This window comes from Camellia sinensis, chromosome 10, assembly GCF_055761805.1.
Source record: "Camellia sinensis isolate YWXY chromosome 10, ASM5576180v1, whole genome shotgun sequence".
Lineage (NCBI taxonomy): Eukaryota > Viridiplantae > Streptophyta > Magnoliopsida > Ericales > Theaceae > Camellia > Camellia sinensis.
The window spans coordinates 70,513,227-70,584,701 of NC_138970.1; the positions used below are offsets into that span (position 1 = coordinate 70,513,227).

The following is a 71,475-nucleotide window of genomic DNA, read 5'->3' on the forward strand; positions in this document are numbered from 1 at the left end:
AACAATTACCAAGAACATTAATTTTTTTGAATTCTTAAAATAAATAAATAAATAAAAACAAAAAATAACTACAAAAAGTAATCCCCAGCCACCACCTAAATCTGGAAAGGCTTAAAACTCCAATGCACACCAAATTTTTTATATACAAATTTATTTTTCTAAGTTGCCCAAATGAGGTTTTTATGCTTAGTTGGGCCCAAATGATGAGTATGCTAATTGTGAACATGTTTACCAATCTAAACCATATAATATTACCTTGATCTAGGTTAAGATTTACAAATTACAATTATTTATTTATTTAAAAAAATAAACAAAAAAACCGCTAAGTAGATATATATTTAGAAATTTTGGTTGAAAAAGTAAGTGAGAAGTAGTGGTGGAAGATGGTTGTAAATGGAAGGAAGTGACAGTTAGAAAAAGTTTCCAACGGTAAGTGTTGGGAAAGATGATTATTAGTGGTAAGAGAGGCAGTTGGCAACCGCAAGTGATTATTGGTAAAGAGTGGGGTGATCGGATTGAGTCGGGTGGTCTCCTATTTGTTATTTATCTGAATTTAGGCGAATTGAAAAAAAGAGATTCGGTCAAAATCTCCTCATAATAAAACTTTAATGCATTAAGGACAAACACACACATTTTTTTTCTTAAAAAGTTTAACACATATCACTATTACAAAAATATTAAACTTTAAATAATATAACTTTGATCTAGATGTCTGTTTTTAATAAAATTAATATTTTAGAATCCTCTCATCAATATCTATCAAATAAGATTAATGTTGGCTATGAAACTCTTATAAGAGAAAAAAATTATTATCGTTGAAATTGATGTAATAGTAATATGTTACTGTAGTTCATAGTAACATGTTACTCTAGTAATATTGCCTAAGAAAAGAAAAGGATATTTTATTTTGTCCTTACTCAATTATGCGTCTCCTCCTTAGGGGGCTTATGAAGCAAAATAAATTTGACTGTTATTTTCACCAAATAAGGGTTCAATGAAGAGGTTTTGGCTAAATTTTTTATTAGAAAAACTCAATCCGCATCCGTCTGTTTAGTTACTGGATGCGGATTGATCAGGCCGTGCGAGTTAGTGGATGGATGTGGATCGATTTGGCTGTTTGAACTTTACTTTTTTATTTTTTATTTTATAACTATTTCAAAGTAATTTTTTTTTTTTACTATATTTTAGGCCTTATTTGACTTTCAATTTGTTTGTTTTTATTTTTTATAATTAAAATAAAGGCTAAATTTTCATATTTCATAAGTAGCTAATATTTTTATTAAATAAAATATTATTTTCTAGCATACAAAGCAGAAAAACATAACATTATTTTTTTAAGGGGGATTGGCGGATGGGGTTGTTGTTCGCCCAAACATAGATGGATTTGAAAAATCTCTATCTGCATCCATTGGTTTATACTATTGAAATCACTTAAAAGCAAGTGGATTGGGTTGGGTTGGTTAGTTTTGGTGAATCGATCGGGTCCGTGAGCATCTCTAGCAGCGGGAAGTGGTGGTTGCTAGAAAAGGTCGCCGATAATGGTGATAAGTTGTGGGGGGTGGTTGGAGGGGTGGGAGAGGAAGCAATGAAAATTTATTTTTTAAATATATTAAAACAAAACTTTATAGTTTTCATAAGAATTTAATAAATTTAATAACTTTCATAATTTTTTAGAAATAAAAAGGCATCAACCGAATTTTTATTTATAGTTTTTAATTTTTTTTATATATATAAACAAAAATAAACCTAACTGTCATATAAAAATTATTCAAAATAAATTAGGGTAAAATTCACTTTACTCCATGTGATTTGTTCTTGGAGTACTTTACCCTCTCTAGTTCAAATGTAGGCAGACAATCCCTTATGATTTTGGACTGAATTGCAATCCTAACTCTGTTAAAAGTAGATGTAAAATGACCAAAATATCCCTATAATCTTTTGCCTCATTTTGCTTCATTTTATCTTTTTTCTCTTTCTTTTACTATACATATTTTCTAACCAAGACAACATTAATTTTCCATTTAACTCAATTAAATAACAAATAACTTAAATATTTTATTCTAAATCCTAACTTTTTAAGTTAATTTCATTTAATTATGTATTACACAAACAGTTAATATTTATTTAATTATATATCATGCAAATCAAGGACGGTGACAATGGTTAGAAAGAGGACGACGGTAATGGTTGAGAGCAAAGCGATGAATGTGGGGAGAGAGGGACTAGCAACAATGATCTAGTTGAAGAGATAGGACGACAACAACAATGGTTGGGCAGAAGACGACAATGGTCAGGGAGAGGAGAAGATGCGACGACTATGGTCAGGACAGTAAAAGAAGGCTGCGGTGATGGTCTAGAAGGGAAGAGGTGGCAACGATGATGGTCGGACAAAGAAGAAAAGTGACGGCGATGGTAGAGAGTGAAAGGGGCTGCTAGTTTAAGGTTACAGTTTTTGGATTTGGGAATGAAGGAGGAAGACCATGGTGGATTTGGGAATCAATGAAGAAGATGAGGGTATACTTGTGATTTTCTATTTTAATTTCATTCTAAATTTTTTTTTAAAATCAAAACCTACTCTTGAATTTCGTGAGTGCATTACACACTCCGTTACATTAGACGGAAAATGTGGCAGTTGCACTTTAGTCCAAAACTATAAGAAGGTTATTTGCCTATATTTGAACTAGAGGAGGTTAAAGTGCTCTAAGGGCAAAACCACGTGAGGATAAACTGAATTTTGCCAATAAATTATATAGTCTAAGTTTATTGAGAGTGTAACCGACATCAAATTTAAATCTACATGGTATACATTTTTGTAGTAAACGTTTTCAAATCTACAAGGTCGGGCCTAATGAATTATAAATGTGTAGATTGTTGACATGCTCGTTGAATAGACTGAATCTCTATCAATCCATTTGAATCGAGTGATCTAAAGAGAAAATAAAATAAATCCCCTTTGTCTTAATCACTTGTTTGTATTACTAAAGGGGAGAAAAGTAAAAAGAAACAGAAAAAAATGGGAGAAATTATTTTATTTTTTAACCCACTTTTTAAATCTCTTCAAAATTAGAGAGATTGAGAGAAACGAAATGTCACGTCCCGAAATAATTACAATATACCACCTACAATATTAATTACATAATAACATGCGATGAAATAGTTATCTTTCATTAATTTCAATAATTTGTACAAAAAGGTATCATATGCGGATATACATTCACAAGCCTAACACTGAATCTATAGCACATGTTATAACAAAAAATAAGATATGAAAATAAAACAGATAATAAGTGTCATAATGGCTTACAACTTTCCAAGATAGTGTTTGATTAAAACAAAAAGTGGAATTCAAGTCCAATATAGTTAAAGGCCCCTGGCCTGTACAAAACATATACAAAGAAAATCAACAAAATGAAGCTTTTGCTCCAAGTTTTCCCAAGCTATTGCCTTGGCAGAGACATATCATCAGCACCTAAAATGTTTTCCCACATAGGGTGAGCCAAAACACAGTAGAAATAATCCAACACAGTATATGAATCTTAACAAAGCTATAAGGTGGATGCATATGCAATGCTTGTGCCAAAACATTTTATATCTCCTTCAAAAAATTATGCAATGCCATGTTAGTATCATAACTCATTTCTTTTACAATAGAAAAGAGGGCAATGAATCACACTCTAGGAATCTCAAAGAAATGCAACCTTTCACAGAAATTTCGTCCACGGGAAACCGTTAACTGGCACCCATGTAAACGTAGGCTATACAAGCACTACTATTGCCATTTTACGGATATTTCATCCGTGAGATCGACACCCATGTATACGCTCGATTTTTAAGACTTTCACCATGGACAATTAGGCCAACTTATTTCAATGAGACAATACATATTTATCAAATTCACCCATTTTTCTCAAAACGATAAATATTTCCATTGTATAAATGTGAGATAATGCTCAATACAAATGAATGAGAAAATAGTTATAATTTTCCTAATTCTCATGCAATTTCTACAACAATCATAGCTATCCTCCACAAATAGCCCAAGGCAAATATTTAAATCTCATTAAAGATACATTTTCCAAATTTTTGAGATACGAGTGATAATACATATCTAACTCCACCGTTCTTACCAAAACCAATCCAATTTCATAATTTATATAAAATCAACATTTGACATTATTAGGGCAAAACCTTTTTTCTTCCAATATCAAACCCAAGTACCAAAATCAACCATTTTATCACCACTTAACTTTATTTCCAATAGCACAAACATTTCCAAGAATTCATTGTGAAAACCCCTTTTTTGAACTTTAAACCAAAACCCTAAATTTGTTTCAAAAATCTCCAAAATCACAATATTGCTTAGAAATCACAAATAACTAAAGCCTCGTTTGGCAACATCACTTTTTAGCCTAAAAGCCAAAAAGTCACTAAAAATTTCAAAAAGCCAAAACTTATACAAAAAAGTCAAAGATTCCATTTTCTCTCTACTTTTTGCATATCTTTTCGTAAAAAATCAAAAAGTCATCCTAAACATACTAGTTTTTTTTTTACTACATATTTTAGCCAAAGTCAAAAAATTACTAAAATAGACTATTCCCAAACGAGGCCTTAAACTCATAGAAAGTGTAAAGAATCCCTACCTCAAGTTTAGAAGACGAGAGAGAAAGCGTGATGAACTTCAACAATGTCCAAAACCCAACTCTGTTCAGATCAAAAGGAAGCCCACGGTGTGCTCTACTTTTTTAACAAAGGGACACAACTAAAATAGATCTAGGTGTATTTGTAGAGAGAAATAGAGTTTTAGAGAGAGGGTGAAGATTTAGGGTTTTAGAAAGTTTAGAGAAGGAGAGAGATAAAAAAGTGACTCAGAAAAGTGTCCTTGCAAACTGATATACGCATAGATCGCTCGAGCACAAGAAGTCTAGCTCGAGCATCTAGACACAAAACATGGGACTGCTCGAGTGTAGGAATTTCCTCTCGAACAAAGAATACAAACTCCTAGAAGTTTTTTAGACAGATGACCACCGCTCAAGCTCAACAAAGACCGCTCGAGCTAACATCGCTCTAGCGCAAGAAAAATCGCTTGAGAGGAAAATGCCAACTCTTAGTATCTCAGCAGACCTGCAAAAGTACTGGAAATTCACAAAGAATGCTCAAGCGCAAGAAGTGTCGCTTGAGCGAAGAAGTAGAATTCTAGACAATAACAGTTTGAAAAATAAGCTACCAACATGTTCCAAACACAACCAACACATCCCAATAGCCAAACTCAAAGAGAAGTAAGGGGAAACGAGACATGAATAACTGTATAAAACAATGAAATCCGGATCCAAAACATCAAATGGGTCGGGTCTAAACCAGAATCACTATGAGAAATGTGATGATTATTAATTTTACATAACATTAAAATTGTGCATCTAGTACTAAAGAAATTAAAATATAAAAATATTATTTTAGTAATATAATCTACAAAAAAAAATGTTCTTTTAATATTGGAGAGAAAATACTAGGGCTGCAAATGAACCATGCTGTTCATGAACAAGCTCGGCTCGGCTCGTTAAGGGCATGGCTCAGCTCGATTTCTTTAGTAAACGAGCTGAACTCGAGCTCGATTATTAGGCTCGTTTAGTAAACGAGCCGAGCTCGAGCTCGCATAAGCTCGGCTCGTTAAGCTCGGCTTGTTTACCTTTATTTAAATTATATAATAAATATATTATTTATATATTAAATAATATATAAATATATATAAATAGTAATATAAATACATTATTTATGTATTAAATAATATTTAAAAAAATTATCAAGCCGAGCCGAGCTCGAGTTTCATTAATGCTGACGAGCCGAGCCGAGCTTGAGCCTAAGCCTAGTTTCTTATCTAGCCGAGCTCGAGCTCAATAAACGAGCTCGATAAGTAAACGAGCCAAGCTCGAGTTCAGCAAAGCTCGACTCGGCTCGGTTCGGTTAATTTGCAGACCTAGAAATCACTATCTTTCATTATTTTATTTTCTTTTCAATTTGACCAAATAAGAGGGAAAATATCAATATCTTTTTCTCTTTTTATTTTTTATTTTTATTGAACTTTACAAATCATTTAGGGTCAATTACACTCACCTCCCCAGACGTTTGGAAAAAGTATAATTTATCCCATACATTTGATGTAATTATACTGACTTTCATTTTAGTAAAATTAAAGTGATTAAAACTAATAGAAATGGTGGGTAGATATTAAAATAAATAAAAATAAAATTATATTTTAATATAAAAAAGATGATAGTATTTTTTTCATTCATACAACTAACAAATTATTAATGAAAAATGATCTAATTGTTATGTAAATTAAAATTTTAAGAGACACGAATGTAATTATGTCAAAAGTGTGGAGTTGATTGTATTTTTTTAAATATCGGTGGTGGTGAATGTAATTTACCCATCAATTTAACATAGGCCCTTTTTATTTAAGTGAGGGGATTATTGGTATAGTGAGATTTAATAGATTGAGTGAGAGGATTACTAGTATAGTGATATTAGATTAGAGATGTAAGATAAATTGTATTTATTTGTATACTAGTGATATTAGTAGGTTGGAATTAAATCTATGAAATTATGTAAAAATTCTTGTTTATATAAGGTGATTTTGTTGTTTTGGTAAAGTGATGGACAAAATATTATTTTCACCTCCAATCTTATGATATTAAAATTCATTTCAATTTTTAAAAACAATTTTCTAAGTTTTCGATTCGTTTTTATATTTTTAATGATTTTTATGTATTTAATTATTTTTAAAAATTTTTAGATTCATTTAATCTTAATATACTTAAAAACTAAAAAAAAAACTTTAAAAAATTTATTTGATTATAACAAAATACGAAAATGTATTGATTTTTTTTTTTTTTTTTTGGTATTTGTTGATTTTTTAAAGTTATGTTTCACAAATATTATACTTTTTAAGTGTATTTATATTAGGTGTATCTAAAATATAAAAAATACAGAAAATAAAAATTTTATTTTTTGAAACCAAACATAGCGACTACTTTGGATTGAGTGATTTGAAGGGAAGGAAAAAAAAGAAAAAAAGAAAAAAAAGTAAAGAAACTGAATTCTTTTGGTGTTGATCACTTGTTTGGATTACTGAAGAACAAGCAAATGAGGGAGAAATTGAATGAAATGGAAAGAAAATAAATGGGATGATTGCTAATTCTATGTAATACTAAAATTGTCCATCTAAGCACTAGAGAAATAAAAACTTGAAGACTATTGGTAATAAACTTTACAAGAGTTTTTTTTTTTTTTTTGGCAGTCTATCCAAACAAGATTAGAGAAAAATTGTAATTTTTTTTTTCTCTCTCCAACTTAACCAAACAAGAGGGAAAAAATCCTTTATCTCTTATTTTCTTCTCTCCTAATTTAACAAATCTTTCCTTTTATTTTCTTTTCTTTTCTCTTCTAGGTAGGGGTACTCAGTAGATATTTTGATCTACCTAAACTGACCGGACCGAACCGATCCGCCACATTTTGGATAGATGCGTGATGATACATAGACTGTTACAGATTGATTTTTTCCAATTTGCTTAGTTTTGGACGGATAGTGGATTTAAGATTCCTTTGGCCGCAGCCGAACCGCCAAACCACAAGTATCCCTAGTAATTTATAAGACTTTGTGTTTTCAATTTGTTTAGATATTCTGTTTGTATTTTCAAATAAAAAAGAGTTTAGATATTCTATTATGTTTTCAATTTAAAAGTCCTTTTATCAAATGACAAGTGTTAATATTTGATATTTTATGGTAAAAAATATAAGGCTCGATTTTGTCATTTTTAAAAAAATCAAATTAAATAGTTTTCGAATAAAAATAAATAAAGGAATAGTTTTGATGATGCATGATTTTTTTATATGTATTTATTATTGGTATTTGACAATTTACTTGATAATATTTTGGTTATGTTGAGTTAGATTGTTATCCAAAAAAAAAAATGTTAACAAGTTGTTGTATTATGTTCAAAATTTGTAAAAATTTAAACTGTCAAACCGATTTGCATCCATCTGCCAATCCGCCAATCCGAATCAGCCAATCCGACGGACAGATTCCAATTACCGGTTGCAACTAAACCGCGAGCACCCCTACTCCTAGGTATCCAAACATATATATATATATATATGTTTTTTGCTATAGGATAAGACATTAGTAGATTAATAAGTTAGGTTACAACGAAAATGTTATGATCACTTTATCTACTTGCAGTTCTGATTCAGACCACTAAAACACAAGCACTAGAAGCAACTCTAATTACGTGGCAGCCAACAAGGGAGCTAAAATCACACCTTCATATTACAGTGTGTGTGTTTTACGCACTGTGAAAAAAAAAAATATCCCTTTCAAAATGTAAAACAAAGAGAGAAGAAATCGTGTTCCAATTTTAGCTCTATTCCCGCTGAAGCTCTATTCCAGGTGTAGAGATTTCCTCCGTGTCCCTCTCATCTACCGTCCGGCGTTCGTTTGCTGTCTTTGTCACCGTCTTTGTCTCCCTCCCCGTCTTCCCTCTCTCGCTCAAGCATTTGTAGATCCGTCCTCTGTCGTCCCTCTCCTCCACCGTCCGACGTCTATAAGTTAGTACACCGTCCAGCGTCTTCGTCCGACATCTTCTCCCTCTCCGATTGTCATCCCTTGTCCAAGTCAGTTTCTCTTTGGCTTTTGTCCATCTCTCTCTCTCTATACTTACACGTATACATATATATATATATATATATTTCATTATAGAATACAACTACAATTTCCTATTATATATATATATATATATATATAAACATACATTGAAGAGCTATTTTGTTTGGAAATTGTAAGAGCTTGCATTGTGAGAAATTGTAATAACAGATTATTATTTGTTAGGAAAAAATAAATAAATAAATTGAAAGGGTAATATGTTATGATCTGTTATTAATTTTTGAATAATCTATTGTAATGAAACATACAAGAGCTTGCATCATTCAAGAGCTTTCATTGTTAGAAATTGTAATAACAGGTTATTTATTTGTTAGGAAAAAATAAATAAATAAATTGAAAAGGTAACTATTATAATATGTTATTAATTTTTGAATAATCTGTTATGAATAGCTTGTACCATTCAAGAGCTTGCATCATTAAAATAATCTGTTATTAACAGATTAATAACAACCTAAATAATGATTAATTATTGAACAAATTAATAACAGTTATTCTATTATTCTATTATTCTATTAAATCATTTGATTTCATATGGTATTTTTGAATTAGCAGAAATGGAGATTGATTCGAATAGTGGTGAGAATCCTTTATTAAATGAGAGTGAAAAAGTTGAGGAACCTAAGAGGGGTATGTGTTTTAGCTCAAAGCAAGAAGTGTACACATTTTATGCCAAATATGCTAAACATGTTGGATTTTCCATAGCTTATAAAACTCAAGTTTGTAGCGATGATGGGGAATTAAGATATTTTGGGATTAAATGTTCTTGATCGAGAAAGAGAACCAAAAAATCAGAAGTAAACCCTCTAAAGCCATCTCTGTCCACAAAAATTGATTGCAAAACAAGGGTACGAAGGACCTTACAAAAGGATGAGAGATTTATGTTAACCATAGTTAACCTTGACCATAATCATGACTTGATTCCCACCGACTCACGTCATTTTGCAATGAATACGAAAATTCTTACTTTTGTAAAGAGAAGATTAGAAATTAATGATCAAGCAGGGATTGGGATGTCTAGGAATTATAACTCAATGGTTGTTGAAGCTGGGGTTTATGAGTTATTAACATTTGATGAGCGAGATACAAGGAATTACATTAATAAAGCTAGAAGATTGAGGCATGAATAAGGAGATGCCGATGCATTTCAAAAAAATTTCTTAAGGATGCACGCACAAAATTTGAGTTTCTATTATATGATTGATGTTGATACTGACTTTTGCATTAGAAACTTGTTTTGGGCAGATGCAATGAGTCGGGCAGCTTATGAAGAATTTGGAGATGTTGTTTCATTTGACACAACTTATCTCACTAACAAATATGATATGCCATTTGCTTCGTTTGTAGGAGTTAACCACCATGGACAGTCGATTTTGCTTGGTTGTGGGTTGTTATCTAGTGAAGACACTGATACATTTGTTTGGTTATTCAAATCATGGTGAAATTGTATATCAGATCATCTTCCAAAAGCTATAATAACTGATTAATGCAAAGCTATGCAAAATGCTATAGAAATTGTCTTCTCAAATACTCGACATCGATGGTGTTTATGGCATATAATGAAGAAAATTCTGAATAAATTGAAAGGCTATTCCCAATATGAATCCATGAAGTTGGCTTTGCAAAATGCAGTGTATGATACTTTCACAAAAGATGAATTTGAGATGAGATGGAAAGAGATGATTGTTGAATTTAACTTTATACGAATCAATGGTTGGGGGTATTATATGATGAGCGACATCGATGGGTTCCTGTCTATGTGAAAGACATTTTTTGGGTTGGTATGTCAACTACACAACGAAATGAGAGCATGAATGCTTTTTTTGATATATATATGTCAACCCGAAGACTACATTAAAGCAATTTGTTGAACAATATGAAAATGCCTTGAGAAGTAAGGCAGAGAAAGAGAAGAAAGCTGACTTCAAGTCTCGACACAAAGCGTTTGATTGCCTAATTGTGTATGGTTTTGAGAAGCAATTTTACGATGCCTACACCAACACAAAATTCAAAGAAGTGCAAACAGAGATAAAGAGACTACTTTATTGTAAGTCGTGTCTTATGAAAAAAGAGGGTTCAATTTGCACATACTTTGTGAAGGAAGTCGTGGTAGTTTTTGGGAGGATAAAGAATGTGGACTTTATTGTGTATTATAATTCGATTGAAGTTGATGTTCAATGTATGTGTCGGTTGTTTCAATTTAGGGGGTATCATGTGTGCTCACTCACTCGTTGTGCTCATTGCAAGATGCATAAATGAGGTTCCAAATAAATTCATTCTACCACGATGGAGAAAATTTTTGGATAGAGGGTACACATGTATCAAAACCACATACACTGGCTTTGGGGATGATTTCAATGCAAAGGTTTATGATAAGATAAACAAAAAATTGATTGGCATTGTACAAGTAGTTGGGAACTCTGAAGGTAAAATCAAAATTATCGACCGTAGGTTGGATGAAATCAAGGCAAGAGTGATGAAAGACGATGAGGGTGGTGGGAGTAATGTACCAGCTGATACTAGTAATGTGCCATTTATTACTAGTAATGTACCATCTTCCCCGATTGGGAGCATTAATAAAAAAACAATCAGTAATACAAAGTTGTTTAGTCCTTTGGTTACTTGTCGAAAAGGTCGTTCAGTTACAAAACGAAAGGTCGCCAAAGTAGATCAAATAGCCAATCAATTGAAAGCAAGCAAAACAAAACATAACAAATCAAAGGTAAATTTCATGGTATTCTCTATTTATTTTTCAATATTGTATCATTTCTCTCTATTGAACTTATCATTTATCTCTACTCATTCATCTTGGTTAATGTAGGGTACTAAGGTCCTTGGAGCTCAATCTCAACCTCAACCTAGTACACGTAGAAAGCTTTATCCTTGTATGGTTGTCATGCAAAATAGTATGTATGTTCCGGTATGTGTACATAATATGAATTTACATCGATTAATTTATTTTATTTGTCAATAATGTATAGTAAACTATTTTTTTCATGTCATTGTAATTGAATAGGGAGAAATGGTAAATGCGATTGGAGGCACACCCGGAAGTATGGACATTATGAGAAGACAAAGTTTGATGAATGCTCCAACCCATATTTATGGAGTCGACACATCTCTTACTCCATCAGAATGTATTGGAGGCACATTGGAAGTTATTGACATAATGCAAATTCAATAATCTATGAGTGCTACGAATCAAATTTATGGAGCCCTACCATCTTCTTTTGTTGATTTCAATGTACAAATGACCGAAATGAGTCTCATTTTCGTTAGTTAGAAACTTGTAATTTTAACTTGGAGTTTATTTTGTGGTGGGAGTAATAATGCATCTTTCTTTGTTACTTGATGGAGCATAATTTATGAGATTTATAAAAATTTGATGTTGCTTTGTTGTTATATTTGTTGTCTAGCTCTATACAGATGTGGATGACAATATGATAAAAATCTGTTACAAATTTGATTTCAAAGAATCTGTGTTAAAAAATCTCTGTTGAAAATATGTGTTCCAAAATTTGTTTTCAAAATTTGGCTTCAAAATCTGTCTTCAAAAAGCTATGTTCAAAATTGTGTTGAAAAACCTATGTCCAAAAATCTGTCTTCAAAAACTGTGTTAAAAAACCTGTGTGAAAAAATCTGTCTTCAAAAAGCTATGTTCAAAAATCTATGTTGAAAAACCTGTCTTCAAAATCTGTGTTTAAAATATCTATCCAAAAATCTGTCTTCAAAATCTGTGTTGAAAAACTTGTGTCCAAAAATCTTTCTTAAAAAATTGTGTTCAAAAACCTGTGTTAAAAAATCTGTCTTTAAAAAGCTATGTTCAAAATATCTGTCCAGAAATTTGTGTTAAAAAATTTGTGTTCAAAATCTGTGTCCAGAAATCTGTCTTCAAAATTTGTGTTGAAAAATCTATCTTCAATCATTCTTCAAATAAACAAACATATAACAACCTGTGTGTAATCATTCTTCAAACAAACAAATAGATAACAACCTGTGTCCAAAAAAATTTCAAACAAACAAACATATAACAACCTATGTTTAATCATTCTTGAAACAAACAAACATATAATAACCTGTGTTCAATCATTCTTCAAACAGACAAACAAATAACAGATTACATCTTCATACTTCTAAAAAATAACTGTCATATATCATAAATCTTCATACATATCATCTATTTCAACTTCTAACTGTCATATAAATTATTATATCTTCATAACTAATACAACACAAATTACAAGGAAGAAGAAGATCCTATAAATACAACACCAACTTCGATTTATGTCTGTCTGCAATTTTTGCATCTGCGCGCTCTGAAATTGTAGTTGTTCGCTTTGAAATCGAAGTTGTTCGCCCATACTTCAAAGTTGTTCGGTGACAGTTGGTATATTGTCCATTTGCACTTGTCTTTCATGTCTACATTGTGAATTTGTAGGCAAACACCATCCAATAAAACCACCGCAATCATGACAACAGTAAAATAACTTGTTTTTGTTTCACTCCGTCTTAGAAATTTGAATAGTTGCTTTTTTCCGACATTTAGGACAATTTTTGTTGCAATATGTCAATTAATCTGAGGTACTGCTGCTCACACTTAAAGTTGATATCTACAAAAATATGAAGCCAAATCTTAATCAGTTAGTGAATTGAATTCTTGAAACAACAATTGAATTCTTGAGACAAACAATTATTCTAACACTAATCCAGTGCATATACACCCTAATCCAGTCCCATAAATATATACATGCATAGAAGATACAGTAGATCTTTGTCCCTAACATATCGTTTGAGATTGTTTGGGTTCAAGTATGAAGATCCAAGACATGATTTTTCTTCCAAAGAAACTCAGTTGCAAGAGTAAATGATGCACTAAAGGATGTAATCATGCAGGTTAGAGAATCAAAATGAGCATTTGTTTCATAATAACCAAACCAGTGCAAGATCTAAGATATATATGATTGCAAACTATAAGCGATAAAATTGTATCAGTTGTAGAGGGAAAAAGTGAAGTTTAGGATTTATCAAGGCTAAATAGTCAGGCCTTGGAAACTTGTGAAAAAAGAAAGAAAATAGAGGAAAAGGGAAAAAATAATCTGAAGCGACAATGCGAAAAGGGAGTTAATTAACATTTGAGATGACAAAAATTGTTTTACTTATTGAGATTAGGAGCTCAAGAAGATTAACACACTCATGCACTGAGCTCTAGCTTTGGACTGGAATTGCAATAATATCTTCAAGGGTCATTGTTTGCAAATGCTTAGTGTTGTTTTTCTTATTCTACTGTCAAATTATGTTGTATAGTAATTGAATTAAAGTCTTCTTGATTCCCTATAGACTTGAGAAGAGGATTCAGACTTGAATTCTAGTTACATGGTTTTATTTATTTACTTAGGTTAGTAATTTAATTCATTAAAAGGAGCCAAAGAAAGTGTGAACCATGTAGATGGGAAGAACACAAGAGCTCCTCAAAAGCTAGCCCCCTTTAGAGCTTAAGTCTCCTAAAAAATCTGCAAACTACGAATTTTTTTTAAGCACCACCAAAACTGGAATGAGTTGAGTATGACATTCTTCTAATTGAGGAATCCTTACCTCTAGCTCCTTATTAATATCCCCAAATTTCATGCATTTACCAAATGTGATGTTTGAATTCAATTCCAAATCAATATCCCTAAATTTCATGCATTTACCAAATGTGATGTTTGAATTCAACTTTTATTGCTAAGCGATGAAACTTCATCTTTCCTTATTCTTCTTCTAATTGTGAAAATTTAAAACATTTAAAAAAAGATTATATGCATTTATCCTCAATTACCTAACAATTCATAGGGCATTATCTGTCACACCCTAATAGTTAAAATTGTCTAAATTGAAATAATAGAAATTAAGGTGAAATTTGGATCAAACTACAAAAGCTAATCCATTAAAACAGATTTCTTAGCACAAATTTCAGCATCCTTATAAACCCTAGTATCATTAGTCACAGTGCCCACCACTATAGCTAATCCAATGTAAAATTCAAGCAAATCGAAATCAAAATCAGAATCAGAATCAGAATCAAAATCAAAATCAAAATCAAAATCCTCCTAAACAGATCAAATCAAAATCAAAGTCACAAAAATCTCAACAAATCAGCACACACACACACACATATATATATATATATATATATAGAGAGAGAGAGAGAGAGAGAAAGAGGACCTATTGAGAAGACAGATCTGTCCATAAAAGACACGAAGTCGAGAGAAGCGAGTCTGGTAGAAAGACGGAGAGAGACTCTGTCGTCGTGAGTGACTCGATCGTCATCGTTATGAGAAGCGACAAAAAATAGTCTGTCGATCGTCGTGACTGAGGACTGAGGGAGGCTCCGTTGGCGAGAGACTCGATTGTCGCTGGGGTTGGAGAGCTGCGCTCGTCGGGAAGCTTGTCAAGAGAGGGAGAGAGAGAGAACAGAAGGAAGGAGTAAATAGAGAGAGAGAGAGAGAGAGAGAGAGAGTCTGAAAATGAATGTCTGAAATGAAAATGAATTTGAAATTTGAAATCAATGAGAAAGAGAGGGAAAATGGCGAGTTAGTAACAGTCTATCTACGCTGACACCACGCCATTAGTGGTCTGTTTAGTAATGTCAAATTAGTGCTACGAAACATTTTTGATCTACTTGAACCATGAACGTTTGATATTCTTACCGCCCAAACAATAAGCTATATGAACCACTGAACTGACTACAATATCAATTATAAAAATATATAATTTGATAACAAATTTTCAAAATAAATATAATTTTGTAACAACAATGTTAAAGACACATCTTTTGTATTTATAAATACATCCACAATAATGTGACAAGGATAATGAATATCATATTATTAAGTATTTAACTAATTAAAAATTGACACTCGTCAAATTACTTCATTCTAAGTTAAATTGTAAAAAAATTTTTATAAGAATTTCAAACATTTTCTTTTTTATAAACCCACCTTATTAGCAATATCAAAATAAACATGGCCATAGTGTATACATATACCCCTCCAATGTCACCATTTCACGTAATCACATCCACCGATTCCTTCTCCCCCTTCGCTCCCTCCTGTAGACTCGGAACCGCTCTATGACTCTCTCTCTCTCTCTCTCTCTCTCTCTCTCTCGATCTGGATACAACTACCAGAGCACCACCTCCATTTTCACTTTTTTACGCATCCCTTCTTTTGAGTTTCTTCCTCTTCAGCCAATTCCACTCTCATGCTCGTCAAAGTCTAGGAAAAAGAAAACCACTATAATTCATATCCTTCATGAGGCTTGGTTCTAAATCCGAAGCGATTCATCGTGAAGGCCACACTTGGTAAGACAGTTGTTTTACTTCTATCTAGTTGTTGAATCGAACTCCGTTTTTCTTGTTAACTCGATAAGATGGTTTTTTAAGGAAATCAATTGACATGGGTTGTTGTTAAATCAGGAAATGTGTAATGGGTTTGTCCTGTTTTCCAATTTGGAAATTGAAAATCTGTGGAGTTACAGTCCACATGCATTTGGATGTGATGGTTTTAGAGTATTGGTGATATTTGTGCATGAGTTGTTTGTTAAAATGCCAGTGTGGATGTGAGCTACCATGGATTTACCTTATGTTGAGGAATCAATTCTGTTAGAATTTAGTTTGCGATGAAATCTTGTTGTCACTTAGATTACATTGTACATGTCTTGCTGTTGAAGACATGATATACTTAATTGAGCTCACATTTTGGACTTTCTTTAACATCTGTCATTCACAAATCTTGGTATATAGTTCAACTTATATCAGCCCCATGCTTAGGAGTTGTAATGTACAAAACATTTCCACATAATTTTTTTTTTTATCGGCAAAAGTCAGTAGTTAGTTGTTAGATTAGCACCTTGGGGGAGTTGAAACTCACACTCATACACCTTGTAAGAAAATCTTGCCCTCCTATTCCACTCCTAGGAGTGGAACCCAAGACCTACCATTAGGAGAGACTGGGTGGCCAAAGGGCTAGCCAACTAGGCTAAAGCCCCTTGATTGCATAAACTTTATCTTACATTGTTTACTAAATTAGTTCCTTCTACACTAATTGTCCTAATCAACTGAGTAGAAAGCATTAGCCAATATAGGCGTTTACATTCAATGCCATTCATGCATTTGAGCTTGGACATCTCAGCAAAGAGGCTTATGTTGTTGAATTTTAGATATAAGTGGACTTGTTGAGAACTTGATTGTCTTGGAAACTTGATCAATTATTTTTAATTGGGCAAATCTCACTTTACCCCCTTGTGATTTGTCCCATGTGCAGATTACCACCTTCATTTGGAAATAACCACATAACCTCCTTATAGTTCGTGGACTGAAGTGTGCCGTTAGGCTTGTCAACGATGTAATAAAAAAGATTAAAATACCACTGTATATAAATAACATAAGTGTGTGAACTATACTTTACCCCCTGTGCTTTATTCCATGTGTGATTTACCCATTTGAAATTTGAAAATGAGGATATAGCCCCCTTATCTTTAGCTCGTGTTTCACACTTGCTATTAAGTTGGATGGAATGTTTAACAGTGCACTTTAGTTCACAAATTACAAGGGGGTTATGTAATTATTTTCAAATGAGAGGGGCATAATCTGCACATGCACAAAAGTGCAAGGGGGTAAAGTGAAATTTGCCATTTTTAATTTAATATGGCAAAATTGTAGATTTTTAAAATGAATGTATTTTTTTTTTTTTTTTGAAGAACTTGTATGCATGCCTTGGATTGCAGATTCAAAGAGCCTCAATTGGACTATTATAGTAAAACGTTAGGTTTTGAGCAAAGAGAATTGAGGTTGAGAAATTTTTTGTAGACAAAAAATCTTGAAGATAATGGATTTTTGTTTCATCTCAGATAAGGACTAAGCATGCTATTGAACCTCACAAATCTTTTTGCATCAGTGTATTTTTTTTCCTTTTAAATCATGTCTCTCTCAATTTAGTTGCATTCATTTTTTGAACATGACCAAATTAAGCACCCCCCCAAAAAAAAAGACAAGAAGATTAGTTTTTAGTATTTTGCACACATTTTAGTCTATCCAACCGAACCTGCCCCATCTGATCATCAAATTATGGGGTAGTAACTACATTATCAGTTATTGCTACATTGCTTTAGCTAAATTAAGGGCTATATGATATACATAATATAATCCTTATACAATAGTGATGTCATACTGAAACATGTTTAGTGTTACAACAGAAAGTTTCAAATGCACAATTGATGCAATAAAATAAAAAATCAAGTGAATATAGGTTAGGAGGTGAATGAAATAGATGGTTCGTGTCAAAATTATGATATGCCTTTTTGTACCTTTCTATGTGCAATAGTTTTGGAAGTTTGTGAGAATCTATGAAGCATGGATATGGATTCTCTAAGGAGTATGCAAAGTACTGAAAATCATTCTTGCAATTATTCTAACAATTATACTCTAATGTTATTCACAAGAAATGACATATATTAATATCAAGATAGGTCAGATACTTTAGAGTTAGAGTATCTAGAAAGTATCCGATACTTGTTCAAAATCAAAGAAATTAATTTCTATTGTGGATACTTATCAGTGAGTATCCTAGAGGCTAGAAGTATTGATATCCCATATGGGTATGATTTTTTTTTTTTTTTTTGATAAATAAAAGTTAATATTTATATCCCTTATGGGTATGATATAGATACAGATCCCTTCTAGAAGTATTTGTGCTTCATAGGTGAGGATACTCTTCATTTTCTTGGCATATCTGATAACTTTCATGGCTATATAACTGCATGCACAAATAATAAATGCTGAGCGTGCCTTGTAACATGTAGAATTTTTTTATTTTTTATTTTTTTATCTTATGTTGTCTGTTGATTTATTAGTGGTAATGGTTGAGTCCAGAGGTTGTTAGAAAAGTCCCCATAAGGGTTGTTGAATTAATAGCTGCAGCTTGGTTATTTAAGGTCAAAACCTGATCATATTCATTGCATGGATTTAATGCTGGGTTCCACAATGTTGGATATTAAAATACTAATGATTGGGCAAGGTGGCCATGTGTGTTAATTCTATTGGCTAGAAGTGGCACCTGCATGCATGGAATGGAACTGCAACTGAGTTATTTCGTAAGTGAATTGCTACTCACCTTCTGAACTAACATGGGTGGTTGGATGTTCGTAATCGATCAGAACTGAAATCACAGACCATTTCCCACTGTGCTTATGGTCCTCCATAAATTTTCTTAACATACTGTATCACTTGATACCTCAGAGTAAATGTATGGTTGTATAGTTTCATAAAGCCTCTTTATGCTCTCTTTTCAGGCATTGCACAACTGGGCTTCCAAGTGATGTCACTATTGAAATTGGAGAGATGTCCTTTCATCTTCACAAGGTGCATCTTATTTGGTCAAGTTTTAATATATTGTGTGAAGCTATACAAATTTTATCCATATACTTTCTGCCACTAGAAATTGCTTGATTTTTTCAATCCATTCAGCCCATTGCATATCTATGCTAAATTATTTATGTATTTATTTTCCTCCCCATTTTGATATGCTTCAGTTTCCCTTGCTGTCAAGAAGTGGGCAATTAGAAAAGCGTATTGGAGAATTTTCCAGTGATGATGGATCAATTTGTGTGTTGCAACTTCATGACATTCCTGGTGGTGCTAAAGCATTTGAGCTCATTGCCAAGTTTTGCTATGGTGTTAAAATAGAGCTCACTGCTTTAAATGTAGTTGGTCTTAGGTGTGCAGCTGAGTACCTTCAAATGAATGAAGACTTTGGAGAAGGAAATCTCATTGCCGAAACAGATGGTTTCCTTAATGAAGTCTTTGGAAATTGGGCAGACACAGTTGAGGCTCTGAAAACCTGTGAAGAAGTGTTGCCATTTGCAGAAGAGCTCCACATTTTATCTAGATGCATAAATTCCTTGGCAATGAAAGCTTGTGCAGATACAAGCTTATTTAATTGGCCTGTGTCGGGCTCCAATAACATGCAGAGCACAACAGGCACAGTCTTATGGAATGGAATATCTACTACAACTGAACCACAACCTGTGGGTGATGATTGGTGGTATGAGGATGTGTCCTTTCTTTCTTTACCTCTCTACAAGAGACTGATTAAGGCTGTCGAATTAGGAGGCATGAAGCCTGAAAGAATTGCTCGTTCCCTCGTGTATTATGCTAAGATGTATCTTCCCTTGATGAGTAAGCAATCAAGCTTCAAGAACATTAACCCAGGGTCAACCATATCTGTTCCTCCTGAGGCAGATCAGAGGGCTCTCCTTGAAGAGATTGTGCAGTTAATTCCTAATCAGAAAGGGGTTACACAGACTAAGTTTCTGATTAGGTTGCTCCATGCTGCTGTGATCTTACATGCAAGTCCTTCATGTAGAGAAAATTTAGAGAAAAGGGTCGGGGCTCAATTAGACCAAACTTCCTTGGAAGACGTGCTAATACCAACTATGGGCAACTCAGTGGAGACCGTCTATGATACAGAATGTTTTCAGAGGATTCTTGATCATTTCATGTCAATGGACCAGTCTGTAACTGCTCCATCTTCTCCCTGCATAGTTGAAGAGGGGTTGATGGGAGAGGCCTCTTCATTGACCTCGATAACCCTGGTGGCCAATTTGGTGGATGCATATCTTGCTGATGTGGCCCCAGATGTTAATTTGAAGTTCCCAAAGTTCCGGTCACTTGCTGCTGCCATCCCTGATTATGCTCGGCCACTTGCTGATGGCATTTACCGTGCAATTGATATATATTTGAAGGTAAAAATTTCTAAATTCTTCTAGAAAATTTGTTGCAAATTACTATTATCTTACAAATGGAGTGATGAAATTCAAGAAATTTGGACTTTTAAAAAATGTTAAAAATTTTGCAACTTTTATGAACCTAGAGAACTTAGTCTTCCAGACAATTTAGCCTTCACACATATGGGATCTATAAGTGAGTGCGCTAAACAGACTCAGATTGGGTAAATGGAACTGATAGATACTATTCAGTAACAGAGTTTACTTTCAATTTTTGTACAATTAATATTTTTCTAGTAAAATAACATTAGAACCTGCAATCAGTTTTGATTTTACAAATAATGGTGGTGAGATCCTTATCCATATATGTGGAAAACAAAGTGAATAATTTCATATATGTGATGTCCCCATAACCGCAAATGGATAGATCAATTCAATCAAGCTATTAGTCCTCTTGTGAATATGATAAAACGATAGAAGTTATATTGATACTAGTTGCATAACTCAACATTTTATTAAGAAAGTTCATTAGCACTCAACAACACATACTCATAGACACGGTCAAATGTTTACTCCTTCACTTAAAATAGTTTTCTAGAAACAAAAATATAAGCATATTTGGATATCTTTACTTTATTTGTAGTCAAAGAAAACTTAGATGATTGGTCTCCTGCATATGCCACATGGTCCTTGCATTGTATCCTAAAATAGTCACTACTTGCTCAAGTAAAGCCAACCTCAGCCCGACTCCTTCTAAGTGTACTAAATACGAATCAGAAAAGAGCAGAAGAAATGAATGGACTTTCTGGAGCTGAAATCAAGATGCATCTTGTATGGAAAATGCATATTTGTTTCGGACTTCTCATTGACTGTAATCATGCTTGCTTAGTCATTTGTAAAGTTAACTCCAGTTGACTAAGTTTTGGCTTCAAGATTGTTAATGTATAAAAAAGTGTGTTGCCCATAATTTGCCCATGCCTTGCCTATCTGTCCATCTGTTGCCCATTGTACAGTCTCTAAGCCTATGCCTACAAATAGGCTTCTCATTGTATAGTTTTTATTTTTTCTTTAAAAAAAATAAAATAAAATTACAGATCCAATATACAAGTTCTCTCTTCAATTCTCTAATTCTAATAGAGATAAAGCTCATGCTTTACAGTGTATCTATATCTCTTGTTCTTTTTGCAGAAGATATAATGAATACGAGTTAAATAAATCCATAGTACTCTATGTAACCATCTTGTCACTATGTATGTATTTTCCAACAGATTCTTCAAATTTTGAAATATTCTTTCCTGTTTTGAAACTACGGTCAAGGAGTTGACCTTTGGATGGATCTTACTATAACCACTCAATCTCTCTATCATGTACTGGGCTTGAATGAATTTTGTATGTCTGATTAAGCTCAGATTTTGTACATCTGGGTCCAAGTTGAAATTGCTTGGCCTTCACTTAGTCTCCTGTGGTCATGTAAGATCTCACATTTCACATGCAAAAACAAGCTAACACAAAGATTTCTACTAAAAGCAAACTGGAAAAGGACAATTCCACAAATTTTGGATCTAGACTGTACTATCTGTTAGTAAGTTAGGTTTAAAGTTACGTACTTATGAGAACACTGACACATTTCACAACTTCAGGCACATCCTTGGCTGACAGATTCTGAGCGAGAGCAAATCTGCAAACTCATGAATTGCCAGAAGCTCTCATTAGAGGCTAGTACCCATGCAGCCCAGAATGAGAGGCTACCTCTCCGAGTGATTGTCCAAGTTCTATTCTTTGAACAACTTCGGCTGCGTACCACTATTTCTGGTTGGTTCTTTGTCTCTGATAATCTCGAGAACTCACAAAATCCCAATGCAAACCGTGCACTCGCTGCACAAGACGGAGCTGTGGGCATTGATGACGTGAGTGAACGCGTTTCTGAGCTTGAAAAGGAGTGTCAAACCATGAGACGAGAGATTCAGACGCTGGTGAAGAGAAAGAGAATTTGGAATATTTTTTTCAGACGAAAATCTCAGCATAGAGATTCTAAAGAATCAAAGTCCTCGTGTGTAAAGGCACCACCACGGGCAATGGTGAATGGACAGAAAAATCATGAAAATGGTGCAGTAGGAAATTAATTTTGAAAGGTCAAATAACAAGATATCGTAGCAATATATATATATATTATTTTTTTTTTAATTTCCTTTTTTGAATTAATAGAGAATCAGTTTTTCTGATTATTATTACTAGATGGTTACATATCTGTGTTTATTCATTAAATAAAGGTCAGATAGGTGTAGTGTTGTTTAAATGGATGTTTGCAATTCCATTCATTTTTTATCCCATAGTTATATTTAAATGTTTTCTATTCAATATGAGCCTTATGATTACATTACAAGACAGAGGACTTCTAATTTGAATGATTCTTTTACAATCCATGAGCCAACCGTGGACTTCTGTTTTGTCAGCAATTGAACAATGATAAGAGTTTGGGTATGATTCGTGCAATATTGTATAGCTTTTTGGCCAATATATCTACTATTAAGTTAACCTTTCTTTTCCTGCTGTGTTCTAGAGTGATATGTAAGTATTGAGTTTGAATTATATTATTCTACAGATCCACGGAGACCGAGAGGCCATTCGAAAGTTGGCCTATTTCCTGATACTGCTATAATATTGGGGAAATTTAAACTCCCTAAATGGGTTGGCTTTTATAGGGACATTTCGGTTTGCTTTACAGTTAGAACTTTTGTGTAGTGGGGATTTTGTTCAATCATAATTGGGCTTAAGATGTTAATGTAAGGAGTTTCTATTTGCACACTACAATTTGTCCTAGTTCACACAATTTTTGTTGTTTGGATATCAACTTTCAAACAAAAATCAATTGTTTTTGAAGTTGATATCCATACAATTGATTTTTTGTTCTGAAGTTGATATCCGAATGATAAAATGGTGGGCACTGAAAATTTTGTGTTGTGTGAATAGGATCTTCCGTTAATGTAGGTATGCTTAGCTATATTAGTTATTCCCTGCAGTCTCGTCTTGTGTGCTTCAATTATATATATGTATATATCTATGCTTTTCCTTCAAAATGCCATACATTTATTTTATCTCATTCCTTGCTCTGCTTGGAACATGGTTAAGCCCTCACGTGTTTGCTTCATAATTTTGTTCTTGATGTTTGTCAGATCTGTCTTAATCTCCACCATTGGATCTTACCATATCCTCATCAAGATTCCATTAGTTTTCATAAAATAAAATATTACTTGAGGGTGTTTTATTTCATAAATGAAGGTCTAACACAGACCCCAAAACAATATCTTCCTGTTACAATTATGGAAACCTCATCCCAAACAGTCAGCTGCAACCTTTACCGGAAAATTTAATAAATAAGTAAAAGAGAGGAAAAAGGGGAAGCTTTCAGCTTCAATGAGAAAGGTTAAGATTTTTTATTTTTTTTTCCTTCCCCCCTGACTTACAACATCTAGCACAGTGGAAGGTCTTGTGGAGGTGGTAGAACAGATTCTTCTGCTGTCTTCCCATTCTCAACCACAAAAGCCATCTTTAATCCCCACATAGTATGAACTTCCAAATGACAATGCATGAACCATACACCTATAGAAACATAGATGGATAGGTTAGTATCAACTTTAAATTATGTGAGTTTTTCAGTGATTTGTTAAGGCATATGCACTACATCTATGCTTGTTTACAATACTTACCCGGATTATCAGCTCTGAACCTGATAGCAGTCCAACCGCCAGTGGGAACACCAACCGTATTCCTCTCAGGAGGATCAACCAAGTTGTATTTAGCTGGGTCGTTCTTGGGATCAAAGTTCCCAATCCCAGTCCCGACAACAAAAAAGTTGAACCCATGAAGATGAAAAGGGTGTGATTCGACTGAGATAAGATTAGTGTCTTGTAAGACCAATTCAACCGTTGAATTGAAAGCCAGCTTACTGAGCCTGGTCCCTGAGGTAGTTGCTAGGTTAGTAGTAAGCGGTGCACCAGTATAATTGAATGGAGCTTGAGGCTGGTCTGGAAAATCGGTTGTAAAAATTCCCGGGATGTTAAAATAATGAGCCTGTAAAAGCCCAACCTTGGGCATTACAAAAGTTATGTTGTTCAACGAAGCTTCTATTTTTGTTCCATTTTGGCAAGTTGGGCATGGGTTAATTCCTAATCCGATGGTGTAAAAAAGATGACGATCAACCTTAAGAGGAACTTTTGCTGGAAATTGTGGACTGTTGAGGCTTTTGAGTTTGCTATTATAGTTAAAGAAAAATTTGGTGTCGTTTGGAGCTGGTAATAGCGGTAAGCTTGGCAGAACTGTGTTAGGAATGCTTTTGTATTGTAAAATAGCCGTGGCTGTCTTGTTGTCCACAGGAACTGGAGCATCCATGAAAGGCCTGGTGGCCATGAAGTACCGGCTTGGAGGCTGGTCAGCTTTAACAAGAACATTTGTGGTCTGGCCAGGCGCAATCAGAATAGCTTCGGTTGTGAAGGGCTTGGTGTAAACTGCATCGATCTCCACAACTGTCATGTTATGGCCAGCTATGGCGAAGAAGAGATCATCATCAATTGCAGCATTGATGATCCTCAAGAGGTACGTTTTACTCGACTCAACCTCCATGGCAAATGTATCTGTTATAGAGAAAGACAATGAACATAAATGTATAGACAATGAACATAAATCAGTAATGCTACATACCTAGAATTTTTAACCAGAAATTTATCCAGAGAATTCGATATGTGGTTCAGAACCTGGATCACACATTATCTTTCTGGTAAAATTCTGGCACTGGGTGACCAACACTTGAAAAAGTGTTATTTATTTATTTTTTTTAAAAGCAGCACTAGGGTTGTACATTTCTCAGAGCATGGAAAAAGTGGTCCTGGTTTCCCATTGATTGTATGGGCATCAGAGAGTTGTGGTGCCTGGCCCAACTGATTAGCTTGGTTAATCATTGTTTCAACATCTTGATTCCACCATTCTCCTGCATGACAAATACGCGTCATATACATACTTGTTAGATATATATACATATATATATATATATGCATTAGTTTTAAGGTTTCTGATTGTTATCTTTAGTAGTATAACTGACCTAAGATTATGTTAGTTTCCTGATAAGGCTGAGGGAATGGAAATGGAGTTCCTTCCTTTGGCATGATAACAATGGTGCCATAGACTGTTGCTCTTAGCCATGAGATATGTGCATGCCACCATAGTGTTCCTCGTTGTCCCATGACAGTAATATTGTAAGTGTAGCTTTGGCCAGTCTGAATCGGACATTGTGTTATGTATGCAGGTCCGTCTGACCAGCCATTGCGAAATTGTTTCAAACCATGCCTGCTCATATATGCAAGCATGCATGTAAAATGAGTTTAATAAAAAGGTTCAAATGCATCTATATACATATATATACAAGAAAAAAGAAAAAGAAAAGAAAAGCGTACCAATGAATGGATATGTTGTATTGTGCAAAGTTGGAGACTTTTACAAGGAGTTGATCTCCTTCTCTAACAAAAACAGTAGGTCCTGGGAACATTCCATTCACCATAACGATTGGTTTGGAATGGCACAGCCTGCTCACATTCTTCACTTGTACCTGAGAACCAAAAAAGAAGAATGAGATCATGAATGTGCAAAAGATGATGAATGAAAAAAAAAAAATTAAAAAAATCACTTGTAGTTTAAGTGCATTGAACCTACATTGAAGTCGTACTTCTTCAATGCAGCGTTAGTGTGGCAAGAAAGGAAAATGAGGAGGAAAGTGAAGAGAGAGTGGCATCCTTGTAACCATCTATAACTTGTTGCCATTTTCATCTGATGAAAGTTGGTGCTCCTTGAGGAGTTAATAATGAGGTATGACTTATGAGTAGTGTTTTTGGTGTTGCAATGGAATGTTGATTTTATAGGGGGGCTGAATTGGCATAAGGGTAGGTTGATGGAGCTGGCATGGCATTGAAGTTTCAATGGACATTAGGTAAACAAGTCCAAAGGGCTGAACAAAGCTTTGAAGCAACTGTTTTGGTTGAGATATCCATGTAATGTTTGTTAACATTACATCTTTAAATGTCTAGTGTATATAATATTAGAAATAAAATGCTATGTATTCTGAAAAAATATTCAGTTAATTATTCAATTTGAATTAAGGGTGTAGATTTAAATGTGGTGTGGCCTGCGGCTCACCTAGAATTAGGTGGGATTTGACAATTGCTTTTTTAGAATTTAAAAAAGTGATGCGTTTAGTAATTCTTAAAAAGGTTATTTTTTTTTTTGGTTTTTTTGAACTTGCTTTTAGTTGAGAAATTACCCTACTACTGTTATAGTATTTTGGAAGCGCTTGTAGGGATACGGTGGAATGTTTAAAAGTATTGGGGGACAAAATCATTTTTTTCACAAATTTGTTAAAAATAGTTGATTTTTATGGAGAAGCTATTGCAAATAGGTTTATTTACTGTCGATTTTTTTAAAAAAGAAAAGAAAAATCTTTCTTATTTAAATTCTTCCCAAATAGAATCGGAATGTACTCATTTAATTTTTTTTTGTTTTTGTTTTTGGGAGTATTAATTAATAAGGTAGCATTTTGTATTGGAAATAGAATACCTTGAAAGGTGGCAATCTTTACAATATTTTTTGAATTGTATTGTTTCAAAATGCTAGTAATATTCACTAAGATCTGTTTATGCATAAGATATTGAGAACAGATGGTGGAACAATCAGGACATCTTGCATTTCATTCACATTTCTAATGAGCATTCTCCAAAGGATAGTTGGGATGTCTCTTTAATCACAGGAATAGAGTTCTTGGGCCTTCAACATGTTTCCTATGGTTAGACCTACCCATCGGGTTCTGACTGCTCCGGATCATGTAATAGTCATGCTATTTGGTGTAACTTATTATAAATTAAAAGTTAATAATCTAAAAGTAGAATGTAAAAGTATTCATCATCCAGTTTTTATAAATCAACTTTAAACTATTTGTGCTTAATAAAAAATAAATAGAAACTGTATTAAATAGTTTAACACAAACTTTTAAAATAAAAAAAGTTATAAATAACTCAGATAAGTTGTACTAAACCGTCAAACTAACTTGGTGAAATGAGATTAAAATTAGGATTTTGTAAGATCTTTCAGTGTTATGGCCGACCCGACCCGATAAGTTGATGGTGCAAAGAATATGTCTGGGGCTTGTTAGGTTGGGTGCTTAAAAAACGGTTTTGGTTGGTAGCTCGAAATTTAGGGGCCCGAATGCCCCTAAATTTCCATATAAGGCAACAAAAAAAAAAAACAAGGCAAAAAAAAAAACAAACTTATCCAGAAAAGGAAATTAGGACCATTAGGGCCACTGTTTTTAGGGCCATAATTCATTTTCCGTTAAAAAATTGATCACCTTTTTCCCAATGAGCATTGACCAAGCAATCTTCTAGAGCATGTTGGTGAGTTGAAACAATAAAGTGAATATTATAAAATAATAAACAAGTACAATGATTAAAATGGTGTGTATATATTTTTTTATGAGAGATAAATCATAGCTAATTTAGTAATAATACATAGGGTTAGTTTGGGATGCGAGTGGACTTTTTAATTTTTTTGACTATTTTAATCTAAAGTTAAAAAGTTTTGTTTGGAAAAGACTTTTTGACTTTTATGACTTTTGTGAGAGAAAAAATATAATAATTATGGGTTGGATGTGACATTTTATCTTATTGAATTAAAAAGTTTATTTTATTTTATTTTTTTGGGCTAAAATAGCCAAAAAAAAAACCAAAAAAATTTATGTCAAACGAGCTCATAATACTTTTAAGAAGTAATAATACATAATAGTTTTAAGAGAATTGATTAAGATTGTGATATTACTCTTGTAAGAAACTGCCTCCACTAGTACTTCTTATCATAAGAAAAACATATAATGACTCTTGCTTTTCAACTTACATATATTAATATAGAGAAAACTATTTGTCACCAAGTTTATTTTATCATTTTATAGAATAAATGTCATGTCTCTGTGTGGAATCATCTATCATATTTAAAAAAAAAATAAGACCTGTACAATTAGTGACGTATAATATCTTTCATAAGCATATTCTGTCATGAGTAATATATTAAGGAAAAATTATGAATAAATTATATTTTACTTTTAAGATTACTATTGAGTTATATTAAGTTTTAATACAAACAATTAAGTTAATTTTTATATAATGTTTTCAAAAAGTTCATTGGTCTATAACCATACATGTTATCTCAAGTTCCTCATTTAATATGAACAATAATTTCATAATGATATTGTATTAAAAATTCATAAACCACAATGGAAAAACATCATAAATAACTTTAATTTATTTAAAATTTAATAATAAAATATTTTTAATTGTTGGAATTAAATAATTTTTCATAAACAAAAGCATAAGTATAAAATTCATTAAATATCTAATGCACTGAGAAATACATAAATTTGTCATAGTATTATTTTTCATACCTCTTTGAAATTTTAATAGAATTTAACATTTTTAGATTTGTTACACTAAAAAAATTCATAATTTTATACTATAGTGGTTTCAATTCAATTGTAATTTATAAATTCTTTGAGACATTATTAACAATTTAAATTTTTTTTACAATTAAATTTTTTAATTTTAATTAAGTTATTTATTTTTTTTATAAAATTGTTGTTCATATTAAATGAGAAGAATAAAATTGAGATAAGATATATCATTATGTAACAATAAACTTTTTAAAAACATTTTATAACAATTAGGACTTAATTGTCCATATTGAAACTTGATAGGAATCAATAGTGATCTTGAGAGCAAAATAGGACTTCTTGATAATTTTTTCTAGATTCAAGTTTTATTTTTTATTTTTTACTTTTATCGTTGCGGAATTTATAAATTGGTAATGCTATCAGAATTTGATAACAAAAAATATGTAAAGAATGATGTGAATTATTTATATTCATTCATTAAAAATGTCATTATCACATTATTCTGTATAATATATATATATATATATATTTGTATATTTAGCATTTTTCTTTATTTTATGATTAATTAATTATAATCAATGTTGGCTTTTGGCCCAAAGATACAACCAAAGGCAACTCCAACCTTAAATAATTAATTTGGGTTCGGCAATTTATTAAAGACTCGAACCTCAAAGGAAAAATTACCATGTAGTCTTATGTAGGGGATCTATTTCCCTTCTAATCCCAATTTATTTTTAATAGTTTAATAGGTCCACAGTTTTTTTAGTTTTATACCCAGAGGTCCCGTTTTTTATTTTCGTATTTTTAAATGACTGTGTTACCCTTTGTTTTGAGATCTATATGTACGTGAGAAATCAAATTTTTGCTTCGTTGAAAAAAAGGAAATCAAATCTTCGTCTCCGCGATCTCGATTTCTCTTCGTTGTGGCGATCTCATTGTGCTGTGTGGTCGATCTCATTGTGCTGTGAGGTGGATCTGGTTGTGCGATTTGAATCTCTGTGTACAGGCGATATCTTCGTACGTTGTCTCTCTCTCTCTCTCTCTCTCTGGTGATAGATATATGTATGTGTATGTATGTATCTGTCGATACATAGATATACATATATATGTATATATATATATATATATATGTCTGTGTGTGTATGTGGTTTGTATTTTGTCGACATATATGTATGTATATATATATATATAAGCAAATTTGCGTGATATGTGGTTTGTGTTTGGCGAATTTTGTTTGTTTGATTTTGATTTTGTTGATTTTGTTTGTCGTATAGTGTAATGTGTTTTGAAGTTGTATTTTGGAATTGTGAATTCTGGTGTTTTGATATTGATATGTCGTAAGTGTATAATTTTGCAGTTTTGGAATTGTAAATTGTGTACTGTTGTTATTGATATGTTGTAACTGCATAATTTTGCAGTTTGGAATCTGTGAACAATTGTTTGTTGGTTTCTGATTTTGTAGTATGGAGCGGTGTTTCATGTTAATGTGCAAATACAGTAATTGTTGTGCTGCTATTAAGATTAGTGACGGATGTAGTTATGATGAAGTTGCTGAGAAAATATGTGCGAAGTTCAAGGAGTTGAGTGTTGGTAACTTTTGTTTGTTTTTCTCTGTTCCTGGATATTCTAATTGTATTGTTGAATGTGATGATGATTTGGGGAATATGCTGTCAATGGTAGGTGGTAGTGGTTGTCATGTTGTTGATGTTATTGTGGGGGATAAGAGAGTTGTGGAGGTTGATGATGGTAATTCTTGTAGGATTGATTCTGTAACTTGTGAGAGTTCTTTTGTGAATGATTGTGATGATGTTGGTGGTTTGTTGCGTAGTTTTTATCCAGAACCAGAGAGAGTTTTGTTGTCTGCTAGTTGGAAGGGGATTATACATAGTATTGGTCAAGAATTTGAAGGTGGAGTGTCGGGGTTCCGCATTGCATTGGCTAAGTATGCGGTTCAGTGTGGTTTTGCAGTGAATTATTTGAAGAATGATGCAACAAGAGTAACCGCTGAATGTATGATGAAGTCGTCTACGGGTTGTAAATGGTTTGTGCATGGAAGGGTGTTGATGGATTCTGGTACTTTTTTTATAATGAAGTTGGATAATGTGCATACTTGTGGGGTTGTTGCTCGCAGATCTTGTAGCAAAATGGTTGGTTCTAGACTTGTGTCTGATATTGTGCAAAATGATATTAGTGATAATCCGTTGACTCGTCCTATTGAAGTTAAAAAAAAGTTGAAGAAGCAATATGGTATAGATGTTTCTTATCGGGTTGCATGGTTAGGAGTTGATAAGGCAAGAGGTGGGTTGTTTGGTGATTTTGCAACTTCTTTTGACCAGCTTCGATGGTACCTTGAGACGGCTATGAGAACGAATCCGGGAAGTGTGTTTGAATTAGATGTGGATGAAAGTAGTGGGTGTTTTCGGAGGTTGTTTGTGGCATTTCATGGATGTTTGTATGGCTTTCAATTTTGTCGTCCGTTGTTGTTTGTTGATGGTACATTTTTGAAGGGGCGTTACAAGGGGCATTTGCTTGTAGCAACATCAAAGGATGGTAATCAAGGTATGTATTTATTTGCAGTTAGTATTGGTTTAGTTTGTCAGTGTGTTATTGTATTGTGAGTCTGCTAATTTTTGCAGTTTCATGTGGGTTTGTTTGCAGGTTTGTTTCCTTTGGCTTTTGCGATTGTTGACGCTGAAAATCAAGATAATTGGATGTGGTTCTTAAGTCAGTTGTTGAAGGCTGTTGGTTCAGGCCGGAGATTGACTTTTGTGTCGGACCGTCAACATGGATTGCTAGACGCTCTTTCAGTGGTTTTCCCCAATGCACATCATGCTTATTGCTTGAATCATTTGAAGAGAAATTTGATTGACAAATTGGTGGGACTTCGTACTAACTATAAGCTGTGTTTGATGAAAATATTAGTTAAATGTGCTTATGCGCCAACGGTTGCTTCTTTCCAACATTATATGGAGAAATTGAGGCGTATTGCTGGGAATGGTAGAGTTGATAGTATGTTGGATGGTTTGCAAAATGATAAGTGGGCCAATGCATTTTTTAGAGGGAAACGATATGGTGAGATGCCATCTAATGCTGCCGAGTCTTATAATAATTGGATTGGTGGGGCCCGTGAGTTGCCTATTACTTGTATGGTTGATATGATTAGGGTTCAAATCATGACTCAATTGTCGGATAGAAGAGCTGAATCTAGAAGATGGACTACGAAATTGTGTCCAGTTATGGAAAAGAAGTTGGTGGACTCTTTGGAGCTAGCTAAGTCTTGGGATGTGATTGTTGCTAGTGATACTGTGCTTGAGGTTCATTCTTCTATTTCTTTTTATGTTGATATTGGTAGACAAACTTGTTCTTGCCATGAATGGCAATTGAATGGTTTTCCTTGTTGTCATGCTGTGCATGCTTTGCGTAGTAGTGGTAGAGATGTGTATGGTTTCATTGATCCTTTTTTTCATGTAGATTGTTTTAGAGAGTCATACAAGGAATCTGTTTATCCAGTGCCTTCAAGTGAGAGATTTGACTTTGATGGTGCCAGTAGTTCGGTTATCAAACCTCCTATAACGAAGAAGCAGGCCGGGTGGAACAAGAAGAAGAGGATACCTTCAAGGGGTGAGAATGTGAAGCAAATCAAGTGTGGGAGGTGCTTGAAATATGGGAATCACAATAAGAAGACGTGCAAGGCTGCTATTTGAGGCCGCAATCTATTCTTTTGGATTTGTATTTGAATTTGAGGAATTATGATAATAAAAAATGTGATACTTGGTATTATGGAAGTAATGAATAAAGTTGGTTGAATTGTTTTTTGTTTGTTGATGTGTTTTTTACTTATTAAAGTTGTTTTCTAATAGTCTGGTTTTGTTTTTTATTTTTATGGAATGCAGAGAAGGTTGTTGAAAATTTCTTATTGAAACAGTATAATATGGAAACGCAGTTCATATTTCATAGCGATAAAACTGTATAATTTTGCAGTTTTAAGAATTATTAGAAACAACCTGATGAAACCGCATAATTTTGCAGTTTTAAAAATTATTAGAAACAAGCTGATGAAACTGAAAAATTTTGCAGTTTGAGGAATTATTAGAATCAACCTTTACTGTATGAAAATATATGCAACCACAAACAGGTAGACAAACAATCAAAAGAAGAACCACAATAATAATAATAATAAGAAGAAGAGCAACAACAACATCAATCATTTTCACCATAACCATGATAACCAGAAAAAGATCATTCCCAAAAGTATATAAAGTACTTGTCACATGTTAAAAAAGAAAAATAAAAAAATAAAATAAAAAAAAGGTTCAAAGATATGTTCCCTTGAATATTTGTATTGTTAAGAAGTTTGTTCATTGTTTCTATGGTTTGGTATGTTTTGTCAACATTTGGTAGTGCTCGAGTTTCCAAGATCGGTTCTCATCATTGAGGAATTGATTGATGATTTGTGCTCGAAATTTGACCCACTCAGTTGGACGAAGTTTTTTCTGCACAGGTTGCCAGTTGAGATATTGGTTGATAACATTGCAGACGGCAATTGCACAATCATTCCTGCAATGTTTGAGATGAAGTTAATTAGTTAGGTGAAACTGCAAAAATTAGCATATTGGAAGATTAGTTTATGGATTTTGTATCTTACGAGTGTGGGGTTTGTTGTGGGCATTCCTCAATTGATGCAATTTCTGTCTCGCACTCTTGAGATGAAAACATGTTTCCCTGTTTGCTGAGTAATGCTTTATTCCATCTCAGTTGATGTTGTTGCTACAAAATAGTTAGTGGGTGTTTTTGTTAGTTATAGTGATGAGTTGAGATGTTTGTAAAGGGATGGAACTAAGTATGAAATTTTATTTTAACTTACAATTTGCTTTGCAATTTCAAAGTGCTTGTTATGGCAATCTTTTGCTGGTCTCAAAGAGTCATAGTGTCTCCATATTCCATCAGCATTGTCAAAGACCACAATTGTCCAATGGTTGTCGTGGTTGATTGGGAAATGGATATATCTGTTTTTCATTGCTTCTGGAAAATGGCTGTCCATCAGTTTTTCTCTCAGTGCTTGATCTTGGTTTTGTAGTGGAGTCTGTAAGTCATATATATGTTTGAAATATGTCATAAAACTATGTAGTAATACATGTTGATAAAGTAGAAAATTTTGCAGTTGTAAGGTATGTTAAGTTTTGCTTACATTGATGAGTGTTGAGAAAACGTAAGATCTTCCTGCGTATGGATTGCTTGCAAAGACTAGATCGTTTTTCTCAAATTCTTCAATGGTTGGTTGGAGTGCCAATTGCTTTTCTGAGAAGGCATCAATGACCTGAAACATGTTATATATGAGAATGTGTTAGGTTTGTGGAATAGGTTATTGAATATGTACAGAAACTGTAAAATTGTGCAGTTGGAGACCTACATTCCCATATAAGGGTTCCCTGTTGGTCAATCTGCATATATCTGAAAAGTATACGCAGTTTTCATCTTCGCTGCCAGACCAGACACAAGCAGTTGATTGTGTGTTGTTGATGAATTGAATTTGGTCTTGGTCTTTTTTGGATAGGCTATGCCAAACCTTGTTTGTTTTGCGGCATGAAATGGTGAGTGGCTTGTTTGGGATTGATTCTTCCTGGAAATCATCATCACTTTCCAATACTTGAAGATTTGTCTTCTTTTGATTGGCATGCTCTTTTGGGTTTGTTTCAGCAGCAACTGGTTTCTCTTGGCCAATATGTTCTTGCATCTTTTCTTTCTGCTGTTGTTTTGCTTCATGAGCACCCTCTTTTTTGTTGTCATTCTTCTTCTGTTTTTCTTCATTGGTACCCTGTGTTGGTTTGGGTACATCAGCAGCAGTTTGTGTCTTGTTTGTTGCATCTTCTTTGGGTTTGGTCATTGGTTGGTATTCAAAATCTAGGTCATGTGCTTGTTTTCTTGATTTTTGTTTGATTCTCTTGACCATGGATCTTTGTTGGGGACTGCCAGTTTTTTTGGTGGACATTTCCTTCAATTGATCTTCTTTTTTATGCAATTCAGCCATGAATTTTTGTTCCATTTCTTGCATTTGTGCTCTCAGGGCTGATATGAGCTTGTCCTTGTCGTCCTCTTTGGTTGGTGTTTGTGGTTGGTCATGACCTATAAAAATGTTGGATTGTGTTTTGGTTAGTTTAATGAAATTTTGCAGTATGCTTTAGTATTAGACAATAGTTTACCTTGTGCATGAAGTATGTCAGATTTCTCTTGCAGTTCTTCTTGTTGGTTTGTCAGTTCTTGTTCATTGACTTCTTCGTGTTGGTTTGTTTGTTGTTCTTCTTGTTCTTGTTGTTGGTCTTCTTCTTGATCAAGGTGTTCTTCTTCTTCTTCTTCTTCTTCTTCATCTTCAGTTTCAGTTTCTTCTTCTTCTTCTTCTTCAGTTTCTTCTTCATCAGTTTTTTCTTCATCAGTCACTTGATTTTTTTCATCATCACTCTTTTCTTCTTGTTCATCACTTTGTGGTTCTTGTTGTGGTTTTTGCTTTCTTTTCTTTTTTTTTGTTGTGCTTCTTTTTCTGATTGTGATTCTGATTCTGAATGATGTTCTTCTTCGAGAAAGTCATCCTCATCACTGTCTAGAAGTGTTCTTTTTTTTTGTTGCTTTTGTTTTCTTTTTTTGCTTATTGTCCTTTTTGTGGTCTTGTTTCTTTGCTGAAGAGTCTGTTGATGTGCTTTGATTGATATGCAATAACTGTATTTCTTGTTCAGTTGGGGTTAAAGCACTTTGGTTAACCTGCATTGGAACAATGTGGCATATATCAGTAATACTGTAAATTTGGTCAGTTTCATAAGATGAGTTGTACTGTGAGTAATGTGGGTTAAGTGTCGAAATATGTTTTTTGAAACTGAAAAATGTTACAGTTTCATAACATGAGTGATGTTAAAGAAGTGTGTGCTTTGAAACTGAAAATTTTCACAGTTTCATAATGTGATTTGTACTACAATGAATATGAAAGGAGTGTTGAATGGATTTGTGCTAGGATAGTATAGAAGAGTTTGAATACCTTTTCAAAGTGAGCGAGGCTGATGTGTTTCCACTTGGAGTACATTTTGCCAAGGTTCCATTTCATAAACCTTAGGAAGCCTTCTTTGTTGGATGGTCGGAGGAGTTTACTGTGCTCACAGTACCAGTACTGTAAAAAAAAAAAAAAAGTTGAAATATGTTAGATAGTTAGAAATAGGTGAATGTCTGATATTTTTGTGGGAAGTAGTTGAGTAATGTGTTTACCAAGAGTAACATGACGCATCCAGTGACATGCCTTGGGTTGTTGTTTGCATTTGCCATTGAATTCATCAGTGTGTCTTTTATTGCCTCAACCCAATTGTACTTCTTGATGTTGTTGAGATTGTCAACATAGTTGAGGAAACTCCAACTGAGTGTATGGCCTGTTGTGGGCATGAGAAGTTTCAAGCACAAGTAAAGGGTGATTACCCTTGCAAGATCTTGACAATCATTGGTTGATTTTCCTTTTTTTGTTTGTTGAAACATTTTGGTCAAAGACTTGCCATCCAATCTCTTGACTGATTTGCATCTTCGTTTGTAAAATGGAAGCTCAAAATCCTTTGGTCTTGCATAGGATTTGGTGGTGATGCTGTCTTCTCCACAGTCGATACCAAAAATGAGCTTGACATCACTGGTTCTGAGTTTCATTTCCTTTTTACCAAGTACAAATGATCTTTTTCTTTTGTTGTAGAGTGTTGTCATTTCTGCTACAATGGAATTGTAGCATCTGCACCAAGAGGCCTTCAGTTGTGTTGAGGAGAGAGCATTTATAAGGGGCCAAAAAGGGGTTTTTTGCAGCTCTGTCTGTTGGGCTTTTGTGAATTTGACCCCCTTCAACAGTTTGATTACCGTTCCGATGTTGGAACGATAATTAAATTGTTGGACTCTCTTTGCAGGGACTGCTGGTTTTTTTTTCTTTTGATGCCTTGGTTGTTGTTTTGGGAGTTGATTGGCTTTATTGGAGCTTTCTTTTTTTGGTTGGAGGAGCTTCTTGGTTTTTTGTTGGCTTTCTTTTGTTTGTTTTTGTTGTGGTTGGAGGTGTGGTTGGTGTTTGTTGGGTGGGTGGGGTCTGTGGTGTAGTTCTTGGGTTTTTTCTTGTAGGTGGTGTGGTTGTTTTGTGGGTTTTTTGGTGGGGTCTGTTGGATTTGGTTGTTTTTGGGTGTGGTGGTGGCATTTGAGTGGATACAAGAGAGGGACTTTCAAAAGGGGAGATGGTTAAATCCCTGATTGGATTTGTGGGCATACGGGTTTGTTTCTTCCAATATCTTCCAACAGCTATTTCTGAAAAAATGAAAGTGACAACAGGGTATGAGTAATATAGTGACAAAACTGTATAATTTTGAAGTTTTATATGCAGTTTAATATGAAGTTATATGTATTTTGTTGGTAAGAGTTACGAAACTGTATAATTTGACAGTTTGATTTGCACTTTATAATAAGTTAGCTATTTGTTTTGAGTAGTGGTTAAACTGTGTAATTTTGCAGTTTCATTTGCATTTTGAATAAATTTAGATATGTTGCTTGTATAGTGATGAAATGAAACACTATGTTGTTCATAGTGCTTTTTACACTATGATGTTGCTTTTCTGGCTCTGTTTTTTTGAAGCCCACGGTTCAGGGGATTCTAGTTGCATAATCGTCACTAAAAATAATTTTTTGTGACGATTTTTTATACATGTCACTAAAATTTATAATTAATGACATTTTTCTATGACGAATTTTTTAAACTATCGCTGAAAGTTAAAAATTAGTTATAATTTTTTGTGATAAAATTTTCAAATTGTTGTTGAAAATTAACAATTAGTGACTTTTTTTAGTAGTATATGACAAAAAATGTCATTAATTATCATAGAATCTATTAGACAATAAGTCCACTTAGTATGACTTACACGTAACTCTCGCAAAAAGTATTCAGTTCACTCAATTTTTAAGTACTCTCTATTAAGTTATAATTTAATCTCAATAAACTTTATACTTTTTCACAAGTTACTCTTCAAGATAAAATCATAAGGTGGACTTATTGTCTAATAGGTCCTATAATAATTAATGGCGTTTTTCATCAAGCACTATTAAAAAAGTTACTAATTGTTAATTTTCAATGATAGCTTGAAAATTTTGTCACAAAAAAGTCAATAATTATAAATTTTGGTGACAGTTTAAAAAATGGTCAAAAAAAGAAGTCATTAATTTTAAAGTTTCAGTGACAATTTGAAATTTTTTTCCCAAAAAGTGTCACTAATTGTAAGTTTTAGCGGCAATTTATAAAAATCGTGACAAAAAAAGTCACTAATTGTCAATTTTTAGCGACATATGCAAAAAAATCATCAAAAAAATTTATTTTTAGCGACGATTTTGCTAGAACTTATTTTCAATAGGACTTGACGAGAATTAAGTTCAACTATTAGGTCTTATTGATAATTTACCTTTGTAGGGCACCCAAGTAATAAACAAATTAAAAACCTTAAATTACAATTAAATTGATAGTAATATTCATGAACATAAACGTAAAATGGGCGACTTACATGTAGATCCTAAAAGGTAAACTTATTGTTCAATACGTTCTGTGAGAATTAATGATATTTTTTTTTATCAAACACTATTAAAAAAAATTACTAATTGTTAATTTTTAGTGACAGTTTAAAAATTTTATCACAAAAAAGTCACTAATTATAAGTTTTTGCGACAGTTTAAAAAAATCATCACAAAAAAAAATGTCCCTATTTTTCAACTTTCACCGACAGTTTGAAAAATTCGTCACAAAAAAAGTCACTAATTGAAAGTTTTAGCAACAATTTATAAAAATCATGACAAAAAAAGTCAGTAATTATTAATTTTTAGTGACATGTAAAAATTTGTCACAAAAAATATTTTCAACGATAATTTTACTAGGACTTAATGAGAATTAAGTCAAACTATTAAGACCTATTAGTAATTTATCCTAAAATTAAAACCATCTCAACAGCATCTCGGAGGCGCCGACCAGCCATGGTTGTGAATTCTGCAAGGGGGCACAAGCATTAGAAGTCAAGGTAATGAAAGGAACATGGAAATACCAATAAATAAGCACTCGTTTCACATACAAAATTTTGAGGTCAAAAGGTTATTTTTAGTCATTGTTAGCTTTTTTGGCTTTCAAAAGTTAAAAATATAATTTAAGCGTGCCAAGAAGGATCAATAAGTTCTTACAGAAATAATAAATGCCAACCAATTAATCAAACAATTGTTTTGAAGTTCTTTTAGCACCAATGAAGAAAACTTTTACCGCTGACTTGTTTTTAGGAGAAAATTTAAAAGAACTAATCACAATAGTAAAAGAATGAGGAAGAGAACAGTGTCAGGAAATAAATTTCATTAAGTAAACAAGCGTTTACAAATTGTACCTTCGCACTTTCGCAGGTCCAAAGGGGATTACAACAATGAATAGACTAACTTAAAACTACTCTTACGAAACTAAAATTCAGTGCGGGAAAGTAAAGGACTAGAAGGTAAAGAACTGGAAAATAAAGAACTGGAAAAATGTAAGGTAAAATACACTAATTTCTGGATCTGGTTCTCCCACAAATGTAGTCATCAATGGCTATTTATAGAAAAAAAACTTCTAATAATAACTACCCAATAATCACCTAAAACTACCCACTCTTCCACCTTTATTTCCACAATGCCACATATCCCTCCATGTTTTCCACTAAGTCACTTTGTCCATCATATTCTTCACGTGTGCTTTAACTTCTTCCACTTTATCTTCCATGTTCCACCATGCAAGACTACTATCTTTGTAACTTCTCTTAACTTCTAATTGATCAAGAAAGTGTAACGTGTCCTGCAATAATAATAATAATAGTAATAATAATAATAATATTACTATTTATGGTGTCAACTTTACCGCCCGCAGCTCTTAAAAAAAGATGTTTATTTGAATTTTTGAATAGCCGAACCAAGCGCAAAACTGATATGAGTAATAAAGTGCTTTGAATACCACAACAACACCAGCGAAGTTCTTCGAAGGGACACTACACTAAAGGCATATGCTTACGAGAATTAAATTATACATTCGTGATGATTATGTGGCTTAATTGATGAATATCTGCCCAACTTGGAAAAATGTCTATTGAGGTAACGACTTTGGAACTAAAATTGACGACCTTAATGGGTTCAAAAAATAGAATTGGGTACATGAATATGTTAATGGGAATTTTTAGAGCCATTTAGGAAGTTTAATTGAAAATTGATTTCGTTTGATTCGTAAGGGTGCGTTTGGCTCTCCCTAATTGTGTTAAGCATATGTATATAGGGAAGTGATTGAGACCCCTCCCAATCACCACCCCCACCATCCCCACACATACGTGGCGGGTGGTGATTGGAGGAGAAGGAAAAAAAGAAAAAGAAAAAAGAAAAACTGGCCAATCAGAGAGAGAGAGAGGGTCAAAGGGGGTGCTTCCTTGAGGGGATCCAACTCATTTTCCATATATATATATGAGTTGAACTCATTACTTTTGAGCTAAAAATATCTGTGAGAGAGAGAGAGAGAGAGAGAAAGAGAGAGAGAGAGAGGGTTCTAGAGAGAACTCAAAAAGAAGAAGGGAGAAGGTGTAGGAATAAAAGAGGAAATCCAAGATTTAGCTTGAATTCACCATGATTATGCAAGAACAACTGGTGTTTGATTCGTAAGGGTGCATTTGGCTCTCTCTAATTGTGATAAGCATATATATATATATATATATATATGAGTTGAACTCATCCCTTTTGAGCAAAAAACATCTGAGAGAGAGAGAGAGACACGAGAGAGAGAGAGAGAGAGGGGTTCTAGAGAGAACTCAAAGAGAAGAAGGGAGAAGGTGTAGGAATGAAAAAGGAAATCCAAGATTTAACTTGAATTCACCATGATTATGCAAGAACAAGTGGTGTTAAAGGCTTAACGTAAGATTTCCCCTCTCAATACTTGAAGATTATAAGCTAAAGAGTGAGTTTCATCGGTTATATATGATTATATGTATGTGTTTTCTTTCATCAAGCAAGAAAATGTTGAATCTTTGTACATAGCATGAATTTATGTTCACAACTTGATTTCTTGTGAGAGTTTTATGGTTCTTCAAGAGGCTAAAGAGGATTTCACCATGTAAGTGAGCTTAGAACTTCCAACCATGTATACTTTATGATTTTGTGTTTTGATTCTCAATCTTGTTCTTGTAAATGGGAAATTTAGTATTGTTTTGGAGTTATGACTTTTGATGGAAGTTAAGGATGTAAAATTTAACATGTGTTAAAGAGTTTTGGGCTTGGATTTACATAAAATTGAAGTTTAATTTTGAAAATGATGGGTTCCAAGTCAAGAAGTTATTTTCGGACTAATTTTTACCCAGTCCTGCACATGTCCTGGGATTTCTGCACGTGCGGCCAATAATGTCCCCCACAAAGTTACATTCTGAAATAAAAGCACGTGTCCTGGATTTCCCGCACGTGCGGATTTGGTCTCGCATGTGTGGCACTCCCTTATTTCAGCCCAACTTTGGATAGGCGTATCTTCCTCATCCGAACTCCGATTTAAGTGATTCTTGAGCCTAAATTCAAGCCCTGGAAGTCTAGTTTCCAATGGTGGTGGCCTCACATCAAAATTCTAAGTACACAAATAGATATATTTAAATTAGTGAAGACTGTTCAATTTCCCTTTAATCGTTTCATGTTATTTCCTTTCCTAACCTAGTTCCTTTCATTTTCTCCTATTTTCCTAGACACAGATTGTGACCTATTGAGGACTAATGAGTTTAGAACCAACATAACTAATTGATTAAAGAGCAAAGAAAGGGATCGGTTATATTCATATATTGTGTTATGTAATTGTGATTGTAGGTCAAGACGATGACATCGTCCAATTGCTATCAAAAACCCATCACTGTGAGTAATAATATAGTAAAGATATGTTTTCATTATCTATCTTGATTTATGTATGACATGATTCTCTAAATGTTACATTTTATCAAAATGCACAAGTTTCCAAGAAATGTGAAATAAGTTATGAACAAGAAATGTGAATAATTTATAATATGATATGATGGGCCTAAGGTCGTTTCGTTTATCCGTTTCGTTTATGCTATGACATGGTATGAATTGTTCGGTCTTTAAGACCTATTGATTTCTGGTATGAAACAAAGTGTTGTGCGAAACTAAGTGTTGTATGGAACTAAGTGCTACAGTGGGAGTCATCTCTAGAGTTTGTATGAGTCACCTCTTAGGTCCATACATATATGAATTGGGCCCAAGCAAAGGTGGAGACATGTCGATGTTCCATCTGCTCTATGATCAGATACAGTGATACGATATGATACGTTTGGACCTAAGGTCGTTTTGATATATGATTAGGCCTAAGACCGTTTTAATATATGATTGAGCTCGAGGCCATATTGTTATCCATGGACCCGAGGTCGTTCAGAACATATGATATGAATACAAATGTTTTTATATCGCTATATGACTCATGTTACGATGTGTTATTTTATATGCATGAATGGATGCCTTATTTTGAAATGTGCTTCTAATCTTTTGTATAAGTGGGCATACCACGTACCACGTAAAATATTTTGTAATAGTTTCAAATATGTATTCCATTTGAAAAGGCATGATTATGATACGATAAATGTTTCTTTTGAAATGATTTAAGATACATTTTAGAATTATGAAATATGTTTTCCTAATGTTAAGGACATCATTCATTAATCTCTTTTCTTTAATATTGCTCACTGGGTGTTAGCTCACCCTTTTATTTTATATATATGTAGGTGAGCCATTGGAAACCAACACCAGAGTTGTATCGAGGTCTGCCTCTTTGTCAAGCTACCCAAAAAGTGTCTTCGTGTAAAGACGTAGTATCATTTACCAAGCTTAGTTTTGTTCAGGCTATAATGGCTTTTGTTGCGCATTAGGTTCATATGTAAATTTTGGGTTGTGAACCTTTGCCTATACCTATATGACTTGGGTTGTATATACATGAACTGTGTATGTGACATTTGTATATTTAATGCAATGTTTAAGATCCTGGCATTTAAGCACTGTTCAATGGACGTTCGGTTATTATTTTTGGTATCTACTTCCGCTTAAAGCCCCGTATTTGAATAAATGTTATTTTGAAATTTTGTTTTGAGGCCTAAGTATGCGCCGGTCATGGACCAAACTTTTAGGGGCGGGTTTGGGTCGTGACAGTTGTTATCAGAGCACGAGTTATATCTTACACACGTGTCCATTGAGCATTAGAGTGTCTATAATCAATCTAAGTTGCATGCATTTAGTAATAAAGTGGTATGTTGTGTATTCTGAAGAATGTATGGAAGCTTGAAAGTTATCATGAAATTTTAACGATAAGAAGAGATTAAGATGTGTTTGGTTCATAGCGTAAGTCTTGAGCCTAAGAAAGTCATTTTGCTAAATGATATGTATAAGGAAATTGAAGGCTAAGGTTTATGAGCTTGTGGTGTTTTGAGTAGAATAATGGGGAGTGCAAGCATGTTGAGTTGTGGAAACATGAAATGATAAGAGATTTAGATCTTCGCTTGAAGCCATGGAAAGAATATTTGGGAGATGAAGACATTAGAATTATGGTGGCTGACAAATTATGGAACTATAGTGATTAAGAGTTAGGACATTAGAATTGCTACCTGGAATGTTAACGAGTACAAGTATCGTGATTTGTGATTATATAGTATTAAGTGGAATTTTATGGAAGTTTAGTGGTACAAGGGAATCAAAATTTTTGACTAGAACATTGGTGGTTTTGCGTATATTGATTTGTAGAGATATAGTGTATGTAGAGGGAATTGAGGTATGTATGCTGACGGGGGAAAATATTATATGAAATCTTAAACCATAGAGCTTAAATGATTTGGTATGATATTATGTACTAAGCTAATTTGTATTTGGTGTCTTGGAGGAAGGGTGGTGAGAATGGTAAAAAGTAAGAATGACGGCAAGATAGGATTGTTATGAAAATAGTCAAGGACGTCTATAGAATTTGAATAGAATAAGAGAAATTATCGGTAGTCAAGAAAGTAAGATGTTGCTTATGTTGTCCTACCACGTGTAAGGATATGAATGGACATTGTTATCACAGTGAGATGATATACTTGTTAATCAAATTACTTGGGTCATTGAAATGGATCATTGGTGAAAAGGAAGTCATGTTTTGAATCTTCCCATGGAGGATCGGCTAAGGAATTGAGGGATATGTTTTATAAGATGATAAACTTGTGATAGTGAATGTTTTGATGTGAATGTTCATTTTAACTTAATAGGTTGTGAAAAAGAATAGGTAAGAAGTAAACAGTGACTTAGACGATGATTAGAAATGGGGTGATAAGCAAAGTTTTTGTCCCTCTTTTCAGTTAGGGCATATACTCTTGTGAATGGATGTGAATAAAGGAAAAGTGTACTCCTTTTCGTAGACTACCATTTGTCTGAAAGACATAATTTTGCCCTGATATGTTTTTGTTCTGAACCTAACATGTTGCTATCATAAACTTACTGTTACTAATTGAGAATTAATTCAAGGCTTGTTCCTTTATTGCGATCTAAAAAATGAGTGATCATTGGAATAAAACTTATGTGGTCTATGTTATTTAGAGATGTCATACAATCAATTAAATTCAGTGCTTCTGACATGGATGATTAATACGTGATCTTGCGTGTGATGGGTAAATATTGACCATACACCTAAGCGAGTTGTTTATGACTTATAGAATCAAGTGCCCTTTGTATGGAACTAATGGCGTAGATACCCACCTTAGAGTCTGTTATTGATGATTTATGACTCGTGCATGAATGTCTGGATAACTACTGCAAAGAAATTGATAGACCAAAATTGACTTTGTTATTAAGGCTGTATCAACACTTATTGATGTGAAAGATTTCATATGAAAGGTGACAAAAAAAAAAATCATGAATATTGTTTATGGTATGTGTGAGGTACTAGGCGATATGTGATTAATTCAATAATGTGATAGACAAAAGTAGTACATTGTGGTTGATATGATTTGTGACTCAACTATTGAAGAGTTTAGAATTCTTTCATGTGGATACGAGAAACTTGAGTTGAAATGTTAAGATTTTTAGATTGAGGAGATTTCGAGGTATGAAAACCATTATTTCAAGTGCTTAAACAAATTGTAAGTAAACTGTTTATATGATTAATTTGGGCCCTATCCATTTGTTTGAATCGTTTAGGTCCACGAGGAATTGATTTTTTTGAGGCTAATATTATGTATTAAGAATTTCTATGGGTCTAATTTAATGTCTTTCGTATAGAGTATTAGAATGTATGATAAGTCAATATTGTTAACATGCCTAAGCAAGTTAGTTGTGACTTACAGTGAATGGAACCAATATTCGGATTAGATGCGATGCTCAGTCTATTTTGAAGTCATTGAAACAAGAACATAGGAGTTTTGTGAACAACGCATTTTATGTTTGATGTCATGAAGTTGACTTTAAGACCCTCTAATTGATTAAGCAGACGTTGACTTTAAATGGTTGTTATTTTAATGTAATTTGGAAGTTATGACAATTGGGGTTTGATCCGTATTTGATTTCACTAATAATTTATTTTGGAAAGAGAAATCATGGTGTCCAATCTGAACTGGTAATTTCTTGCTGCAGGATTTGGGTTTGCTCTTTGGAGTCTGTGAGAAATCTGATTCAAATTGATAAGTTTAATTCTGATTACTTGGGCCTCCATTGAAGTTGAGGACTTGAATCTAAATTGGTCATTCAAAATTTAGACTTCTTTTGTTAAGACCACTATTGTGAGCATTTAAATCATTAGTGAGCAAAGATCTATGAAGTAATGGATCCAGGACTCATGTGTTTATTTGGTTCAATGGGTGTAAAATGAAAATATCATTGGAAACATAATTGGGAAATGAATATTTCTTTCTTCTTTAATGAACCATATATTTAGGACTGTTGTGGAATCAACGGAGAGTTGCATAGGACTGTAGATTTATGGACTAAGCTAATTTGAGGATTTCAAATGACAATCAGCATTAGACTGATTGAAACTTAAAGGGAGAGAGTTAGCTCATGAACATCCTTGGGGTTAAGCTTTTACCATTTGGGGTATATGACTGAGAAACCAATAAATTGAAAGATACGAGTTTTGTGATCAATGCGATTATGTTTTGATATTATTGAGTACTTTTATTAACTTAGGGCAGTAAATGACGAATTGATTATGACTCTTGAAACCAACTTCATTGAGGGTAACCAAATATAATTTTGAACTAGTATATGATTGAAGAATGAATTGACTCTAAGATGGGATAATGATAGGAGACTGAGATTCCTAAACTGGACTCGTGATAGGGTAAGTCAAGTTTGGAGGACCAAACTTCTTAATATGCATCTACCTTACGGGAATTAAATTATACATTCGTGATGATTATGTGGCTTAATTGACGAATATCTGTCCAACTTAGAAAAATGTCTGTTGAGGTAATGACTTTGGAACTGAAATTGACGACCTTAATGGGTTCAGAAACTAGAATTGGGTACATGAATATGTTAATGAGAATTTTTAGAGCCAGTTGGGAAGTTTAATTGAAAATTGATTTCGTTTGATTTGTAAGGATGCATTTGGCTCTCTCTAATTGTGATAAGCTTATATATATATATATATATATGATATGTGAGTTGAACTCATCACTTTTGAGCCAAAAATATCTGAGAGAGAGATAGAGAGAGAGAGAGAGAGAGAGTGAGGGTTCTAGAGAGAACTCAAAGAGAAGAAAGGAGAAGATGTAGGAATGAAAGAGGAAATCCAAGATTTAGCTTGAATTCACCATGATTATGCGAGAACAAGTGGTGTTAAAGGCTTAAGGTAAGATTTCCCCTCTCAATACTTGAAGATTATAAGTTAAAGAGTGAGTTTCATGGGTCATATATGATTATATGTATGTGTTTTGCTTCATCAAGCAAGAAGATGTTGAATCTTTGTACATAGCATGAATTTATGTTCACAACTTGATTTCTGGTAGGAGTTCTATGGTTCTTAAAGAGGCTAAAGAGGATTTCACCATGTAAGTGAGCTTGGAATTTCCAACCATGTATACTTTATGATTTTGTGTTTTGATTCTCAACCTTATTCTTGTAAATGGGAAATTGAGTATTGTTTTGGAGTTATGATTTTTTATGGAAGTTAAGGATGTGAAATTTCACATGTGTTAAAGAGTTTTGGGCTTTCATTTACATGAAATTGAAGTTTAATTTTGAAAATGAGGGGTTCCAAGTCAAGAAGCCATTTTCGGGCAGATTTTTACCCAATCCCGCACATGCCCTGGGATTTCCGCACGTGTGGCCAATAGTGTCCCCCACAAAGTTACATTTTGAAATAAAAGCATGTGCCCCCGCACGTGCCCTGGATTTCCCGCATGTGCGGTACTCCCTTATTTCAGTCCAACTTCGGATAAGCGTTTCTCCCTAATCCGAACTCCGATTTAAGTGATTCTTAAGCCTAAATTCAAGCCCCAGAAGTCTAGTTTCCAATAGTTGTGGCTTCACATCCAAATTCTAAGTACACAAATAGATATATTCAAATTAGTGAAGACTATTTAGTTTTCCTTTAATCGTTTCATGTTATTTCCTTTCCTAACCTAGTTCCTTTCATTTCCTCCTATTTTCCTAGACATGGATTATGACCTATTGAGGAATAATGAGTTTAGAACCAACATAACTAATTGATTAAAGAGCGAAGAAAGGGATCGGTTATATTCATATGTTATGTAATTGTGGTTGTAGGTCAAGACGAGGACATCGTCCAACTGCTATCAGAAACCCATCACTGTGAGTAATAGTATAGTAAAGATATGTTTTCACTATCTATCTTGATTTATGTATGACATGATTCTCTAAATGTTACATTTTATTAAAATGCACAAGTTTCCAAGAAATGTGAAATAAGTTTTGAACAAGAAATGTGAATAATTTATAATATGATATGGTGGGCCCAAGGTCGTTTCGTTTATCCGTTTCGTTTATGCTATGACATGATATGAATTGTTCGGTCTTTAAGACCTATTGATTTTTGGTATGGAACAAAATGTTATACAGAACTAAGTGCTACAGTGGGAGTTACCTCTAGAGTCTGTATGAGTCACCTCTTGGGTCCATACATACATGAATTGGGCCCAAGGGGAGGTGGAGACATGTCGATGTTCCATTTACTCCATGATCAAATACAGTGATACGATATGATACGTTTAGACCTAAGGTCGTTTTGATATATGATTGGGCCCAAGGCCGTTTTGATATATGATTGAGTTCGAGGCCATATTGTTATACGTGGACCTGAGGTCATTCAGAACATATGATATGAATACAAATGTTTTTACATCGCTATATGACTCATGTTGCGATGTGTTATTTTATATGCATAAATGGATATCCTATTTTGAAATGTGCTTCTAACCTTTTGTATAAGTGGGCGTACCACATACCGCATAAAATGTTTTTTAATAGTTTCAAATATGTATTCTATTTGAAAATGTATGGATTATGATACGATAAATGTTTCTTTTGAAATGATTTAAGATACGTTTTAGAATTGTGAAATATGTTTTCCTAATATTAAGGACAACATTCATTAACCTCTTTACTTTAAGATCAAAACCAGAGTTGTATCGAGGTTCGTCTCTCTATCAAGCTACCTAAAAAATGTCTCCGTGTAGAGACGTAGTATAATTTACCAAGCTTAGTTTTGTTCAGGCTATGATGGCTTTTGTTGCTCATTAGGGTCATATGTAAATTTTGGGTTGTGAACTTTTGCCTATACCTATATGACTTGGGCTGTATATACATGAACTGCATATGTGACATTTGTATATTTAATGTAATGTTTAAGATCCTGGCATTTAAGCACTGCTTAATGGATGTTCTGTTATTATTTTTGGTATCTGCTTCTGTTTAAGGCCCCGTATTTGAATAAATATTATTTTGAGGCCTAAGTATGGGCCGGTCATGGACCAAACCTTTAGGGGCGGGTTTGGATCGTGACGATATAAGTGCTTCAAAGTGATCAATTCAAATCAAGAAGTATCAATTTGATTTGAACATATTACATACCAATGATGTTTGGTATGAGTCATGAGGAGAAGTTTTGTACTTTCTTAAATAGCAAGTTCAAAATTTTAACATAAGACACCAATTTGTAATCAATGAATGCATGCACTCACTGTGTATGGTGTCCAAAAATCATGACTAATACTTCAATGACATGGCAACACTATTATGTTCATTATACAAAACCTCTTTGAAGCTCTTTCAGAATCCTTCAAAGTTTCTCTGGCACCCTTTGAAGGTTACTAGAAGGTTCATTATAAAGAAGGACACATTAAAGTCTCCTTGGAGCTACTACGAAGCTAATTCAAATACTTGGAAGCCACTCCGAAATGATTCGAAGTTTACTGCCATGTAAAAGTAGCAAATATCTCACTTGATAGTAGCCAATATCATGGCAAAAAATTGTGAGACGTCTCGAATTCTTGAAGAGTTGTAATTCAAAGGATGAAAGCCATGCTCTAAAGGTATTACTAGAGGGCCAAAATAATTATTCGAAGGTTGAAGGTGCTGACAAATGACTAATTACATTCTTGGAAATATTCGGCAAAGCTTCGAAGGTTCACAACCACCATTATTTTTTCTTCGAAGCTATTGTTGATGCAAGATGGAGTGCTTCGAAGCTAAAAAATTATGGCAAAAGGGGCTTTCAAGCACACACGTTGACCAACAACAAAGTCAAAATGATAGTTGTTTACATATCCACTTAGAAGACAACTGGAGTATAAAAACGTCATGTCTAATACATAGCAAAGACCGTCTTTTGGTCAAGAATGATGGTTTTCACATTACATGGTAGAAAACAATAACTCATTGTGTTTTCTACAGAGCTTCTTCTTCATTGGCTGTAAATTTGTATTTCTTCTACCTTGACCAATTATAAATTTTTATTGGCCACTATTTCACATATAACCATGAAAGTAGCCAGGATTATTATTATTGGTCATTTCCATGCTTCCCATAGTGAAAATGTATGAAAAAACAAATATAATTTCTAGACTTCAATATTTTGTTAACCATTTCATCAATATTTTGTTAACCATTTTGATGTGAATCACAAATCCAAAATGGATTTTGAACAACGAAGATAGTGGTACATAGTGGTCTTGGAAATTCAAATATTTTGAGATTTTTTACATCATCAAAAATTTTAAATCCACTAACCGGGGGTTGCTCATCATTTTTAACCAAACTTGGTTTAAAAACATGCTCCTTAACAAGCTTTTCATGACTTGCCTCTCTACAAATGGATGTATGAACCCCCGAGCCATATATGGAACATCATTCTTAGCCATGTTTGACTCAAGAACATACTCTTTCGCTATGTTAATTTCATAATTTGGCTCTTTAAAAATGGACTCTTAAACTTCCCGAGCCATTGATGAAGTCATTTTTTTTCAACAATTTCAATCATAAAAAAATTGAAAACATTTTGTAAAACCTCACAAAATTCAGTCATTAATAGCTTGATAAGAAGGGTTGATAACTCATGTCTCTATTGGCAAATTTTCATATCAAGTTGATGAATTACTCCAATTAAATGGTGTATTTTTTCTTCTACCAAATAATATGATAATGAAGTAAAAACTTGAAAATTTTCTTTATCAAGAAAATGGATCTCTTCTTGAAGATCCAAATTTTTTCTTTCACGCCAATATATTTCATATTGATAAATTTGAGTGGCAAAATCCAATTCATTTGTCATTTCTTCTTCTATGCCTTCTTCAAGGCGCTCATTTTCTTCTTGTCATCTTTGTCTAGCCATTATAATGATATTCTCACTGGGCGTGCCAAAAATATATGTTGGCTTTTTTAGCTTTCGAAAGTTAAAATATGTAATTTGAGCATGCCAGTAAGGATTAATAAGTCCTTACAAAAATAATAAATGTCAAGCAATTAATTAGACAATTGCTTCGAAATTCTTTTAGCCTTAGCAAAGAGAACTTTTACTGGTGGCTTGTTTTTAAGAGAAAATTTAGAAGAACTAATCATAATAGTAAAATGAGGAAGAGAATAGTGTCAGGAAATAAATTTCATTAAATAAACAAGCGTTTACAAATTGTAACTTCGCACTTCCACAGCTTCGAAGGGGATTACAGTAATGAATAGACTAACTTAGAACTACTCCTAAGAAACAGAAATTTAGTGCGGGAAAGTAAAGGGCTAGAAGGTAAAGAACTGGAAAGTAAAGAACTAGAAAAATGTAAGATAAAACAGACTGGTTTCTGGATCTGGTTCTCCCCCAAATGTAGCCATCAATAGCTATTTATAGGGAAAAAAAATTTCAGCAATAGCTACCCAATAACCATCTAAAACTACACATTCTTCCACTTTCATTTTCACAATGTCACATATCCCTCAATGTCTTTTACTAAGTTACTTTGTCTATCATATTCTTTCCATGTGCTTTAACTTCTTCTACCTTGTCTTCCATGTTCCACCATGCAAGACCACTAATTTTGTAACTTCTCTTAATTTTTGATTGATCAAGAAAGTGTCACGTGTCCTGCAATAATGATAATAATAGTAATAATACTATTTATGGTGTCAACAGTCACAAAAGGATAAAATAGGCTAAAAAGTTAATAAAACAAAATATCATATTCAAATCATAATCATTTCATTTTTTCTCTCACAAAAGTCAAAAAAGTTAAAAACCTATCACAAACAAAACTTTTTAGCTTTAGATTAAAATAACCAAAAAAAATCAAATACCAGTGAACGAAACTCAGCAATTTGATACCTAATGATGATAACAATTTACTGAGAAAGAATTGAACACCGGTTCTTCTAATTCAATTCTGGAATGTGACAAATAATATACAAATTCAAAGGTAGGTTGTCCCGAATCTATTAAACGACTGAATAAGTCGGTCTTGATTGGGGAGAACTTGTTTTTACTTAATATTTTTCAATCACTTTTGATTATTATGTGTATCTATTGTTTAATTTTGTTTAAACTTTCTTCTATTTGTAAATGAAAATAAAAAATAAAAAATAAAAAATAGAAAACAATGATGTTAATGATAGATGATGAGTTTTGGTGAGGTGAATTAGAGTTTTAGGGTGAGAAAGAAAATAAAGAGAAAATAATTAAAACTTCGAGAAGAAGATAAATAAACTTGAATATGAAAAATATATATAAGTGATTAGGGTATATCATGAGAAAAAATAATATTTTATTCTAAGATTTAATATAAATGATTCTTATTAATAAATTTATATTAAGGTATAATAGAAACTAAAATTTTAAAATTCTAGTTATGCTTTCTGAGTTATTATTTGAGTATACCCCCCTTGATTATGGTGATACTGGACCAACCATTGCAATTTGAGGCCTCCACACAAATTTCATGCAAAGCCTCAATTATCTATTCATCAATATCAAAAGAAGTTAATTTTACTTTTATCCCTTAAATTATTGTCGGTTTTCTATTCCATCATCAAACTATAAATTTTATGTATTTAATTTTTACAGTTTTTATTTTTTATTTTTTAGTTCATATAGTCTAATTGGAGACGCATGTCCCAATCAGTAAGGGTGAAAACCTAACCTAATGAGTAAAAAGGTAATTTTACAATTTGAATAATCTAAATATATTCTCACTTACACTATTTAGACAACTTAGATCCTATAACCAAACATTCATCTTTTTCTTCACATTCTCCCCTTCTCATTCTCTCAGTTTCTCTACCTTCATTTAAAATTTTAAAATTCTAAAATGATCCTTTTGCCCGTTAAAGAGGGTCAAGTTAAGCAACATTGGATTAAGAGTGTCTCGAACGCTTACTCTTTTCTTTCATCAAATTTAAATTTGATTAAAAAAAATTCAATTTTGGTGCTCTGACGTTAACAACTAACCAATATCAAATTGAGAATTTCTTAAACTCTTCATCAAATTGAGGATGCCTAGAGCCTTCCATCAAATTATTGCAGAGAGCCGTTAGCTTTGTAGGTATGCAGGAGCATCAGATGACCGGGGTTGTTCGCTTGGTTGTCCCCCCAGACATCTACTTCCATGCAATTTACTGTAGAAAGTCTGTTTTAGAATTTGTGCAATTTACACTAGCCATTCGATTGGCTGGACATCCCCTTGGTCGATCGGTGCGTTGATGAAAATTCAAAATTCTCTGTTGAAATGCTCAATATCAGATAAAGCTTTTACTCAAATTTGATAAATAAAAAAAATAAAAAATAAATAAAAAAAGAAAAAAGAAAAGAGTAAACTTTGGAGATGCTCTAAGTTGAGCACATGTGTGACCTCGAGCTAAGCGTCTGTACAACTATAGTAGGTTCTGTCACATAGGATAACAAATTACCTTGCAGATATTATGCATAGAGCTCCAAACAACCCGACCCGACCCGAGTCAAATTTTAATATATTTGGACTTGTTTATTAAGATTTTAGCAAGTTCTAGTTGAGTTCGAGTTCAATAAAAATTTAACAAACCGAGTTCGAACTGAGTTGGTTTAGGTTTGACTTGTGTTCGAGCCTGTTTACGAACCTTAATGAGCCAAATAAATGATAAATTTATATTTTCGTATAAGATTAAAGTTGCAATTGAAATTTTGATTGTACAATTATATATACAATATATAAATACACTAAACAAAAAGTTAATAACTTACCAAAATAATAATATGGGCAAATTACAAGGGTAGTCCATGTACTTTATCTCTTGTGTCATTTTAGTCCTTGTACTTTCAAGTTGCTCGATTTTGACTTTGAATTTATGATTTTGTTTCAATTTTGTTTAATTGATTACAACTCTTAGCATTTTTATGGAAAATATATACATAAACGTCACGTGTCATATTTTTAAGGACTAAATTATAATTTACTCAACTTAGTTAGTTAACCTCAACCAATTTAGTAATAATTTTCTTTAAAAAACACTAACAATATTATTAATTTGATCAAATTAAAACAAAATCTAAAATTAAGAGTCAAAATTGAACCAATTCAAAATGTAGGAATCAAAATAACACAAAAGGTTAAATATTGGGATCACCAGTATAATTGCCCTAATAATATCTAACCCCACTATTATATAAATGAAATATCTATAATTAGCTATTATTTAAATATAAATAAATTTAGTTATTATTTATATTATTTAAATATATAAATAACATATTTATCCTATTTGTTATACATATTTTTATATTATTTAATATATATATATATATAAGTAATATATTTATTTTATTATTCAAATAAATGTTAAACGAGCGTGGTTAATGAGTCAAACTTTAGTATGTTTAGACTTATTTATTAAGATTTTAATGAATTTGAACTCAAACTCAATAAAAATTTAATGAACCGAGTTCAAATGAGTCCTTACCGAGCGTTACCTGTTTACGAATTGTTCTCTTTATTTGTAGCCCTATGCATAACAAATGATGGTCTCTCATATCTAAGGATAATGATGATCCGAATAGGGACATGTAGTGGCGGAGTCATCAATTTATTTTAAGATGGGCACTTGTTAATGACAAATTTGAAATATAAAAAAATTGAATAATTAATAACAATAATATAATATAAAATTTTAATTCATAGTGAACACAAAACATAAATATTTATTTAAAAAAATACTTTTCAAAAATATTAAAGTACAAATAATAATACTATAATGACCGCGTTTTTATATTATATTTAGTTCAAGTTCACAATACTACATTGTACATAGACATAAATGACCGATATCTATTTAACCAATTTAATGGTAACAACTCACATGATATTTCAAATATGGTATAAAATTGCAGTTGTTATAGCATTGTTGTGGTTTATTTATTTCAAATTGTATATCAATCTCCCAATCAATCACTTTGAAGAGAGTGAATGGATAATTTTTTTTCTTCTAAATTTATGCTCAATTTATTAGTGGGCATTACTAATTGTGTTAAATTAGGATTTGGGATGCTGTGACACCACCCATGCTGTCACACCCCATGAGATTTATTTTGACTATATTTTGATAATTCAAGTTGTCCATATTATAGGATTATTGAATATTTGTTTCATATAAAAAATGAAATTAATCAGACAAATATAACCCCATGATCAAGCCGAATAATAACCATAAAAATTTATTAAAATTATGTTAACTGTTTATTTTTCGTAAACATAAACGCGATCTTGTTGTAGATTACATATGTCTAATTAACTTGAATTGTTTAACGGTTGATCTATTCAACGAACCCTACATTATGAACAATTCGAATTATTAAAATAAATTCGGAACACACTCTCATGGGCAGTGGTGGTGCCGGGATTTTGACTCAGAAGGGACACCATTAAGTTGAAATCTTAACAAAAATCATAATCCAAATTACTTAATTTTTATTTGATGGTAAGACCAAAAATTAGTACAATTACAAAATGTATATTTAAATATAAGTTCATATTAAGTGATTATTATCTTTATTGTTATTAATTTAATTTTATGTACGGTGATCATCAAGATTTAACCAATAATCATATGTCTTCATAAAACATGGGAGCAAAATTATATTAAGATACACACAAAAATAAATATAGAGAGGTATAGAGAAGGAAATGAGATAAATGTGAATAAATAATACAATAATTATTCATAGGAACTATTATATATCACTTTTTTTTTTTTTTTTTTTTTTGCCATTTTGAATCACTTAATTAAATGGTAATATATTATTAGTTGTCATTAATTGTGTAATAATTATCTGTAAAAAAATGAACCAATTACAAGTATTCATATAAGATGTGATATAAAATAGTGACAAAAAAATCCGTGACATATAACATTTTTGTAATATAAAATTTATAAATTTTTTTTAGCACGATTAAATATTTAAAGTGATAAATTAAAAACAAATTCTAAAGAAAAAGGTGATGAGAATAGTGATATAAAATTTCAATACATTACTTAAAAGGATCAAATTAAAAAAAAAATATTTTTTTTGTTAGAGGATGTATAATTTCCCAAAACTTGAAGGGGGCGATGTAACTCTCCTAGGCCTCATGTGCCTCCACCCCTACTCACAGGCTCACAACATAGTACTGTGCCTATACAGCACCAACCCCACACTGGTTAAATTAACATAGCATGAAAAATTAAAGTACAAAATTGATATAATTAGAACTATAGAATGAAATTGGCATAATGGACAATCTACAAGGATCACATGTGTAATTTTCCTAACAAGAAAAATAAGAGAAAACAAAGAAAAGGTAGAAAGAGTTATTTCTTGAATTCATAGTTCTTATGCGATAACAAATCAAAAGTTGATATATAACTTGACATGTAATTATGAGTAAATTGTGAGATTTAAATTATGAATCTCAATCTTTTTCCAATTAAGAAGGACCTTTGAATATTAATTTTTATTGATTCTTAAGTGAATTTGGGTGGGCAAAATTATAATTTTTTGGAGTTAAACAAAAATACTAAACAAATATATAAAAACTAATATAATTATAAAAAATTGAGAAGGGTCACGTACTCCTTGTCTTTTTCCTCCGTTTACCCTCATGTGCTTCTTGGATAGCAAGGAAGAAAAAACTCTATGAAGGGTATACCTCATCTCATTTGAGGGGGAGATATTTTGAGAACCCTAATTCTCTACACTCTTTTGCTCTCTACTTTCCTTTTTTTGGTTTTTGACTTTATCATTGGAGGGGCTTCCAAGGCCAAACTCTAGCCAAGCAAAACTTACTGTGCATTCTGGTGTTCATTAATCGGTTTGGTTGATTATGGAGCTTCCATTTCATTTGTGCAAAATTCACCGCCACAAAGTCATCAAATTAAAGTTTCAATGGTTATTAAATTGGCGATCATGCTATGTAGCTCGAATGTCGCGGCTCGAAATGCGACTCGACACCAAAACGACGTCGTTTTGGTGTCGATTTTGTTTTTTGTTTTGTTTTTTTTTTTTTTTTTCCCTGATTTTGCAGAAGAAGAAGAAGAAGAAGAAGAAGAGAAGGGAGAAGGAGGAGGAGGAGGAGGAGGAGGAGGAGGAGGGAGGGGAGGGGGCCATAAAAACCGGTTTGAGGAGGAAGGGAGGCTGGGCTGCGACGGAGGCGGGGCTGCAACGGAGGAGGAAGCAGAGGCGGCGGCGGGAGCTACGACGATTGCGGGGCGGGGCGGGGAGCTGCGCCGACCTTCTTCCTCTCCCTCCCTTCTCTTTCTCCTCTCCCTCTCTTTCTCTCCCTCTCCCTTTCCCTCTCTTCCTCTCGAGCCATTTCGAGCCTGGTAGCTTCGAGCTACCAGGCATTTTCCTTAAACTGGACAACCATCTTCAATTGGGACACGTGTTGAAATTAGAGTTTAAGGACTACATAGTTGAAACTAAAGCATATGGCCTAGTGATTGCATAGCACACTTTGTGATGTAAGGTTTCAGCTTCAATTTCTATAAAGATTCGTTTGATATCATTGTGGTGTATTTCTCTCCTATATTATAGGAATTGTTTGTAGTTTATTTTTTATCAAGTTTGGGCTAGTGTTGGCTGTTCGGCTTTGTAATTGTTGACTTTTTAGCTATGGTTAGACTTTAATTGCCTAGTTTAATATAATGTTTCTTATATTTATAATTATTTTTCTACCAGTTAAAAAAATAAAATAAAATAAAAATTTGATACTTTAGAGAAGAAATATAAAATATACCAATAGTTTAAGAGATAAAATTGAATAACTACTATGATAAAAAAAAAAAAAATCTTCGTTAAATCACAATAAAATAATATATTTTAACTTTGCTTTTAAAGAATCTAACATAATTTGTAATTGATCTAAAGAGACGAGGTTTACTATTTTAAATGAGGTTAATACATTTTTTAGATGAGGAACCCACCATCTTAAATTAATCATAAGATGTGTTTTTCTTTATACACTTCATCAGTATGTGAACAAAAATTACTTGTCAATTTTACACTTAAAATGACATGAGTTGATGGCCAAAAAGATGAAGTGTACCATTGCACCGCCTAGAGATAAAAAGTGGGTGACAAAAGGACACAAACTTTTTGAGTCAAGTTGTGTGTTGTTTTTAGCATCTATACACAATAAAACTTAAAATTCACTGCTATCTCTTTTACGAGTGGAGGAGAACATTTGATGATGTTGATATGATCTTTATTTGGAAACATATGAGGTTTCTTGATCACCCATTTAGCATATTGTAAATCAGTGTCACCCAACACTATATTCTTTCAAGCATAATGGGTGTCCTTTAAAAGAAACAAAAAAACAAAACACACCTTCTAACATTGAGTATACTCAATTCACTGTGAAAAGATGTTCCATAGAGGTTCTGGTATGGTGTGAGCTACACCTAATTGCCAATCTCTTATCTGATTAGCACACCATCAAATAAATTATTACTAATTTGGAAAGTGATGTATAGGTCCAAAGGTCAACTAGAGCCCACATATGTGGGTGGACAGGATTAGCCTGCTGTTGTGGGCTCCATATAAGGAGTGAATCTCAGTCGTCGATTGTGTATGTCAACTTCAACTCATGAATTGGTCCAACATGCATTGCTCAACTAATTTAATAAGTCATTCATAGTTTTAAAATCTGATTGGAACTGTCAACCCTTAAGCCATGTTTGTTTGGGCGGACTGGATTAGCATTCCCATGACTAATAGTCCTAGGACTACGAATCCGTTAGATTATGTATCCTATCTTAACTAATAGTTAAGTTTAAAATAATTAGTCCGTACTTCAATTGTTTAACCAAACATCGGATTAATAATTTTATTGGACTATTAGTTCAATTCCAAGCTCATGTTCACCCAAACAAACATGACCTTAATGTATATATTTCAAATATCATGCGACCATATATGTATAATTGTTTACAAGTGATTGTCTTCTTTTGTTTTTTGGTATATATTATATGCGCTTGTCTTAAATGTGAATATGTTCACTGCGTGCAAGGATCCTTTATCCTCAAATAACTATGTTTTCCTGTCCCAATTCACTTATAATCATTGAATATGCCTTGAGATTTTTACATCTTGGAATTCTCATATGATCCAATGGTTATAAGTGAATTGGGACAGGGGGACAGGATTATTTAGAGACAGAAAATCCTTGCTCGTTCACTACATGTATACTTATTTGTATATACATATATACATACCTTTTAAAATTATATTTTTCTTAAATCTGGCTTGCATCACACTAATTAAATTATATTTTACAATTGAAATTCTTGTTAATTTCAAAATAAATAAATAAAACGTGACCTTCCCTTTGTATATTGCATGGTTAACAAGTTCATTGTCTATAATTCGTCAATAATTTTTGATACTCACACTATAACATATAAGAATTTTAGAGATCAAATTTGTTCTCTAAAAGTGAAAATTTTGTTACAAAAGATATTTAGGGACCAATTTCCATTGCCATGAGGATAGTCACTAAAAAGTCATCCCAAAAAGTCAAAAACAAGCCTTTTAGCTACAAAATTTTGAAAATGTCACTAATAAATAGACTTTTAGGGACAAAATAATTTAGTCTCAAAATAGTTTATTTTTTGAGACAAAAAATTTGGTCCCAAAAGGATAATAATTCATCACTAATGTCTAATTTTCCTTCCTAAAAATATAATAATGACACTTTTCACAACTAAAATATTTGGTTCCTAAAAACTAATTTTGTCTCTAAATTTTGGTCTCTAAAACTTTGATTTTTTTGTCGTTTCAGAGTTTTGCTTGGAAAAAAAATGTGTAGTGGAGGTTTATTTTTAAATGTTGGACTCATTATACAAGAATTAAATTTTGATCATTTTATTTTTTGAAGAAAATTTTAAGTACCTAAAATTACTGATGAATTATAACATTATGTATATTAACAACAGTTAAGAAATAACGAAGGCCAAACGTTATATGAGTAAATAAGTTTGAAGTAGATATTTGAATTCCTATAACATCTTATAACAAGCACATGGGTGGTCTACAATCTACATTACAAGATAAGAGATAATATAAAAAGAACATGTAAAGACACAATTCTATAGTGTGAAGTTTGTCCATTGAGCTACATTTTTACATCTTCAAACTCTTCTCTTTTTTTTTTTTTTTTTCCATTGTAGCATCACTAAAGCAAAAATTTAGTAGGGTGGGCATATGTCGAGCCAGTCTGGATTTGGTTCAGTTCAAGTTTGTTCTCTACAACATCACAATTTGTACTATTTATGGTTCAACCCAAAAATTGAGCCTAACTAAATTGGCAAATTTGTTCACCAAAAAAAAAAAAAAAAAACACAACGACAACATAATCCTGAATCCATCTGTATAGCCTAAAATTAAATAAATTTGTACCACAACGTTTTGTTTTTTAGATGGGAGTAAAACTCCCCAACTTAAATGAAAACAATAATATTAATAGTTTATTTAATTTTGATATTTTCTTATATGCTCAAGGTTATGAGCTCAATTTTCTAACTAATTCATTTGTAAATTAATTTTTTCTTTTTATATATAATAGTCAAGTTACTTATAAGTAATATGTACATGTATAAATATATTATATATAGTCCCTTTTTGGAAAAAAAAAAAGAAGTAAAAAGTCACGTTTTTTATCCAAAGGGAAAAAACGCAAGTGGCCAAAAACACAACAAAATTCATTTGGGGAGTAATAAAAACGTAAGTGTGAAATTACAAATTGGGACCTATGATAAAAAAGTAAAAAAGTGAATTTCTTATGTTGGGTAAGGGTATTTTGGTCATTTTAATTTAATTTGACACCATAAACAAATATGATTAATGCTTCGGACCCCACTGGGGGTCGACCCCCAGTGAGGTGGCAGGTGGTGATTGGGTAAAAAAAAAAACTATTTTATTTATTTATTTTTTTTTTTGAGTTTCGGCCAGTGGGGGCACGCCACCTCACTGGGGGTGCGACCCCCACTGGGGGTCTGTAGCGGTTCTGAAATAAATATTAAACCAAAAAGTCAAAAGTCAACTTTTTACCACCTTCCCAAATCATTTTCAAAAAAGCTAAAAAGCTTGGTAAAAAGCTAAAAGTCAGCTTTTTACCAACTCCCCAACACACCCCATAATTTGTGGTCCAAGCCGGACCAGACCATGCTTCAGGCATTATACTTAAGCTCACCTCAAATTATAAATAGATCTAAAAATATTGTCCATTATGGCTCTTTAAACCTAAAATATAATCGCAAACATTAAAAATATGAACGAGTTAGGTAGACCTTTAGACTCCTATGTCCACCCCAAAATAGTAACAATAGGGTTTGATGTCGAAAAATTGTACATATACAAAATGCACAAAAAACTCTCAGAAGCGGTGGCCACCCTTCCCATGTTAGTTCTTTTCCATTTGATGGCTTGACATGAGTTCGTTCTCACTTTTCACTCCTCCCATGTTTCAACATCATATAAAAAGTACATCCCTTTATGGGTTTCTCATTCGATTCCAAAGCAAAACCCTATTCGAAACTGACTCTTTGCCGACCTAAATGCTTTAGGTTGTTGCTCGTAGCATTTCAATCAACCATTAAGTAAACCAATGAAATGAATTTATGGGGCCAAAGTCAGCTATCATTTTGCCCTAAATGGCCATGGCAAGTGGTCCTTTCTTTGCCCAAGAATCAATAACTTGCTCCCTGTAAGATATGTAATTGTCCCATTTGTCACTCAACAATGTTACGAACACAAAAAAATTACGAAAGAAAAGGTGCAAAGAAGGAGAGAAAAAAAAAAAGGGCTCAAATTAATTTAAATGTAATTCACATCATATCAAATTTGAATGTATCATATACATTTGCAACTTTTTACTGAGTAATTATTCAGTAATATTCTCAACGAATAATGCATTGAGAAATTATATGAGTAAAACATATTGATCTGGTTTTATTAGGTAATTAAAAGATAAAAGATGATTTACTTAATATATTTTACAATTTCTCATTTTTAAAAAATATCATAATAAGTAATGTCACCTAATTCACTGAATATACCTAACAATTTTTCTTTGCTCAATGGTAGATGTTCTCTCTCTCTAAATGGGCAAAAAGAGGCCCCTCCCCTTCTCCATTCCAATTGACCCAAATTGGGCCCCTCCAATTTGGTCGTTGGTTGGACTGATGTTTGATGAAATGTCTATTGCATAATTTGCCCCCCACCCCAAAATACCCTGAATGAACGACACGTGGCCTCTCATAATTATTTTATTTTTATATTTTTAAACTTTCCTCTGCATCTCAATGCACAATGAGTCATGATAGATACCTCCTCTAATCACCACCCCACAACCCCACAGACACGTGGCGAGTGGTGATTGGAGGAGCAGGAAAAAAAGAAAAAAAAAAAAAGAAAATGTAACCAATGAGAGAGAGAGGGGGTTAAAGGGGTGGGAGAAAAATGGGGCATGAAACATTTTTGATGCAGAATATATGAAAACAGTGTCTTTCCATACAAGGATAAAATTGTGTAATAATGTATATTTGACACTTTACAAATCTTGCAGTATCGGGAGTCTCATGCACTAAAATTGTATGTTTTTGTCAGCACACACTGTCCTTCATGAGTAAACAATTGAAAATACTTAGTTCTAGGAAAGAAATTTACAGTACAACTAAGTAGAATCATGGGATTAAACTTTAAAACAAGATTTGGGCGATGGAAATCACCAAAGCGGTGATGGCTTGATTGAACTTCAAGGCATTAAGAAACCATTAAAAAAAGATAGTTTATTAACGATCCAATGATCTTGATTGATTCCTTCGCCATTAGAATTGCAAGTTGGTTGTGCTTATTTATTTATTATTTTCTACAATATATTGCCCTTTGTAATTAACCAGTAAAAAATCCTTTGAAAGCCTTTTTTTTGGTATAAAAATTATGTTTGTAGATCGTTTTTTTAAATTTTTTTCATGAGGTGGTTTTTACCTTCCAAGTAAACTAGAGTTATGTTTCTTAGGTTCTCTCTGTTTCTTTCATCTTGAAGAACTATACATGGAATTCTATTCCTTAGAAAATCAAGTGACAATGATACTGTTAAAAACTAAAGCCACCTTGATGTGTCTTTTATTTTGGGGTTAGTTATACTTTTTATCCCAATAATTTGATCTAAATTTCACTTTAATCCTTATAGTTTTATATTTAACAATTTGATACCTACACTTTAAGTCTAGCTTCAATGTAGTCATTCTATCCAAATTTGAGATTAAATTTAATAATTTTTAAACACCGTCAATTTTCTAAAGTGACAAAAAAATTAACAGAGCCTGATAAGGGTTATTCTCAAAAGGATCTATCACCTCTCCCTGTTAAAATGATTTGATCCACCCATTTTACAGTTGCACTTATGCCAATGCTTAAGCAAATAGGGGTAATGTATATTCAAAGTGTTCTCTGTGTTTGCAGGGCTAATAAACTTACAATGTAACGATCAAATTGTTTAATTTGAAACTATGAGGATTAAAATGAAATTTAAATCAAACTACATGAATGACAAGTGCAATTAACTATTTGTTTTATATTTCAATCTCCCATCAGCAGGAAAAAGTTTACTTGGTTACCACCCATCTTTTTGCCCCACCTTTTTATATGGGGAGCTACAAACACACCCTCCCTCTCTTTACATATATAGAAACTAGCAAATGCATAAAAAAAATTTTAAGTGCATAGAATCTAATCATAGAACCGAACTACACCCTATATCCTAAGCGCACAAAATTCGATTATAAAATCGGATACAACTGTTTCACATGGATAAAATCTAATTTTGTAATCGAATTCTGTGCACTTAGAATTTTTCAAACACAGGTCATTCCATAATAAAAACAGTAAAAAAAAACAAAGGAAAATACTTCAATGGTTACAATTAAAAAGGAAATTTCATATGCATCTAGTACTTACAAGTTACAACTTAAAAAAGGAAACCAAACTTCCATTTGAAGGGAGTAGTCAAACTTCATACTGAGGTCATTTTCCAGCGTTAATTTACAAAAAAAAAAAAATTCCCTTCAAATCAAAAATATCATATTTTTCTTTTTTAAGTTAGCCTTTTTTGCATTGCAACATCTCCATCTACTACACTTTTCTAAGAAGCAAAATCCATTTTCACCTAGAAATTTCAAATGTTTGAGGGTAACCAAGCCGCTCTATCTCCCAGCTCAACTTCGAAGCAACTCGTTCATGGCGAGGAACATACTCCTATAATAACAAAAAGGTAAAATATAAATAACGATATCTGATTTTTCAACTAACATCTTCATTAGTAGAAGCAAATATATCAGAAAATAATCATTCTGAAGAAGCAAACACAATGACACTTCCTATAATATGCATTATTCATTGCTATAAAAATGAGATTCATTTTTTATCTGAAAATCAAGAATCTGTATATAAATGCAATGAAAATCGTGTTCATATGGTTCCAAATATCCAAGGGAAATTGGAGAGTTGGTCAGATTTTGGTAGAAAAGAAAAGGGATACTTCACTTGCCAACAATTTCCAAGGCCAATAAACTATTATGCAAAACTTTTGTCATTTTAATGCCGAATAAGTATTTAACTATTTGATGCAATTGTCAAAACACAACTAGAATACGCCTGCTAATTTGCAGTAGATATGAGAATTTAACAGAGAAAAGCAAATGTGGAGATGAAGATTTTCCAATAGATTATAACCTCTAGTTTCTTGACTAATTCCCTTGCTGTTGGAGCAGATACAATGATGTGCCGGGCATTTGGACTTATGAAACCTTCTTCCACGGCTTTGTCAATAAATGACAGTAGTGAATTATAGTATCCATCCACATTCAGCAATCCCACCTGCAAAAATGCCAAAAAAGAAGGCAGAATCTCAAATTGCAGCGATCACCAATGAAGGCAGAATCTCAAATTGCAGACAAAAGTATTACCGGTTTATCATGTATGCCTAGTTGAGCCCATGTTATCACTTCAAGTAGCTCCTCAAGAGTCCCATAACCACCTGCATGTAATATAACATCAGTTTTCTTAATCCCGGGATTATTAACAGTTTATTTATTAAGAGCTCAAAAATAATTGCCTTCTTTTTTTATAATTTGTTTTCCAAACACAATATAGAAAATTGAGAACTTCACCTTACACATCCTTAGATAGCCCAAGAAAATTTGGTCAGTCTGAGGTTATTGGTCAAATTATTAACTTTGCCGTTGCTTAAACTACAATTGCAAGACTATCAGAGAATCTAAGGACAAAGGCATCTAACAAACTAACACTGCAAGCATAAATCTTTTGTAGCGTTGAGCGAACACAATCACTTGAGCATAAAATGGTTTTACAAACATGAATTTACTGACTGTTCAATCATTTGATGGTTAGACCAGAATTACTCTGTAACTAAGAATGATTACAGTCTATTACATTCCATTTGGTGGTCATCATGGTCTCATGGCATTGAAGATGGTTAGGTGACCGGTTGGCCACAGCCTTTTTACATTTTCCAAAACTTGGTATTTATTGACCCCATAACCTTCTGGCAACCTAATCAGGTCATAATGTCTCTCAAACTACTATGTAACATAATTTCATTATTTATTCATTTTTTATGTTTTGCCTCGTGGGAGTGGGACACAATACATACCCATACATTTTTCCATGAGTGTCCAAAATGTTTTGCTAACAACACTACATTTATTTTGGCCGGGGCCCACGCTCTCCAACAAGATAAAGATAGTATTGCATATGCATTATGAACCCCCTTTTGTGATTTTTTCTTATTACACTGGTCTCTTTTGAGATTTGAAAAGAATACAACCATCTCACCAATTTTAAAATAATTACACTAATTTCCCTTTTTATAAAGCTAAATGAATCAGAGTCAATGCAAAGAAAAATCATTGGTTAGTCCAAGGGCGCCACGTGACCATACCCCTTACCAATCATAATTCACAATGTCCCCTTATGTTTCTCAATCACCCAACACAATTTCGTGAGTCCCACTCCCTCCACCAATCACAACACTGTTGGGGCATCACGTGGTGTTGCCCCAAGACCAACCAATAACTTCTCCAATGCAAGTAGTGTGAAAACACAGAAAAACAAAATAAAATATACATTTCAATCTAAAAGATGACATCATTGTTCCATCTATATGACTAAGAATTACTAATGAAAATGGGCTAAGCATTATGTGAATGAAAGCCTTAGGCAAGCTCAATGTAATAAACAATGAACTACTTGTGGGCTTACTATATATTCTCCAACCTCGGGGGAAGTTAGTGTAATTAACTCTTTTTATTTGGATAGGTAGAATTACTCTTGGGGAGTTAGGAGGGGCTGGTTGAGTTGCAACCTATCAATAGTAAAATTACTGGTTTACCCCAACAGTTTTTTTCCCCATCTTCACAGTTCAACCACATTAAAGGACTGAACACAACAGGATAGGATGAAGACTAGAAGGGTTGAACACGACTCCTTGTTGGGTGCAGAACCCTGGTGCTATTTGGCAAAAACTACTTGATCAAAGTGTAACTTTGCATCTCCTCCTGACTTCTTTATCCTTAATATGGTAAAGGAAAGTTTTTGTCATCAGAGGCTATTAAAGGAAAAAGGGTCATACAGAGGAGTAAACAACAGAAGTACGTTATTCAGGATCAGAAGCTCTAATTTTCAGTGTAAGATGTTGATGGGTCAACAAAGCAGGGTTTGAAAGGATGCCCTCTAATGATGTGCCTTGGGGTTTGTGAGGAAAAGTTCAGAGCTTGTGATCATTTAGGCTTCACACAGTTCCTTTCACAGCATTACCAACAGGTCCAATACCATAGATAGTAGTCTTTTTTTGGGGACTGTTATAATGCCTCTCATTTTCATTTTTCATGTGTTTTTCTCTCTCACAAACTTGTATCAAACAAGTAGACAGCAGTTTCTTGAGGAACAAGGTAAGCCAAAAGGCCTATGTTTGACTTAGGGCTTGTATTTTTTTAATTTTTTTTTTGAACAGGACTCGGGACTTGTTTGGTTCAGCTTATTGGAGTTACATATAATTTTATTTAATTTTTTTGAAAATATGTGTACATGTATTTACTTATAGTTTATGAGGTATAAATAGTTCAGATAAACTAAAAAAAAAAAATTGATTAGTTGAAAGCTGAATAAAGGGGGAATTTAGTTTTTACTTTTTAATTATCAGTTTTCTTAAAATTAAAAAAAGTAACACCAAACATCTCCTAAAGGACTTCCACTTACTTTTTTTCATTTTATAGTATATATATGCTTTCTTAAACGAAGAGACAAACATAGAATTAAACACGAATTAGGTGGCTTTTAGCAACTCTAGAAAGAACCAAAACAGGAGAGATATGGTCAAAATCTTTTATGCTAGAATTAGAAAAATAAAAGAATCTGAAGGCCTTTGGCTTGTGTTGATTTGCTTTAGAATTTTAGTGCAAAAAAGTCAGAATATTTTTTCTACTAACCAGGTAAGGCAATAAAAGCATCTGAGTGCTTAGCCATCTCTGCTTTCCTTTGATGCATATCTGCAACTGCCTTCACTTCCCCTACTGTCTCACCAGTCAACTGCAAATGGGTACCAAAAACCCAGAAAGCAATGTTAAAAAAACTGTAATCTTTTTAGTGAGAGAGAGAAGAGAGAAGAGAGAGGAGAGAGAAAAAGACTGCAAATTTGTATTGATTGTTGTGCACTTGTGCAGTGAAGCAATGATGAGGCTTTCAGGAATGGTGCACTTAATCCAAATCCATGAGTCAGCATTTCCAGAGCCAATAGTAGACCACCATATGGATGTGTGGTATTATATATATGTATAAATATAAAGAATTTGAATCTTACATAAAAAGCCAAGAAGAAAAAACACAATGAGGAAATGCTCATAGCTATGTATCACAAAAGGTAAAATAAGAAAAAACATTTGAAGCCCAAAAATATATATAAAAGGGTGAAGTACTTGGACAATACTATCTAATATGGTGGTGTGAATGTCAAAAATATCCCAAGAACCAAAAGGAAAAACAATATTACAAAGTAAAAAAGATTAACTTTAAACAAAACTCATGAGCAATATATTAATGCAAAAGGAAAAGAAAGTAGCTTAGACAAAAAGAAAGAAAAAGAAAAGGTTTGAAAAGAAAGGAAGCAAGATAAGAAATAACAATAGAACTACGCAAATTAGTGGAAAAAAGAAAAATAAAAGTAGATTAGTGGTGGTTTCTTTGGTCAATAATTTTGTCTTCAAATTTTTTAGTCTCAATATTAAGATTTTAAACGTCAACTAGTACGTATCATATTGTCCTTGTTATTCATTAATATTGGTCATATTGTCTAATATTGACTGTATCGCTAATACGAATATATATCCCAATACTTTTATTTAAAATCACACCGAATACACTCTCAACCGCTAAATCATGTAATAAACGCGAGTCACAAATTTAAAGTATGCATTATAATAAGAGAGTAGAAAGATTTGGGATCAGAAGATTTGAAGCCATTTTTCTTTAATCAATTTTAATTTAAAATAAGAAAAGGTCTAAGACTTTTTTGGGATGTATCAGATATACCTCTCGAGGCATGAGCGTCTTGGGAATAACTCTGCAAGAGAGACAATAACATGACAAAATAAAAATTAATTGTAATAGGGACCAAAACCAGTAACAACTACAGACCCAACTCATTGATCTTGCTACTTAAAATGTATTTCTTTATTGCTATTTTTAATTTTGTTTTGAGATTTTTGAGATCAAAATTGAAGTGGAAGAGAAGGAAGCTCACCCAATGACATGCCTACCACCATCATGAACAGCGTGTGAAACCAAACCCATTAAGCCTATACTTCCACCTCCATAAACCAGATCAATGTTCCTTGAAACCTTCAAGAGGCCAAGTCAAATCAGCCCAAACAGTGTGTATAAGCAAATCTTTTGGAAGAAAATAGTTTTTTTAGAGATCAAACATGGATATATGATAAACCCATTTGAAATAAAACTAGACCCTAATGGGGCAGATTAAACCCTCTCAAGTTTGCACAAATGTAAAAAAGAGAGAAAGAGGTACACAGTGAGAGAGAGAGAGAGAGAGCGCTCTGTTTAGAAACAGAGCTGAAAACATTGATTATTTCTAAATGAAAAAAGACCTATGAACCAACTTACAAACAGATTTACATGATTTCAAGAGAAACCTACATCAAATCCAATAGAGAAAAAGCGTGAGAAACACATTTCAAACAAAACCCAAGAGCCAAAACAACATTTGTCAACAACCCAAGTGAAGAAAGGTCCCAAAAAGAGAACACCATGAAACCCCCATAGAAGAAACAGAGGCATTAATGGCATGAAAGCAATAATATACCAATTCCTTGCCAAGCTCAATAGCAGCATCTTGGTAGCTACTTTTCTTCCCCTGGCTACTCCCACAGAAGACACAAACCCTCTTGAACTTGGATTGCTTCATTTCACTCTCTCTGTCCATTCTTCTTCTTCTTCTTCTCTCTCTCTCTGTCTCTCTGTCTCTCTCTCTATATATATATATATATATATTTGTCTCTATCTTCTGCACGTTTTGTTGGTTAGAAGAAATTACAATTGCCTTAGAAAAAGGAAGAATCTGCCCCTCTCTCTCTCTCTCTCTCTCTCTCTCTCTGTCTCTCTCTTCCTGTTCTGTGTATTGCTCTTGGTACATATGCCTATATATGCTATAGCTATGCATATAAAAAGTCACTAAAATTTTTGGAGTCTTTGCTTAACCACTCCTTGCTTGGTGCGTCCTCACCATTGAGCGTTTGTAGACCTTATCGCACATCAGTACCTTGGCACGCTTGTATCCCTATCACGTGAGAGCCGAAAACACTGGCACCCACACAACCCTTATAGGGCTTGTTTGCTTTCAAAAGTGGATTGAATATGATGGTTAGTATAAGAATTGTTGGTAAAAGAAATTATTAGCGAGTAAATTTAAAAAAATTATATATTTTATGATTATAGTAAGAATTTATATTTGTTTTGTCATTATATGATGGGGTTAGTTATATGAAATTTCATAAATAGCCTTAATATTTTATATATAGAAAAAATTGTTGAAAAATTCAATCTAAAGAAGGTATAAGGCATGGGTTTGGGATGGTTGTTGTGCGGGGGTACAGCAGCCACTGCAGTGCAGCTAAATGGGCCTATTTTGGGGCACAATTCAATAATCTGAATCGTTTACATTTTAGAATACATCAAGTAGAATATGCTTGCAAACAATCAAGTTAATCAAATATCGTTTACCCATTCATTTACTCACATTTGTATTTGCAAAAATAAATAATAATTATGATTTAAAGTGTTAAAATGAATACAAATGTAAGTGGATGAATGGGTAAACGATATCCGATTAATTTGATTTTTAGAAGACATGTTTTACTTGATGTTTTCTAAAATATGAACGGTTCAGATTATCGAAATGGACCCCCGCATAGCAGCCACCCCAAACCCATAAAGCATTAAGTCCCATGAATATTTTTTCTTGATAAGAAATACACTCTCTATAAAATATTATGGTAAGAAATACATTTTATTATTTTTGAAAACATTTTATTTCTAATTTTTCCCTTTAACCTATCTGCTTAATTTTTTTTATCTGTTCAATTTGTCTCTATCTATTAGATTATTTTCTATCTGTTCAAATCATTTTCCTATCTATTCATTTTTATTCTGCTCAATTTTATATTTTATCTGTTGAAGGTCTAATCTGTTGATTTTTTTTTTAGTAGTTCAATTTTTTTATCTGTTCAATTTTTTTTTATCTGTTAAAATAACAATTTAATAGATAAATGTAGAAACAGATCTAGAAATGGGGCTTAGAGAAGCCGCTGTAAGGAGAAGTCGATAGGGCGAATTGGAAATTGTGATTGAGCTCGTGGAATCCATGGATGGAAGAGTTTTGAATCTAAAAACCCTAGTTTGTGTGTGAATATTGAAACCTTTTATTCCTCCTCTAACTTTAACCCTAACCTTAACCGTAAGACTAACCTTAATCTCTCCCCAATTGTAACCTCCAAACTTGAACTCGCCAACACCGACGACAGCAGCACTAGCATAGATAACGACGAGGATGTCGGAGACACGCAGATCGAAATTTGCGTCATTCAAGTTCCAGATGATATGGATTAAGCCCAACAACAGACAACACATAAAAAGAAGGGGATGCACAAAGATAGAGGAAGAACGTAATCACAACAGCAGTACTAATAGTAGTAGTAGTAACGGTTTTTTGGATACCAGAAAATTGAAGAGATCGGTATGGCTGATGAAGTGTCCACTGGTGGTAACAAAGTCATGGCAATCTCAATCTCACCCTCATTTCGCCGCCTCCGTCGATTCTCAACCTATCGCCAAGGTTGTCATCTCTGTTGATGCCCTTCGCTTAGACAATTTTTCTTCACTCCAAGTAATTCCTTTTTATTT

General features: G+C 33.0%; 6 protein-coding genes and 1 long non-coding RNA gene across 7 annotated transcripts; 3 read left to right on the forward strand and 4 right to left on the reverse strand.

Annotated features, from left to right (window-relative positions):
* The first annotated feature begins 9,270 nt into the window (after positions 1–9,270).
* On the forward strand, positions 9,271–10,155 carry LOC114268099 (protein FAR1-RELATED SEQUENCE 5-like). The gene is made up of 3 exons (XM_028209217.2): positions 9,271–9,432; positions 9,691–9,833; positions 9,942–10,155. The coding sequence occupies exons 1-3, from the start codon at positions 9,271–9,273 to the stop codon at positions 10,153–10,155; spliced, it is 519 nt and encodes a 172-aa protein (XP_028065018.2).
* Positions 10,156–15,706: 5,551 nt separating this feature from the next.
* LOC114267963 (BTB/POZ domain-containing protein At5g03250) lies at positions 15,707–22,832 on the forward strand. Its single transcript, XM_028209069.2, has 4 exons — positions 15,707–16,052; positions 19,040–19,109; positions 19,280–20,491; positions 22,114–22,832. The coding sequence occupies exons 1-4, from the start codon at positions 16,003–16,005 to the stop codon at positions 22,594–22,596; spliced, it is 1,815 nt and encodes a 604-aa protein (XP_028064870.2). The 5' UTR covers positions 15,707–16,002; the 3' UTR covers positions 22,597–22,832.
* An 870-nt stretch (positions 22,833–23,702) lies between these two features.
* Positions 23,703–26,367, reverse strand: LOC114267974 (laccase-11). Its single transcript, XM_028209079.2, has 6 exons — positions 26,177–26,367; positions 25,921–26,072; positions 25,569–25,813; positions 25,329–25,457; positions 24,181–25,104; positions 23,703–24,073 (listed from the first exon to the last, which is right to left on the reverse strand). The coding sequence occupies exons 1-6, from the start codon at positions 26,288–26,290 to the stop codon at positions 23,943–23,945; spliced, it is 1,695 nt and encodes a 564-aa protein (XP_028064880.2). The 5' UTR covers positions 26,291–26,367; the 3' UTR covers positions 23,703–23,942.
* Positions 26,368–31,089: 4,722 nt separating this feature from the next.
* Positions 31,090–32,765, forward strand: LOC145801653 (uncharacterized). The gene is made up of 2 exons (XM_082893388.1): positions 31,090–31,511; positions 31,611–32,765. Exons 1-2 carry the CDS (start codon positions 31,097–31,099, stop codon positions 32,654–32,656), a joined length of 1,461 nt encoding a protein of 486 aa, XP_082749514.1. The 5' UTR covers positions 31,090–31,096; the 3' UTR covers positions 32,657–32,765.
* A 497-nt stretch (positions 32,766–33,262) lies between these two features.
* Positions 33,263–34,836, reverse strand: LOC114287500 (uncharacterized). The gene is made up of 5 exons (XM_028230877.2): positions 34,363–34,836; positions 34,141–34,269; positions 33,817–34,035; positions 33,598–33,719; positions 33,263–33,509 (listed from the first exon to the last, which is right to left on the reverse strand). Exons 1-5 carry the CDS (start codon positions 34,834–34,836, stop codon positions 33,320–33,322), a joined length of 1,134 nt encoding a protein of 377 aa, XP_028086678.2. The 3' UTR covers positions 33,263–33,319.
* A 27-nt stretch (positions 34,837–34,863) lies between these two features.
* Positions 34,864–36,046, reverse strand: LOC145801161 (uncharacterized). The gene is made up of 3 exons (XR_014342176.1): positions 35,977–36,046; positions 35,153–35,705; positions 34,864–35,075 (listed from the first exon to the last, which is right to left on the reverse strand). It is a non-coding gene; the product is annotated as an uncharacterized LOC145801161 (long non-coding RNA).
* Positions 36,047–63,885: 27,839 nt separating this feature from the next.
* Positions 63,886–69,706, reverse strand: LOC114267983 (cytokinin riboside 5'-monophosphate phosphoribohydrolase LOG3). Its single transcript, XM_028209086.2, has 7 exons — positions 69,380–69,706; positions 68,804–68,901; positions 68,593–68,623; positions 67,494–67,593; positions 64,953–65,023; positions 64,720–64,863; positions 63,886–64,242 (listed from the first exon to the last, which is right to left on the reverse strand). Exons 1-7 carry the CDS (start codon positions 69,497–69,499, stop codon positions 64,150–64,152), a joined length of 657 nt encoding a protein of 218 aa, XP_028064887.1. The 5' UTR covers positions 69,500–69,706; the 3' UTR covers positions 63,886–64,149.
* Positions 69,707–71,475: the final 1,769 nt, after the last annotated feature.

Excerpts from the sequence above, each read along its gene's own strand:
- LOC114268099 (XM_028209217.2), top strand. The coding sequence starts at position 9,271 with ATGGAGATTGATTCGAATAGTGGTGAGAATCCTTTATTAAATGAGAGT. Across the intron at positions 9,433-9,690 it reads CCATAGCTTATAAAACTCAA|AGAAGATTAGAAATTAATGA; the intron begins GTTTGTAGCGAT and ends ACTTTTGTAAAG. Across the intron at positions 9,834-9,941 it reads AATAAAGCTAGAAGATTGAG|AAACTTGTTTTGGGCAGATG; the intron begins GCATGAATAAGG and ends CTTTTGCATTAG.
- LOC114267963 (XM_028209069.2), top strand. The coding sequence starts at position 16,003 with ATGAGGCTTGGTTCTAAATCCGAAGCGATTCATCGTGAAGGCCACACT. Across the intron at positions 16,053-19,039 it reads CATCGTGAAGGCCACACTTG|GCATTGCACAACTGGGCTTC; the intron begins GTAAGACAGTTG and ends CTCTCTTTTCAG. Across the intron at positions 19,110-19,279 it reads TGTCCTTTCATCTTCACAAG|TTTCCCTTGCTGTCAAGAAG; the intron begins GTGCATCTTATT and ends GATATGCTTCAG.
- LOC114267974 (XM_028209079.2), bottom strand. The coding sequence starts at position 26,290 with ATGAAAATGGCAACAAGTTATAGATGGTTACAAGGATGCCACTCTCTC. Across the intron at positions 25,814-25,920 it reads TACAACATATCCATTCATTG|GCATGGTTTGAAACAATTTC; the intron begins GTACGCTTTTCT and ends ATATATGAGCAG. Across the intron at positions 24,074-24,180 it reads GTTCAGAGCTGATAATCCGG|GTGTATGGTTCATGCATTGT; the intron begins GTAAGTATTGTA and ends ATGTTTCTATAG.
- LOC145801653 (XM_082893388.1), top strand. The coding sequence starts at position 31,097 with ATGGTTGGTTCTAGACTTGTGTCTGATATTGTGCAAAATGATATTAGT. Across the intron at positions 31,512-31,610 it reads ATCAAAGGATGGTAATCAAG|GTTTGTTTCCTTTGGCTTTT; the intron begins GTATGTATTTAT and ends GTTTGTTTGCAG.
- LOC114287500 (XM_028230877.2), bottom strand. The coding sequence starts at position 34,836 with ATGACCAAACCCAAAGAAGATGCAACAAACAAGACACAAACTGCTGCT. Across the intron at positions 34,270-34,362 it reads GGGAACCCTTATATGGGAAT|GTCATTGATGCCTTCTCAGA; the intron begins GTAGGTCTCCAA and ends AACATGTTTCAG. Across the intron at positions 33,720-33,816 it reads TTGAAATTGCAAAGCAAATT|CAACAACATCAACTGAGATG; the intron begins GTAAGTTAAAAT and ends ACTATTTTGTAG.
- LOC114267983 (XM_028209086.2), bottom strand. The coding sequence starts at position 69,499 with ATGGACAGAGAGAGTGAAATGAAGCAATCCAAGTTCAAGAGGGTTTGT. Across the intron at positions 67,594-68,592 it reads AGACGCTCATGCCTCGAGAG|TTGACTGGTGAGACAGTAGG; the intron begins GTATATCTGATA and ends ACCCATTTGCAG. Across the intron at positions 65,024-67,493 it reads TGCTTTTATTGCCTTACCTG|GTGGTTATGGGACTCTTGAG; the intron begins GTTAGTAGAAAA and ends TATTACATGCAG.